The sequence below is a fragment of the Rhipicephalus microplus genome, unplaced genomic scaffold, assembly GCF_043290135.1.
Source record: "Rhipicephalus microplus isolate Deutch F79 unplaced genomic scaffold, USDA_Rmic scaffold_145, whole genome shotgun sequence".
Taxonomy (NCBI): Eukaryota; Metazoa; Arthropoda; class Arachnida; order Ixodida; family Ixodidae; genus Rhipicephalus; species Rhipicephalus microplus.
The window spans coordinates 359,353-420,300 of NW_027464716.1; the positions used below are offsets into that span (position 1 = coordinate 359,353).

A 60,948-nucleotide genomic window follows, 5' to 3' on the forward strand; every position below is an offset into this window, starting at 1 on the left:
CTGTCGTCCCCCCCCCTAACCCGCTTGCCTAACCTGCTAGTCCGATGTCAGTGCACGTTAAAGAACACCAGATGTACAAAATTTCCGTAGTCCTCCACCACGCCATGCCCCATAACCGTATACTGAGGTATCATTGCGCAGAACCGAAGATGTTATTATAACTGTGCATCCAGCTCCAAGGATTCCCGGGGAGCTTCTCATCCGACGTTGCGGATGCGGCAAACGAAATGACGGCCGACACGCAGTTCATCACTCTACCGTACTTCACGAACGCGCGGTCTCGGGCCGGGAAGGGCCAAAATGGCGCGCACGACATCCACTTCTGCAGTTGATGGGCTTACGCCTACACAGAGACAAGTACAGCACACACACGCCAAATCTTCCCTCGCATGCCCTCGTTCCTTTTTTTCTTCATCGTTCTCACCCTTCCTTCGACGCCATAACTTGATGTGTACGCCGTCGAGCAAGGGTGGTGCCTGGTGTTATTCCTTTGTTTGGTTTCCCCGTGTTTGCATGAGTTAATGTACACCGAGGACGACACACCACCGCCGCGGCAAATTGTTTGTGTTCGCCGAAGCAACGATGAGATCTCCTCGAAAAAAAAAAAAGAACTGATCGCGTGTTTGGTTTTCATGCGACGAATCGGAAAATTGCCTCCTAGAAGCAGATCAGGAAGGAATGCGGGAGAGGGGATTGCAGCTGAAGCGTGGAGGTGCTGTACATGGAATGAGATAAAAATCGTACGCTGTGTTTTATTTTTTTTTTCCTACGGTGCCGTAACTTGTTCCCAGCCCCGCCTCGATCATGGTACGTGACATCTACGACAGAATGGTTGATTAGACTGAAGCAATTATTATTATTATTATTATTATTATTATTATTATTATTATTATTATTATTATTATTATTATTATTATTATTATTATTATTATCCTTCTACAGAGTAGTGTATAGTTCCCTTTATTTTTCACTGCCATTCCATGATTCCCATCTTGTCTTTTATTCTTTCTCTTTTGCACTGATTTGTTTTTGTCAGTGCCTTTTTGCTCTTTTTATTTTATTTTTTCTGTAGACTTTATGGTATTGTTTATCTTTATCACATTATTTTTGTGTGCGCCTGCACAAAAACCTTGTGGTTTCCTGGGCACCCCATTGATTGATTGATTGATTGATTGATTGATTGATTGATTGATTGATTGATTGATTGATTGATTGATTGATTGATTGATTGATTGATTGATTGATTTGAGCGAGCGAGCACTTAGCTCAACCAGGAGTCAGTGCACGACCCTTGATGATGGCGATCCCGCTGGAGGATGTGTTACTCGGTGTCACCAGGCACAGCGAGTGCCGCTAAGTTCAACAAAGAGCCGGCATGGCCTCACGCTTATAGACATTTTTCCTCGAGACTATTCATTTGTGTTTACGTCTACGTTATTTGTTTTGTTTTCTTTCCTCTTCTCTTTCCTCCTATTTTCCTTTCATTTACGTTTTGTTCGTCTGTTCCCAGCAATACCCGCATGCGAAGATATGCGCCGGCAAATGCGGGACACTCACGAGGAATAAATTTTGGGGGAATATTTTGCGATAATACATGTAATAGAGTCATCTAAATCGTTTCTCAACAGTCTGCAAAGAACAGCAAGGGAGTCTGCAAGTATGACAACCTTCGATGCTCCTAATTCCTCGTGAACATATTTTAGGGCAACATCAATCACTTATAGTTTTAGAATTGATGAACATGAGTGCGCTATTTGAAACACCCGCCTGGCGTTAGTCGAAGGGCAAAAGAAAGCTGCACAGGCACCTTGGCCGTCACTGAGTACGCGTGCATCCGCATATACTTGAAAATAACCGTCAAAGTTTTCAAATAAGGGTTTCTGTGCAACTGATAATGTGTCAAAACAGGTTAGTCAAAGTTCTTGCGTATTCTTGGCAATGTAAACATACATGTGTCAGATGCATTTGTTTTTATTTTTCGGAGTTTTTAACGAAGTGTAATATCCTTAACTATACCAGCTATTGTAATAAACAACGCAACCATTTCGGTCACTGAGTTAGTCGACTTATATGTGATTTACCATTTAGTGCTCTGTGCATGCTCTCGATATGGCGCACCGATATCTGGTCCACCTGCAGCATCAGGTGTGACTCATGCGCTTCGTTGAGTGTAGGAACGAATCTCGCATCTCAAGGTGAACCAAGTATGATTCGGTGGGATAATCCGGTGGTGCCGTTCCAATGGAGACGTCAGACTAAAGGCGAGACTGGCAAAGCGCACATCGATCTGGAGAGTGTATCCATAGTATACAGCTGGCTGATAAACCTGTAGTGTTCTCTTCCGGCCGCAGCCAGTGCCCCTAGCAGTCAAGGCAGGCAACCAGATACTCGAGGAACTGATACTTGAGGGTCACATACTTACAAGACCACATATTTTTGACGACACACGCCTGAGGACTGTGGTTTCCACCTCCCGAGCGTAACGGCAGGATGCCAAGACAGGCGATCACCAATAGTAATGCCCAGGAAATAATCTTGTTGCACCCACTATACTCGTGTATTTCCGATGTACAGTGGTCAACTCCCACGTCTATGACGATGGAGCGTCGCGCGTGGAACAGCACGAGCGACATCTGCAGCCGCAAACATGCATCTGAGCATGCGCGGTGCCAGTGATGTGCCTTCCTTGCAGTTCCCACCGTTCTTTATCTCCGCGGCCGTAATGCCCGCTTTGGCCGTCGAAAGTGCTCTGAACGACTTAGCAAAAAACATAAGGGAAGAAAAAAAAACAAATGCGAACCGTTCTCACTGTGACATGATATCACAAAGCGAAAATAAGTTTAGCCTATAAAAGGCACCTATCCGGGCAATTGCTGGTTTCTTTTTGAGTGTGTGTGCTATAATGTTGGCAGCGCTTCGACGGCCAAAGCAGTCATTGCGGCCGCGGAGATAAAGAAGGGTGGAAACCGCAAGACAGACACATCACAGGCGCCGTGCATGCTCAGATGTGGCGTATTTGCGACTGCAGATGTCGCTCGTGTCGACCACTGTACAGCCAGTTCACGCTTCGTCGAGCACATTGCCTGGTGTGGTAAGCAAAGGAGAGTGGCTTATCTGGTGAAATCTGTAGACCAACTTCCTCTAAGAAACCGTATGAAGAACTATCTGCCAAATTCCGGGAAGACGAGGACCCTGCTGTGAAAGACCACACCACTGATCCACAGTGCGATGTCCTCAGCATGGACTGTCATGACTATTAAGGAGCTCATACTCGTGACGCAATCGACTTGAGAGTCTACTATCCGGCGCAACAAAAAGCTTAAAGAGCTCCGCTCTCAATAGCGAGGGAGGCAAAGGAAAGCAAAAAGGTATACGCCATGCGGAAGCGAAGCGGAAGTTGAAGGGGACGAAGTAAGTAAGTGCTCTTTTATTATGCTGATTGTTGTTATTTTGCCATGTGCAGAGGAAAACAACAACAACAACAACCACAACAATTCATGTTCGCACAACCTGGTGCTTCAAAAGGCTTTAAGAGCTACTGAGAACAGGTCACAGCAGAATCGCCAGCGACTCTAAACCGGCAATTGAAAAATACGCAAGAGTGTGGATATCTATAGTGAAGCCGCCGGGATCCTAAACAGCAAGGCAGAGGAGTTCGAGAATGGAGCCTTTACAACCTAGATAATTGAAATGGATCCCGGTGCACATGGGTCAAGATGAAGAGGACCCGGAAGCCCCTTGAACCTGAATCAGAAGATTCGCCTTGCCGCGCGCGAACTCGTGAGCACCATACGCGGCTGGAAACACCCATCTGATTATGAAAGCGGTAAGCACACGAAGACGGGAACAAAAAGACAATATACTGAGCGCTCTTTGTGTCGTCTTCTTGTTCCCGTCCTCGAGTGCTAGTCGCTTTCATAATGTCATTGTACCAACTAGCTCTGACCTAGCCTCTGACCCATCACATGACCCCGGGGGGACGAATAAAACTCAGTATCATAAGGATCGACTTCTCAGCTTCCACGCCGTATTAACTCACTACAGGAAACAAAGAAAAATACATTCATAATCACACAGTATACTACAGATATGTAACAAGAAGGAGATTGCAGACGTTTGCAAACGAGAACTTTTCAAAACGCAGTGTACCTCAACCGCATCTTCCACAGGCAACCCCGCAACCCCGACGCTGGCTGTGACCTAGGGGAACACGAATACGCAGACATAACGTCTTATGGAAATACCCACGCACTACACGGCTTTTCGATGACAACCAACCTGACGTCCTTGAGACGCTTTGACGCCATCGCTAGCTCAGAACTCGAAGACCACGTTTAGGCCATCCATCAGGCCCGGAAAGCAGCGGAAAGGCTAAACCTTACCGCGACCCTCTGGGTAACTTAGGCCAGGCCACTTATCTGCAGGTTTTGAATAAATTTTTGTTCCCTACAATGCGCTCTTTAAAATACACTAGCCATATTTCGGTTTGCAAACAATGGTATTCTCATTTTCAAGGTCCGAGTTTGGACTGGCCATATGATACGTATCGGACAGATAAGGTTGATAGAGCAACGAATTAGACATCAAAAGATCGATACGCAGCTGATGGCGGCAAAGAGTTGGGTGGATCGATTGACGACAATAAGTGTGCAGGCGTAAAATGGATTGGTCTCGTACAAGAGAGGGCAAATTTGAGATCGTTGTGAGACGCGTCCGTCCGGCAGTACGTGTGCGCTATGTGTTGGTGAACCTGATGATCATAATTATAGATGATGATGATGATGACGTCTTGAGATCCATTGCTGACAGCCGTATAGCGATCGTTAGTAAATGGCGTCGCTTACGTGCTTTCGAAAGCATGCTTGCGTGGTGGACGACTCTCTGCGTAAATGTCGGTGTAAATATTTATTGCTCCATTTTGTAAACTTGGCAGCGCAAAGCAACGTGACACAGAAAGAGCGGGACGCAAACAAGCGCAGATTTAAAGTCAGATTTATCTATTTATTCACATAAAACAATATGTAGCAGAAAAAAACTTGAGGGGAGATGGAAATACAAGAGGGGAGGACATAATTATGCACCGGGATGGGAGAGGGGGCACTGCCCAGTCATCTAGAAGCGGGGTGAAAAGTTCACCCCATGCATTTGCTCAGTTAAGGCGCCGCAAGTTTTTGACGCTACTGGCTTCCCGAAACCCCTCATGCGGCATTGCAAGGGTAGTTTACTTCTCATCGTCACTACAAGAAAGCCAGGGACGACAAGCAAACCATAATTGTGAGTTGTACGTCATTGCTTCATTTTTGTATTCTTCTATTGTGAAGCATGTTGTCTTTTGCACTCGACCAACCTGACAGTAATTTAAAGGTATGGGGCTGCAATGAGACTCTGCCACCTCTGGTGCGGTGGGGGCCAACAAAATCAAGTGCTGCCGATTTTTTCCAAATGAATCTAACCAACCAGTTCAGCTATATCAATTTATTCGTTTCTCCTCACTCTGCGCTCCACGTGTGCTCCTATGCGTTAACAGCGTTATAAACAGCATACCTGAAGAAGCTGTATCGATATGTACAATTCGAGCAAAAAAGCACATTTAACATGTCACGGTCTAAGCACGGAAAGCGTTGCCGAAGCTTTTTCAATCCGCTTATTTGGCATATTTTTAACGTTTCTTATTACCATGCACACCGTGAAGTTCGCCGCTCCTCTGTAGAAACAATCTCATACACCAAAAAAGGCCTTGCAACGTTACCTATGTACCTCTTCATCAAGTTGTGCCTTACACCGTGAAATGGTCGTACTAACTTGTAAGAAGAGAGAACACAGCTTGCCCTGAACAGTCCGCATAAAGATTATAGATGGGATTCACACGCTGGAAAAAAAGGATGGAAGAAGAATTGGAATGGCGCAGGACAGCTTAACTTATACGCACATTTATATGCGTTTGAATCTTTTACGAGAGCGGTTGTCTGGAGCTGGCTAAGCTGATGACATGCGTACTGGTATCAAGATATTCGTGGGCTGATATGCATAATCTGATCAATGGAATTATAAGCTCCCGACAGAGGTTGGCATCACCGAGCTCAGAACACCGTTAGCTGCGCTTGCCTGCGCTCGAATGGATACGGTTCGACATTCCACATTATACAAGAGGGGGGGGGGGGTGAAGCCCAATAAAACGTGAAACAAAATTGGCCAAGTCTACACCCTAATCCGAGCAAAACAAATGGCGATATCCCCTTACGTGACTGCGAGACCAGAAGGGTCGATTTGCGTATTTACTCGAGGTATTACAGGAAAAACTTCCTCCTCATCTTTCTCAGACTTGCCAGTATACGAAAAGTATACAAGCTTACCATACGTCGAGTGGTATCTTGTTTCGGATTACTTCTCGCAAGAACAAGTCGTCTTTCCTCGTCAAGCTTCCAGCTGGTTTTAAGGAGCACCTTTGGCCACCTTCATGAATTCCGGGTCCCGACTTCTGGGGCGGACGATAGTTGTAGCGCGAGAACAAAACGACGACACAGAGACAAAAAAGGACACGAATCTCTGTGTCGTCGTTTTGTTTTTGCGCTGTAACTATCGTCATGCCATACCAACTAGCCCAAGCTGCCACACTTCTGGGGCGGGTATGTATGTATGTATGTATGTATGTATGTATGTATGTATGTATGTATGTATGTATGTATGTATGTATGTATGTATGTATGTATGTATGTACGTATATATATATATATATATATATATATATATGTGTGTGTGTGTGTGTGTGTGTGTGTGTGTGTGTGTGTGTGTGTGTGTGTGTGTGTGTGTGTGTGTGTGTGTGTGTGTGTGTGTGTGTGTGTGTGTGTGTGTGTGTGTGTGTGTGTGTGTGTGTGTGTGTGTGTTTAAAATGCGTTGTTCAATGCAGCAAAGTACAAACATGACGGCGAAGTGGGATGCGAGCCGGTGGCCTGGAAAATGAGGTAAGCGTTAACAAAGATGGTAACAGAAGTCTATCAGAAATTCAAGTCCATCTCCTTATCAGGAGTAGGGTAGCAGGGCACGTCAGGCTTTCGTTCCAACCGGTGAAGTAACAGGAAATCTTGAGTTGACTCTTTTTCACTGCGAACTGAGACACCGCACTGGTTGAAAAAACGGCATGCTTTTCAAATGAAAATTAGCATGTGAGAGAGTGACTGCACACGCACGATAATACACGCGTGTATTGCCGCTTAGGTGGCTTCGCTTATACCGTGTTGGGCTGCGAAGCATGAGGGTTGGATTTCAATTTCTTATACTCCTTTGAGCATTCCTCCTCGAAGTCTGAAGAACATCTCAAGCTTATCAACAGTGCCCGCAAGATGGCAAAGCCCACAGAGTCCCTGAACTGAGGGCTCCACCTTCACCGCGAGAACTACATTTATGACACCATGCATTGAACAAAGATACAGTGAACGTTACAGAGCCGAGTCAAAGTCAAAAGCCCCCTGGTCGAACATTTCGGCAATAACTCCGCACAATATCGCCACCATACATTGTGACTGCTGCAATGTCAGAGCTAAGGTGAGCGCACGGATAGTGGCAGATTGAAGAACAGATAAACAATTCGTGTTTTATTGAACGCTGTACGTCTGCCACTGCATGTGCGGCGCAGACAGTGGTAGGATAACTGCAAACAAGCTTATCTGTACGCGCTATCAGGTGCGGCGCTGAATTAGGCCGTGAATCTCGGGAGGTTGTAGCCCCGTCCCCCAAGTCCTTAGAAAAAAGTAAGAACGCCACTTTATCTCAGGTGTGCTTCGGCCGACTGGTTGCGAAAACGTACGTAGTGAACTCAGCCGCAGATGGTTGCAACCGAAAGCCTGAAGGTTAACCAGAATGAAATACAACCACCAAAAACACTCGAGATGTGAAGACCTTGACTTACTGTTTTTTAACATTTTTTCCCTGCGTAGTATCTTGCAGTATGTCACATCAACTCTCTGTAACATAAGTACAGGTCCACAGAAAACGCTTACGCCCGTCTGAAGAGCTTAGCTTAGAAGTGATCTGGCTGGCTACTTCGTGGTTGTGATGGAGCAAACGGTTAATACAAAATGTAATTTGAACAAAAAGAGAAAAAATCAATAAGGCATCGCAATATTTCAATTAATCATGCACTCTTTCTCAATGTGCGCGTATATGTAGGTACTTCCCCTTCTTAATCTTCTGCCGCTAGAGTTATATTGTTCCCTGTGTAATGTTCCCTCTGCGGGGAGATGGGGCAGTGCGTCATAATATATACAAAAAAAGAGGGGGGGTGTACGCTTATGTCGAGCCTGTATCTAAAATCTGTGAACATTCTGACCATCGCACATACGCTGAATGGAAATAACGAGTACCGACGAGGCACAAGTGAATTCGCTCTGCTTACGGCACGTAGTGAAGTGTATACGCTTCAGTACGTGCTGAATCATAAATGAATCTTAACTTTAGAGATTTGCACAATAAGTGGCTGGAGAGTTTTTTGCTCATAATAATTGACTACTTGTAAAACGATGCGTAGAACTGTGGCTGACTATCATGATAAAGAAATGGCATTTCTATGTGCCACATAGTTGAAAGTTACCAAATGTAAGAACAGGCAAGTTCATTGCCCACTGTAATTTTGCTGTGACCCAGTCCATTTGTGCGAAAAATTCTTGTTAAGTTGGTTGCTTCAGTGAAATGATTCGGGCTAGAAGTTTCACGAGAAATCTAAATATGAACTTTATGAAAATTGTCACGGTGGGTGCTTACAGTGAACTAGCTCAAATTCGAATTTATACCATGGAATAACGCCACTAGTAAGGAGCATTACTTTTTTTCCGCAACGGTAACAATCAAGCAATAACTTTTTTAGAAGAAACGTGGGATGATAACGCATTCGTTTTTTGTTGGTATAACGAGTAACCTATTTAGCAACATTTTTTTAGATAACGCCTGCAGCACTGTCTAATAATGACGTCATCTTTTTTCCAATCCCAATCGAACCCAACACGAGACTACTTTATCGGTATCGCTTTCTTCCCTATCATAAGTGAGCCGCATAGAGTTATTCGGTGCTATGATCGGTCTCGAACGCAAACGATAGTTCACCATGTGACAGCAGTGTGGGAGTTGAAGGACCAATTCGTTTGTATCACACAGACGCACACATGTGGGTTTAACTGCGAGATAAACGCGGGCAACATATGTGGAGAAGACAGCACAAAGTCCGGCTGGGTACTCAACTATAACTACCATTTTGTATGAACTGAATGTAAACACTAGTTTTCCCTTTCGTATTCTCTCGAGATAAAAAAAAAACTAATGTTTACATTCGTTCGGTTTATGCGAATAGGCATTGTGTGCGTCAAAAAGCAGAGAAATGTATGAACAGTGGCTCTTCAGAAACGAAGAAAAAATATATTAACACACACACACACACACGCACACATGTGCGCGGGGGTGTGTGATACACACACTGTGCTAGAAGCCAGCCGTACTTCATATGAAAAATTATTTCGAATGTTTACTTGTTAAGCTCATTTCCAGGTCAGGTTAATTTTTTTATTCATATTGTTCTAGCTTACAATGCCTATAAGGGGGGGGGGGGGTACCAAGAAAGGTTTTGAACTGCTTTCAGAAAAAGAGTGCGCGATTACCGAATCAAATATGCAATATTTTCCCATATCTGCAGCGACATCAAACGCAAAGTTCGGAGACAAAAGAAATCTGTCTTGTTTGCATTGACAGATGCTTGTAATATCGTGCAGAAGACCGGATAACTGAGAACCCTGGCTATAAATAAGAAAATGCTTTGAATTATCTTGGGCATTCTAACCACGTGAATACCATAACACGAACACAATAACGTGTCTTGCAGGTTTGCTTAAGGGCTGCGGCACTCCCCGCGGTCAGTGCCTGATGGCCCGGGAACCTTCCTGAAGTGTTCTAGCCTCTCCACTTCGTGTTTTTGTAATATCTCTTAAAATTTCGCGCTCCGTTTTGTCATTGTGGCCAGATGAAACCTTGATGAACACAAATCGTAAAGCACCGTAATGCCAAATACTTTTCAAAAAATCGCTTCGCTGACAACTTTTGTATGCCAAAATATAAGTTTCAAGTTGTGTTTTTGTCTGTATAATTTTTTTTTATTCTTTTTGGTCAAAAAGTGAAACTAGTTACTTGCTCTTATCAGCTGCTAAAAGCGAGGAGGGTCACGTGACTAGCGAGCGTCTTCTCTTCTCAGCGTGTTAGGTGTTTTGATTGTTTTGATCAGCTGCTCAGATACATCGTTTGTTTTTTCTTGCGTTTAGAATGCGACGAAAGTTTGTACTTCACCTGTCACTTGCTTCAGCGTGCCCTTCGTAGCTCCGCACCCTTCCACGGTATTCCAAGAGGTATATTTTCTCAAGTTGCAGTTATTCGCACTTTTCCCCTTTTTATCACATTGTCTCCGGCAGACGACAGTCACTGCCGGCATTCCTACCACACATTGTTTTGCTTTGTCAGTATGTGACCGCCCTACCATCTAATCACGGTTCGCTAATGACTGTAGGTTTCGTTTACTTCGGCAGGCACCACCCAAGGAAGCAAATTTCTTCCAAGTTGCTTCTGTCCTTGGCTGAAGGCCGCGGGCACTACGGCAAACACGCCTAGGCTATTAGCCTACACAGATTTCCTCGAAATTGTTGGCGAACTACGTCTCTGCGGAACGAAATGACTTTAATCTGAAAGCCTGCGTTACTGATTAACCAGGAACACCGTAACCGACAGGTAACGTCATCCATGATCAGTGTCCGTCTCCAGCGCTCGATATTTTTATCACGTGTGATCTGTGTTATATCTTAACGTAAATTTGAAAAGTTTTTCTAGTTATTGGTTGAAACCGAAAGCGAGGCTACGGCCATGTTCAGACGATCAGATCTCGTTGTTGTCAGAATGTAGTGTAAAACAGACACCGGCGCACAGAAAGCTCCTCCAGTCAAATTAATTTCGTCTATTTCATTCGTTGACCTTAAACGATGTCCTCATGAAATATAAACATCCGGCATAGCACGTGTTTTGTATTCTATCTAATGGTTTGTTGTTATTCTTAATGGCAGATGTGTAACTATTCTCTTCGACTGTTAATTGCAGAAAGATGCCTTGTACTTCGTCACACGTGCAGTTTGCATGTACATTCGGTGCCATCATTGCTCGCCCATGTATCGAGTTATATTGTAACTCTCGGTCGAACAATCTCTCGCCTTTCTGCGAACTGTAAACAGTTGAAGAAAACTTATTTGCTTGGTGCTTCTAGTGTCAGAAGTTGACGAATACAATCCCCATTGTTAAAGCTCCAGGCTGTGCTTGTTCTTGTCAATCTCTTCTGTCAACCGTCTGTCAAGTACTCAGCCACCGTGTTGCTCCACATCTTTTATATATGTCTCCCCTATCCCCTACTTCTTTTTTTTTTTTTTGAACTAACTCCTTCACTATGCTTTCAACCAGCTACCACAAGCCCTGCTTGTCCCTTTTTGGTTCACTTTGATTTATGTACTTCTTGCACAGCACTCTAGCACTGTGGTAACATAATATTGATCACCAAATGCCACTCACGTTAAGGCCACAGAGCCAGCGATGCATAATAAAAATGTTGAGAAAGAGCTCATTTTCACAACCCACATAGTGGTCAAAATACATCACTGATAAAGTATACAAAGTAGTGCACAAATAAAACAACTTGCAGCTTTGTCACTGAGCATAAAAACTTCATAAGAAGCTCTGTAAAGCAATATTATGCCAACATGTTTTTTTATTGTTTTCACATCACTGAATCTCAGCCCCTGTATATGGATAGAAACATGTCAAGCATGTATGTGCAATAGCCTTTTCTTGTTACCTCAGGAACTCATTATAATGTACAACAGGTTCTAGTGTACCTTATATACATATCCAAAATGGGTGCCTAAAGAAAATAAAGATCTGGTTAGATCAGAGAAGACCTTAGATGACATTGCTTCATAAGAGGATAACTTCAAAAGTACCATCACAATAGCAGCCTGCTGCATCTATAAGCTGCTGTTACCTTAGAAAAACAATCTACTTGTTTTAAAGTGTTTAATAAATCATTGGTTACAAGAGAAATGGTGGTGGAAATGTCCATATTACCTTTGACCCCCTCTCCTACTTTTTTAGCACGCACCTAAATCCGAGTACAGGCCCTACCGACTTCTCTTTAGATGTGATCAACTTGCAAACTTTATCAGCATTTCATGCACTGTTCATAATGTGGTTAATAATTCACAGTTACTTCAATATAGTCGCTACCTTGGGTACCAGCATTGTCAAAAAGCTGCCGAAACAAAAACTCAGACAATACAGCAGGCACTTTTTGTCTGAGTGATAAAATGATAGCAGTGATAATTCATAACGAAATAGTCACTGTGTAAAAACAGAACAATGTACACGTTATGTTACACTGCAATGACATCATAGTGACCATCATATTTTGGTATGTTACGATTAGAAGGAAAGTTTCTAACATTGCATCAACCCTACCTGAATGTGCGCTGAGTCGTTTCTTGCCTTCAAGCAATCATAATATGCCTTATATGGGTTAAAATGACTTGGGCCAGTACTCTTAGATAAAGAATGATAGGAAAGGAGGTTGGTATGTTTTACCAGTTAACAGGTTTTTATAACATGCCCATAACCATAAGCACAAGTGTTTGCATGTAATGATTATGGTCCACTTCTTTTTGCACTTGGTGATCGTCCGTGTCGTTGAGTGCAGGCAGTTAATGCATTGGAATAGAAATGGATAACCACGAGAATCAATGACGAAAAAGCAATGCTGCACACATGCTGCTCTTTCTTTTCATGATAAAGCATATCGACCATCAACATACCTAATATGGCCATTTCAGAGAATGAAAGAAAGTGGCATCAACCTTAGGTTTACACAGCATGCTTACATCCATAGAACATATTATAAATGTGTTTGGAAATGTGATCATTCTACAACTGTTGGATATTGTCCTAAACATATGTTTGTGCCCCGCCGCGGTGGTCTAGTGGCTATGGTACTCGGCTGCTGACCCGCAGGGCGCGGGTTCGAATCCCGGCTGCGGCGGCTGCATTTCCGATGGAGGCGGAAATGTTGTAGGCCCGTGTGCTCAGATTTGGGTGCACGTTAAAGAACCCCAGGTGGTCTAAATTTCCGGAGCCCTCCACTACGGCGTCTCTCATAATCATATAGTGGTTTTGGGACGTTAAACCCCACATATCAATCAAATCAAACATATGTTTGTCTTCTTATGCACTTGACTAAAAATGCTTTTAGCTGAACAACTTGGAGCAGAATCTTTGTCACTCTTTTGTTTTTTATAGTATTTCTTATCATTAGCGAAAATATGTACTGTTTTAATTCTTTATATTTCTCTCCCACATTAGTTGCAGAAAAAATGCATAACCACTGCAACAAAGGATCTGATTTATCGCAGTGTTAGATATTCATATGCAACCAACCAAAACCTCAGTTCTTAAGTTAATCTTGTCTATCTCTGATTCCAGTCTTATGCCTTACTGAAGAAATGCGAGCTGCCTGCAGTATAGCTCGTGTAGTTGGACTGCACATATCCACATGCAGGCAAGTGCTCAGGTTCCTTATCCTGCTCTTGTGTGCTTTATATATATATTGTCGCCAGTGAAACAATAATTAAAGAATTTTTCATCATGCGGTTATCATCTCTTTTAAGCTTAAATGTAAAAATATTCTACTACCTGTATATTGTAGCGATGCTGAGGCAGACAGGCTAAAAAACAAGCAACTTTATTAGGGCGAACTTGTGCCCACAAGTCTAATGACTATGGTCGTCGAGTCCGAGTAGACGAGAGGCACAGATTCAACTAACTTCCTCTTCCTCGTTGTTTGAGCGCCCGAACGCGTGACGCATGCCAGCCGGGTCTTGCTGGTGCTCTTGCCATGATGATTGCGGCGGCTACTTGGACCTGGCTAACCTGTCGCGGCATTATCCCCCTCTTCAGACGCATCGTCCTGATGCTTGTGAGAGTAAAATGATACATGCGCCCTCTCACTCGTTTTCCGACGATCTGTCATGATAGGGCTTCATGCGGACTACGTGTACCACTTCCGTGGTGTTGCGGCGTCTTGAGCTCACGTGTCCCGCGGATATGACTTCGTAAGTGACGTCGCTGATACGGTTGAGTACTTCATAAGGGCCGAAGTATCGACAAAGAAGCTTTTCAGAGAGTCCGCGGCGGCGCACTGGGATCCATATCCACACTTTGTCACCGGGATGATAAAGTGTGTCACTGCGTCGCTTGTTGTACCGGCTAGAGTCGACGCGCTGTTGACGGCGTATTCGGTATCTTGCCATTTGTCGTGCTTCTTCGGCTCGTTGCAAGAAGTCATCTAAGTCAGGTGGATAGCTGTTTTCGTCCTGTAGTGGTAACATGGCATCCAGTGGGGTGGTCAATCTTCGGCCGAATACTAGTTCGAAAGGGGCAACGTGGGTTGTTTCTTGAACGGCGTTATTGTATGCGAATGTTACGTAGGGTAATATTTCATCCCACTGTTTATGTTCAACATCGACATACATTGATAGCATGTCGGTCAGAGTTCTGTTGAGGCGTTCGGTTAAGCCATTCGACTGAGGGTGATACGCCGTTGTTCTTCTGTGATCGGTATTTGTCATGCGCATCAGACATTGCATAAGGTCTGCAGTAAATGCTGTGCCCCGATCCGTAATAACGACGATGGGCGCACCATGTCTGAGCACTATGTTGTTCACAAAGAACTTGGCGACTTCGGCAGCTGTCGCACTGTACAGAGAGTCAGTCTCAGCATAACGGGTCAGATAGTCCGTAGCTACCACAATTCATTTCTTGCCTGCACATGATGTCGGGAAAGGTCCTAGGAAGTCCATGCCGACTTGTTGGAATGGGGCATCCGGAGGGTCTATTGTATGGAGAAGGCCGGCTGGTTTTACGGCTGGAGTTTTGCGCCGTTGACATTGACGACAAGTTTTCACGTAGCGCTGCACTGATGCGAGCAACTTAGGCCAATAGTACTTCAGGCGAATCCTGGCGAATGTTCGGCTCACACCCATGTGGCCGGATGTTGGCTCGTCGTGGCATGCATGCCGAATTTCCTGTCGCATGGCTGTGGGCACGACTAGTAAAAACGTTTCGCCATTAGGTTCAAAGTTCCTCCTGTAAAGGACACTTCCTCGAAGGCAGAATGTGGAGAGCCCTCTGGAGAATATGCGAGGTACTTGAACGTCGCGACCCTGCATGTGTTGAATAAGCGCCAGCAAATCCGGGTCATCTCGTTGTTGTTGAGCGATTTCGGATGCGTCGACAACGCCTAGAAACGGGAAGTCTTCCTCTTCAGGTACACTTGGATCGACGGGAGAGCGTGACAGGCAGTCGGCATCACTGTGTTTCCTTCCAGATTTGTATACGACCGTAATGTCATACTCCTGCAGCCTAAGGCTCCATCTGGCTAGTCGACCTGACGGATCCTTGAGATTTGCTAGCCAGCATCGAGCATGGTGGTCACTGACAGCTCTGAACGGTCTACCTTAAAGGTAGGGTCGAAACTTATTTATTGCCCAGATGACTGCGAGGCACTCTTTTTCAGTAGCAGAGTAGTTTTCCTCAGCGTTTGAGAGTTTGCGGCTGGCATAGGCTAACACTTTCTCTTGACCATTTTGCCACTGGACCAAGATGGCGCCGAGGCCGACATTGCTGGCATCGATATGGACTTCAGTGTCGGCTGTCTCATCAAAATGGGCAAGTATTGGTGAACCCTGTAGCCGTTTTCTTAATTCATCAAAAGCTTTCTGTTGTTCGCTTTCCCATGTGAAGGGAACGTCGTTTTTCGTTAGTTTTGTAAGAGGTTCCGCAATCTTTGAGAAGTTTTCCACAAATCGCCTATAGTAGGCACATAAACCCAAAAATCGACGCACTGACTTTTTGTCTTTGGGTGTAGGGAACCTCTGAACAGCGGCTGTCTTTTCTGGATCAGGACGAACACCGTCAGAACTAATGACATGTCCAAGGAATCTCAGCTCTTCGAAGCAGAAGTGGCATTTTTCGGGTTTGATTGTCAAGTTTGCTGACCGGATGGCTTGTAATACAGTGCGCAGTCGCTCTAGATGTTTGTCGAACGTTGCAGAGAATACCACCACGTCATCCAAATACACTAGGCATGACTGCCATTTCAATCCCGCGAGGACAGTGTCCATCATTCGCTGGAACGTCGCTGGCGCGGAACAGAGGCCGAATGGGAGCGCTTTGAATTCGTAGAGGCCATCTGGTGTTACGAATGCCGTTTTTTCACGGTCCCGCTCGTCTACCTCTATTTGCCAATATCCGCTTTTCAGATCCAAGGAGGAGAAAAACTTTGCGGATCGCAGCCGGTCTAGTGTATCGTCAATACGTGGCAAGGGGTAGACATCTCGTTTAGTTACACTGTTGAGTTTTCGGTAGTCGACACAGAATCTAAGCGTGTTGTCTTTCTTCTTAACGAGCACTACGGGGGACGCCCATGGACTATTCGAAGGCTGGATGACATCATCCGAAAGCATTTCCTCCACTTGCTTCTTAATGATTTCCCGTTCTTTCTGTGACACTCGATATGGATGCTGGCATATAGGCCTCGTGTCGTCTTGCGTTATAATTCTGTGTTTCGTAATTGACGTGCGCTGGACCTTCGATGCAATTGAAAAGCAATCAGAGAATTTTTTTACTAAGGCGTAAATCTGTTTCTTTTGACTGTCCGGAAGGCTCTGGTTGACGGTCACGGATGTGTCGATGTTGCAGGCCACTGGTCGAGTGGTTGACGTGGTTAAGCTGCATAGTTCTGTCGCCATACAGAAGTCGTGTAAATAGGCAATAGCCGTGCCTTGAGCGATGTGTTGAAGTTCATTGGAGAATTTCGTTAGTAGGACATCTGCACGGTCATTCGTCAAGTGAACAAGACCCCGAGCTACGGAGACACCTTTTTTCAAAAACAGCCCTACATTTGTATCCGCTATGCCTTCGCGGTTGTAAGATGCGTCATTCTCTACGAGCACCATTATGCTGCAGCATGGTGGCACAGTGACGTCATCATGAACAACGCGTAGAGCAGTTAGGCGTCCCTCAGATTCGTCTACAGGTATAGCTCGTTCAGTCGAAAACGACACGCTGGACCTACGCAGGTTAATTACGGCGCCATTAGCTCGCAAAAAATCCATTCCTATAATGAGGTCTCTTGAACATTCTGGTAGCACAATGAAATCGGCAACGTAAATAAAGCCCCATATTTCAAGTCTTGCGGTGCATCTGCCAAGGGGCGTAATAATGTGACCACCTGCCGTGCGTATCTGCGATCCATTCCACTGTGTCACAACTTTGTTTAGCTTCTTCACCATCTTGTGACTTATCACTGAATAATCAGCACCGGTGTCGACTAACGCATTCAGCTCCCATCCTTCTATTCTCAACCGCAAATCTGAAGTAACGCTTTTGTGGTTGCACCCATTTACCGGAAATACACCGTCGTCGCCCTCAAGCCATATTGGAGGATCTTCGTAATTGATGTTATCAGCGGCCTCACCTCCACAGGTTGCTTGCTTCAGTTTTCCGGGAGTGGACTTGGAGAGCGATGACCAGGCTGCCTTGAAGGTGCACGTGGGCTGGATGACCGGTAGCGCATAGGCGATGGTGACCGTGACCGACGTTGGCGTAGAGGTGGCGAGTTCTGGCGCGTGGACAAGTACTCCTCAATCTCTGCTGGTCGTTCGCCGTTTCGGGGGCACGGTGCATACGACGGCAAGCCTCTTAATCCAGCCTGTCGGTAAGGGCAGAATCTGTACAAATGACCCGCTTCGCCACAATGGAAACAAAGAGGCCTGCGCTCGTGATCACGCCAGACGTCACTTTTCCTGGGCCTAGGCTCCGCATAGCGATGCGTGCTACGTGCTCCTGGGGGCAGATAGGTAGCCGTTGTTTCCCGTTGACGAGGTGCGCAGCGTGCTGTAGATGGGGGAGGGGTCGCCGCCATCGCAACTGCTGCATTGTTGTGTACTGTGGGTTGTCGGAGAACTTCAGAGTACGTTCGGATAGGTCGAACTGGCTGCAGCTCACGCTCTGGTTCTCGTATGACCTGCCTCAGTTCGTCACGAACAACGTCTGTAACAGATAGTGCAGTTGAATTCTGGGGCATTTGCAGTCTGCTCAGTTCTTCCCGAATAAGTGATCTAATGAGCTCTCGCAGGGCTTCAACGTCGTTTCGCACGCCTCCAGAGAATAGCTGTGCAGATGGGCAGTTAACATTCCGGTTGTACTGCTGAGCGCGCTGTTCTAGTGTTCTTTCGATGGCCGTCGCTTCCGAATAAAACTCAGCAACAGTGCTTGGAGGGTTGCGGACGAGAACGGCGAACAGCTCTTGCTTCACTCCGCGCATTAGATAGCGCACCTTCTTATCTTCAGCCATCTTGTAATCCGCACGCTTGAACAGGCGGACCATGTCCTCAATGTACATAGCAGCACTCTCGTTCGTGAGCTGGTTCCTCGATTGAAGAGCAGCCTCTGCCTTTTCTTTCCCGTCTATGTTTGCGAACGTAGCCACCGCTTGTCGTCGAAATACCTCCCAGGTAGACAACGAGGTTTCATGGTTCTCAAACCATGTCTTTGTGAAGTCTTCCAGGGCGAAGTATACGCGACGGAGCTTCTCTCTTTCGTCCCATCCATTGAAGCGCGCCACTCTCTCGAACAGGTCCAGCCAATCTTCAACATCCTCGTGCGAGTCGCCGTGGAATACTGGCGGCTGGTGCGGTTGGCTAATGAACACTTGTGCCGGTGTTACCTGGGTAGTCATAGTGGTGGCATCCATAGTTTGAATTCCCCTTGGTGTGAAGTGAAGAGGACCGAACTCAGGTGAGTCACCTCGAAGACGGCGACTTGCCCTCTGGTGTACAGGAGTCACTTCCACGGGGTTGATACGGTGGTCGTCGGGGCTACGCTGTCTTGAGCTCGCGGAGCCTCGATTCATAACCCAGCACCTCCACCAGAAATGTAGCGATGCTGAGGCAGACAGGCTAAAAAACAAGCAACTTTATTGTGCCCGCAAGTCTTGTGCCCACACTTCCCTTGTGCCCACACTATTGTGCCCACAAATCTTGTGCCGAACTTGTGCCCACAAGTCTAATGACTATGGTCGTCGAGTCCGAGTAGACGAGAGGCACAGATTCAACTAACTTCCTCTTCCTCGTTGTTTGAGCGCCTGAACGCGTGACGCATGCCAGCCGGGTCTTGCTGGTGCTCTTGCCATGATGATTGCGGCGGCTACTTGGACGTGGCTAACCTGTCGCGGCATTATAGCTTAAAAATTGAATACTTATCCTTCTGTATTGATTGATGGGGCTCAGCTAAAACATAAACTGATGAAAATGTTTTCCTTTCCCAGGTACCTCTGCCATGTACACCTTAAAAGTGGTGTGGGTGCGTCTGGAGTGCAACACCTGCGTAAACTTTCAACAGCTCGTTTCCTCGCTAACCGGCCGACAGAGGAAATAGCCATCCCAGTGCCGTATGGACAACTGGCTGCGAAAGTTTGGCCCGCCCAAAGAACAGTCAAGCCCAAGAAGCACCTTCTCTGCCTGCACGGGATTCAAGACAATGCGGGTACCTTCGACCCGTTGCTTGAAAAGCTGGATGGTGAGTGGCAGGCTGTGGCGTTAGATTTCACCGGCCACGGTCTGTCATCGCACCTGCCGAGGGGATGCGTCTACACCATGACGCACTTGATATTGGATGTCGCTCGTGCTGTTCACTTTCTTGGCTGGAAACAGTTCAACTTGCTGGGCCACAGTATAGGAGGCCTTGTCGGACACAGATATGCCAGCATATTTCCTGAAAAGGTTAGTGTTGTAAAAGCACAATATCTTTTTGCTATCCTTTATATAACAACTTAATTTTAGTGTAATAGAGGGCAGCACATTATCCCTAATGAACAGTGCATTTTCATAATACTTTTCACTGGCTTTTGCAATGAAAACTTACCTGACAAGCATGTATGCACTCTTCTTATTGCCTTTGACCTGATGCCAAAAGTGCCTCATCATAAAAATCAGCTCGAGAATGGCCAGCTATGTAATGCAAGTTGGTAACATCATCACTCAATGACCCTGTAAATTTATAGAGTTTTGCTGTAGCTTCTCTTTAAGGAATATTTAGCAATTTGTGTAATACTGACTACAGAGCCCCTGAATGGGAACGGTGCTCGCACGTGTCTTAACGTCATGCTTTTTTAGTTGGTGTGGAGGCGTTCGAGCACTTACAACAATGAAAACAATATGTATGCAAAGATTTTTTTAGTTTCTTTGCCGAGTTGCAATATTCTGCTTCCATGTGTTGCATTAATCAGTGACCCATATTAATATGTAAGATATGGCTTGAATTTCTTCATCTTGAGAAAGTGAGGAACATGTGTTTTTACAGATTAAAACATGCACACACTTTACACAATAACCAGGGGGAGAGAAGGGCACCACCTCTCATAGTGTGTGCATTAAAAAAATGGTAGGATAATTCCTTAAAGCTGGCTTATGTACCCAACAGTTTTATGAAATTTAATCAAGTCAAATACATAAAAGCATCACCATTAAATCTGGTCACCTACTAACTGACAAGAGCAAACTGAAGTTTAGGTGCACAGTACGAGTACAAGTTAATTTATAGTAATATTTACTATAAATTATAGTAAAATTTATATTACTATAATTGTTAATATAGTGATATATTTGTTTTTGAGTAATCAATCATCTGTTATGTTTCTATTGAAGACCTCTGTTTTCTTAGATTCATTTCTTGTTTGGATATTCCTAAGCATGCAACTCCAACTTTGGTATTTGCTACTTCTACAATGATTTTTCAATTCTTTCAGGTGTCAAAATTAATTCTTGTGGATGGTTTTGGAGAAATCTATGAAGCTAGAAGCCAACTCCTCAGCACGATGAGGACTGCACTGCTGTCTTTCCTGCGTCTCGAACAGAAGGACTTTAGCGAGCAACCAACTTATACTGAAGAGGAGGTCATGACTCTCTATGCAAAGATGCCTTGGGGATGCATTCGTGCTGAGGACGTGAAGATACTGATGAAACGGGGTTGTAAGCTCCAGGATGACGGCCGTTACGTGTTTACCAGGGATTTTCGTTTAAAGTCATTTTACTGGGACAAGGTTGACAGAGCTGCCCTCGAACCATGGTGGAAGTCCTATAAAAATGACATTCTAGTTCTGGATGCTGTACCTGGTTTTGGCAGCTGTTCGGTCCACAATGGCAGAATGATACACTTGTTGAAGGAACATTGCCGCACTTTTCAGATGGCAATCCTGGATGGTGATCATCACATTCACATGAATCAGCCAGATTTGATAGCCAGCTACATAAAACCCTTTTTACAAGATTTGCAAGGCAGCAGAAATCAGATGTGGTTTGTTTGATGAGCTCTGTCGTGGTTTACGGCTGCTTTATTGAAATGTGTCGTGAGATGTCGTAGGTTCCGTGGGAAAGGTAAAGGAAAATGATTGGATTCAGGGTGGTATTACAAACACAAAAAAAAAGAAAAGGAAAGAATCAGGTGTGACACTTTTTCAGTTGAGCAGGTGGCTCAGAATGTGCATCTTGCATGAATCATAGATGATGAATAATAGCTCAATAATTAAGTGCCTGGGCTTTGTTTATGCACAGTATATTCTATATGCCGGTGCAGCCAGCAAGGAAATATGAGCGTAGCAGAGAGGACTTAGTGGCTTGTTGTCATCAAACACTTCATGCTTATTTATTAGATTGTAGCAGTGCATACCGCGTACATGTTTTGTTAAGTATTCTTTGTAGCGGTCCTAGGTTAAATAAACAGCACCATCGAATACCTTAAGACAGATGGGTGTCGTCCGCCATTTATTACTGTGCTCTCTAACTTCTTCCTCCTCTGCATTCCATTTCTCTTCTTCTTCAGTTTCCCTTTTCAGGCTGCTTCAACATCCCCGGCTTCTTTTGCTTACACCTCCGGGTGTAGTAATTAAACACATTACCAATGGAAGCGCACTCAGTTTATCCTGATGATCCTAGGTATCAAACTGTCTTGAGAACACCGTTCTGAGATGCCGTTGTAACTACGGAAAATGGTCTATAAAACTGATCATTGGCCATGCGAATTCCTTTGCAGATTAGAACAAAGTCTTCAACTTGTATATCCGGAATGTCACTGTTGCGTCTCTTGTCAAACTTCTTCTTCATGCGCTGTCTATAGGAGTCACCTTGGCTCTTGCCTTGCTTGGCTTCTTTGAGAACGAGCTTTTCAAGGAGTCCAAGTTCGCTGTCAGCAAGGAAGGTAGGGACCACTCCAGAGGAAGCAAACAGAGGACTACATCCTAGGCCACTGCTGTACGAGCAGTTGTGATGTCTGGTGGCAGCCTCAAGGCAGCACTTCCAGCCACCTCGAAATCTGGCGTACATCTTTAGGTATTGCTTGATATCTCTAATGGCACATTCAGCCAAGCCATTTGCCGCAAGATGGTATGGCAAACAAAATTTCAAAGTCATGCCACGGTCTTTTGTCCACCTAGCCAGCTTTGAACTACGAAAGGCAGGGCAGTTGTCACAAACTATGGCCCTGGTGCACCTGAAACATTCTGATTGAAGGAAAGCAATAATGCTGTTGGCATCTTCCCTTCCTGCTTTAGTCACTACAATTTGGGTGCATTTGTCTATGCCAAGCAGAAATGCTCGTGTTTTCTCGGTACCCTCGTTCTCCTTTTTCAATTCAGCGAAATCTAAGTGAATCACTTCAAAAGGGATGCTGGAATACTTTGGTGTTATCATCACATCTGTTGCCTGCTTAAACTTCACTTTGTTCACTTGTCATAGATGGCATGTCCAAATGCATTCTTTCGCGTCCTCCTTCATACTTGGCTAAGTAAATCTTTTCAGGGGCTTGTTGTAGGTGCGACCAAAGCTGTCATGTCTCCCCGAAGCTGGACTATCATGATAAAGACAAAGTATTTTTGAAACCATTGTCGATGGTACGTGATATCTCCCGTCAACAAACTTCATTTCGTCGGTTCCCTCCCATAATTTGGTGCAATTTATTTCTTCAGGTTTCTCGCTCGCCTTGTGAACAAGTAGTCTGGTCAATGCATCTGCATCTGTTAGCAGCGGACCAAGGGGATGCAATATCTCGAAGTCAAATTGTTGTAGATAGTTTACCTATCGAGCGATTTGTCCCTTTGGTTGTGGCATGTTTAGAAGATGTGTAAAAGCTTGCTGATCAGTAAACAAGGTGAACTTCACACCCTCCAGGTAGATATGAAAATACTAAAACATCCAACGCTTCTTTCTCAGTGGTGGTATAATTAACTTTAGCGGGCTTCAAAGTATAGCTGTATAAATTGACTAAGTGGTGCTTTCGATGACCAGGTAGTAGTGACGGCTTCTGATAAAAAACTGCACCTGTTGCATAATGTGACGCAACAGTATTGAGCACAAAAGGCATGGAGAAGTTCGGTATGCGAAGAATCAGATCTGATGATATCAGTTTCACTAGTTCATTGTAAGCTTTTTCACACTCCGGGCTTCATTAAAAAGGGACGTCTTTTTGCATGAAACTTGTGAGGCCCCTAGTCTTCACAGCATAATCTTTTATGAAAGACCTGAAATGCCCAGCTAGGCCAAGAAATATTCACAGGGAGTATATATCGTATGGCTTCTCCAACTTCGAAATTCTTTCAACTGAATCCTGCTTTGCGCTTTTTCTAGTCCCGTCAAAGATTCTGCCGAGGAACACAACTTTGTCTTGGAAAAAAAAAAAAAAAAACCTTTCTTGAAATTCACTTTGAGCTCAGCTAGGCTAAGAGCATTCAGGACTTGTGAAAGATGACTTTTTCTGTCTTCAAAAAAATCACTACATTATCTATGTATACATCGCAAAAGATTCCAAAATAGGGCTTCAGTATATCATTCATTATCTTTTGGAGCCAGGCCGGAGGATTCTTCAATCCAAATGGCAGGCAGTTATATTCATACAAGTCAAATGGTGTGACAAAGGAGGTGTATTTCTTTGTGTACTCAGTCAAAGGAATTTGCCAGAAACCCTTGCATAAGTCAGTGCGAGAAAACCAGCGACATCTACCCGTTTCATCAATAATTGTATCTATCTTGGGCATGGGAAATGGTATAAGCTCCATTTGTTGGTTGAGTGCCCTATAATCTGTACAAAGACGGAATGTTTCATCCTCCTTTGGAGCAGTAGTGATAGGCGAGGCAAAGAGGGAGACAGAGGGTCGAATGATATTTGCATCCAACATTGCCTGCAACTCTACCGTCAGCCATGTCTTCTTTTTTCTTGACATGTTATACAGAGCTCTTCTCACCACGGTCTTATCAGCGATTTCAAATGGCACTTGATGGGACTTCATTTCCAGGGGGTAGCTTCCAACGCAGACGAGCTCAGGGTACGTGGATTTGATGTCTTCTTCGCAATGAACAACTCTTAATGGACGAGGTGTTGGATCCTTCGTCGTCCTGGGGGACTCATCTTCAACAAGCACTTTGTCATCCCAGTAAAGGTTAATCTTGAGCTTCTTCATGTCAGGGTGAGACAGCAGAAGGTCATATGCTACATTTGGCATTGCTAACACAGTGCTGCTGACAGAATGACCTTGAAATTCAGTGACTACAGGCGCCCACTTTTTATGTGAGATCACCAAGCCATCATATCCTTGTACTCGAATGACTTTACCAGCATGCAAATGATTGATGTCGAGTCGCTCCCTGTTAATGATGCACACAGAAGCTCCACTATTCACCAATACATTCATTTCGACACCGTCAATTTTCACCGGTATATGGAGCAGGCTGAACGATATTAAATACACCGTCTCCTGGCTGCTATTTATTGATTGAGATCTCTCAGTTCAGGCAGCAAGGGGTGGAGAGCTAGATTATGCGCAGAGCTGTAGGAAGTTTCAACACTGTCCTCGTCGGTACGCATATTGTCATGGAATGTCTATGCAGCTACATGCATACTGACTCGTAGGTAAGTGGGGTTAATGTTGCATCCGTCATGTCTGTTCAAGAGAGATTTTCTTCCCATGAAGGCCTTCCACATTCCTTTTCTACCCTCGGCAACAAATTCTTGAGGCATTGTAGAAGCTTGTCTAGAGACCTTGGAGCTATCAACGCAACTTCTCCTCGAATCTCTCTAGATAACCCCTGCATCACTAGGTCTAAACAGTCTTCGAGGAAAGGTTAGGCTCCGGTACATGTAGCAGACGGCGTTTCTCTAGGTAATATTCTAGGGCAGATCCAGATTTGTACTGGTAAGTTAGCACAGCATCCCATCTTCGCGTAGCGCTAACTTCAGATGCAGCAAAAAAACTTGCTTTCCATTGCTCCCAACAAAATATCAAAAAGCTTGTCAAAAAGCTCCAAATCGTACCACTTTTTAGCAGTGATGTCAAGATATCGACGCAAGTTTTGAATTTCATCGTCATCTGATAGTTACATATTCTTTCGCGATGCATATTCATAAAGAAAAATCCATTGTTGAGGACTCTGGGCGCTTTCTTCAAAAATATCTGGCTCCACCAGTCTTTGCATTGTTGGAGCTCTGTTCAGTGCATCAACCAGAGTTTTCATTAGCTCACTAGTCTGTGTCATTTGTCGTTTCTGCTCTTCAATAATGTTTATTAACAAGCTCACCGTCTCTTTAGCAGTCTTTTGCGAGAGTCGTGGACATCGCATAGGTTGAAGGACAAGCTCTTCTAGTGCCTGTAGACTCAGATCCACCTTCACGGATTCTATCTGAAGAAGCTCCTTGTAGCCAATGGCAGCGTCCATCATTTTCTCAGTCAATACTGCAGAACTCACATGACGAGAAAGGTCGGTTCTTGGCTCGCCCTGAACTTAGAAACCCGTGAAGACCACATGCTGCGATGAGGTCTGGTCAACGAAGAACATAATCCATATGTCCGCCTTCAGCTACGCCAGAACTGTGTAGTGGTGCTAGGTTAAATAAACAGCACCATCGAATAACTTAAGACAGACGGGTATCGTCTGCCATTTATTACTGTTCCCTCTAACTTCTTCCTCCTCTGCATACAATTTCTCTTCTTCTTCAGTTTCCCTTTTCGGACTGCTTCATTCTTTTATGCCCAATTCCTGATGCTGCCATCTTCTCAAGTGTTGCTTTGTGTTACTGTGCAATGTGCAAAATCTGGTCATTCCTACCTTGGCAGGAAGTGTTTACACTTCTTATGGCAAAATTAATGTCTTATGGCGGAAATAATCAGCCTTCATTCACTTTATCATTTCACATTGCCCTTTTATGCATCAAGATGTCGCTTTTACTAGCATGCAATAATGTACACCAGTGTTGCAGTTATGCTTTTCTTACATTTTGCAACAGCAGACACTTATGATTGCACATATGCTATTGAAGTACACTAAAAAGTGTTGGAAAATTTTTTAAAGCTTCTTAATATTCTTCGAACACCCCATTCACTCCATTTTCTAAAGGTGGGTTGGGGAAGCAATGCTGTCCTCTAGAATGGTGCACTGTAACTACTCCACTAAGAATAGTTATGCCAGTGTGTATATTATAACATACTTGTGCCGGAGAAGTCCTCCTAAGTTGCCATGTTGAGCCTCTGTGCACATTTTAATGCAATCATTGTGCATTTACACGCAGTTGTGTGGCTCCACATTAATTTTCTGCTAAAGTGCATGGCATCTCTGGAAGCTGGTGCAGGACCTCCAAGTTGCCTTTGCCACCTGTCTTTCATTTTTTTATAGTCTTGTGGCTCTCCCATGCCTCCAAGTGTTACTACTATTTCAAAACTGAAGCCTTGTAAACGAGCTTAGCCTTTCCTTTCTCTGAAACATAGTTGTATTAGTACAACATAATCATTTGAGGGCTCAACTTAAATTGAGGACGACACAGGGAGCAATGGCAAAGGAAATGAACAATGTAACCTTTTTGAGCATGGTCAGAAAACGCTGCCGATCGGTAGTACAGACTCTCAACAACACGTGAGCCAAGTATTATAGTGTAGCACGTGGCCTAGAATTCACAATAAATTATCAAAGTCAGCTGAAATCGGCTTTTTCTTCTCTCGAAAAATTGTATAAGAAGCTCAAAAATCACTCATAAAAGGCCTTCTATTAGCCATTGGCTGATTTGAACATGGCGTGCTCGGTCCTTACAGGGATCACCATGGGAGGCAACGACTTGTCCACGTGTGTGCGAACGATCACACTGAACAAGTTGCGAATTCGAAGAAGAAAAATGTACTCAAGGTCATGAGGCGTGCATGACGTATTTTCTTTGCCCATGCCTTCCCTCCCTGCTTAGCTTCCAGTGTGCGACAAATCTTTGTAACTCCACTCATACTGGACGGATTTTTCAAATTCCTGCAGCTTTTAATTGGTGAAGCAATGTGTTCTTTTAGTGAATTCATTCCATGGTTACTGGAAGAAGTGTCTCAGGGCCCCTTCAAGAGACAGGAAGAGAGTAAAGTAGGTCAGGGAACAAACAGGGTTATGGTTATCTCAGTTTAATTGAAGAAGAAAAAGAAATGCACATGGCCCGGGCACATAGCTCATAGACAGGATAATCGCTGATCATTAAGGGTAACTTACTGGAATCCAGAAAAAGGCAAATGCATGAGAGGGAGACAGAAAATTGGGTGGGCACATGACTCAAAAGTTTGCTGGTATAACGTGGCAGCTGAAAGCACTAGACGGGGTTGATTGGCGGAACATGGGAGAGGCCTGCACTGGGTGTAGTCGGGCTGATGACGAATTATTTGACATCATTTTAATGACAGTACCAGGCATATGCTATTGAACTGCTTTTTTGCATCGTAATTTAATTTATAAGTGCTATACAAGGTAGCTTTATTGTCCTCAATCCAGATTGGGCCCATAGAAATATGCAGCATGCAAAAGCTTCAAGCAGCACACACATACAAAGTCAATTTTATCTTCTAGAACCGGAATAGATGCTTTATACTTGGTGCTTGTGTAGCAGTGAAGGTGGCCCCAGTATTGTGCCCAGTCTTCTAGTCCTTCCACCTTATGTGAAAGCCAGTTGATGCATTTTTTAAAACAGTAAAGCTTCTTTACTGCACTGATGTATTGCAGAGTTATAGAAACAGGCAGTCTATTGTCTGAGACACTATGCGAGCTGGAATGAGGATGTGGTATTTCTAGAATAGAATGCTCTTGTAGTTGTGGGCATATTTGAGCCTTGTTTGTACAAGTGCTACAATCACAGCAAAATTTCTTAAAAATTAAAAATAATATTCGCTAAGTTATGTGCTTTTATACACTTCATCATAAATGTATGTGTGTGTGACGACATAATAAAGTAAAAAGGGAAGCTGATTTGCAACTTTTACTGAGTGTGAAATTGTTTATTTCTGCTCTGTCAGCATTGGTGAAACCTTGCTGATTTGAGCCTCCGAGCTTAGATCTCGTAAACAAATATAATGTGTTGTTCAGTCCTGTTTATTTTCATAAGGTGAGGAAAGCGGTAGCCTACATGACTATTCTTTTAAATTCTTCCAAGTTTCAAGGACAACCACTTGTATTTTGGCATACGTCAGCATCCATCACTTCACTGTGTCCTGCTAAGTTTTCCAACGTAAAGCAAATTGAACGAAGTATTTTTTTAGTAATGCACTCAACAGTAACTCTGAATGCCACTTGCACTTCATGTGTATGCATTAAAGTGACATTGCACCAAGTGTTGCATGAATAACTTTGCAAGGTGACAATCAACATTTTTACGAAGCTAATGTTTACTTACTGAAACTTCGTCTAGGAGTACTGTTTTGCATTAAGGTTAGTTCAATACTGCATTCAAGAGGAATTAGCTACCACCTTCATTCATGAAAAATGCACTGATAGCATCATCTGCAACAATGCCAGAGCTGATTATGCTGCAAAAAAAATGATGCCTCAATGTTTCATTGTATGGGAAAATACAGCATACATAAAATGTGCCACAGAGAAGAGGCAAGCAAGTTGTCTTCCTCAGATGTTGTTTAAAAGATTTTTAAGGGGCCTCTTTACAGGTTTCAATTTATTTCTTTACACCTCCCAAGCAAGCTTGCTAATTTGTGCAGAATATCATGACAATTAGAGCTTGTGGATATCAAAGTGCTATGCACCTTACAGAAAAATGATTCTTGCACCCCTCTCCTGCGCCTGACCAGTCTTCTTTGCCCACACTGTAACGTAATCTTGCCCTTAGCAACATTGCGTAGCACCGACTTCATCGATTGGTCCTTTTCACTACGCAACGGTGCCTTGGCCCTGCAGTAATGAAGTTTTCGTCGCAAAGACAGCATTTTCATTTGCTATTCTCTGCTGTTTTGGAAGAACTGAGACAAACAAGACAAGCGATATCTACAGAAGGAAAACCTTCAAGGTAGATACGCATTTCGTAACTTTATTGTTAGAGAAAGGGCTTGTGGGCCGTTGCATACTTGCTTACCATACTAGTGCTTAATACGCTTTGCACCTAGCTTTTTCGATGCACCGCTCTGACACGAGCAACACATAGAGGATGCCTTTCTCATTCCTTGGCTGCCCACCAATCACATACTCTATGACATTGTGTGATTACCAAAGTGTGCATAGTCATGACAAAGGGCTGTCTGCCCCTCTCCACTGCCAGAGAAGTGTGAGAAAGCTCAAACAAGAAATTTTTAAAGCAACTAAAGCAGGTTGTTCTATATTCTGTAATTTCATTATTGCAGCACCTATTTGCAAAATTTTTGCGGCAGTAGGTTCACATTATAAAATTGCGCAGTTATCTCTGGCACAAATATTGAACTGCAAGGTTTTTAACTGGCCCTCTAAATACACAGGTGTATAGACTTCTGTCTACTATGTTGCAATGCTGCAGGCTAATACATGATCAGGACCGCACATAATCTACAAAAAAGAATAAAGACAATTTATCGAAAAAGAAAGGTTTGCATGCCAAAGGAAAAGTTGTTTAAGTTATCACAAAAAAGTTTTTGTTAAAAAAATTAGACCACAGTCTTCTCTGGACCGAAATACGGTAAAGTATTAATCATCATCATCAAACGAAAAGAAAAACGTAGAAAAAAACTACTGGGCGACGTACTCCACTCCCCACCGCCCCGCCACAGTGGTCTAGTGGCTAAGGTACGTTGGCTGCTGACCTGCAGGTCGCGGGATGAAATCCCGGCTGTGGCGGCTGCATTTCCGATGGAGGCGGAAATGTTCTAGGCCTGTGTACTCAGATTTGGGTGCACGTTAAATAACCCCAGGTGGTCCAAATTTCTGGAGCCCTCCACTAGGGCATTTCTCATAATCATATGGTGGTTTTGGAATGTTAAACCCCACAAATCAATCAATCCACTTCTCACTATTCCCCACAGCCAATGCCTCTATAGAAGCATATACTGTTAAATGAAAGCAGCTGCAGTTGGGGCCATAGCTTTAATGTGGTAGAATTGATAACTTTTAAGTATCATCATTCGAGACAGTGCACGAATCATTTTTACAATGCTGGTGATTCACACAAACGTGGTAATAAAGTAAAGTTTATGTAAATTTGTACACCTGCACGATGTTTTGGTTGAAATCATTCAGCAGACTGAAAGGAAGTCGTGTATACCTGGTGCTGTCACTGATGCGATGCTTAATATTTTTCGTGGTGGCTGTCATTATAAATCTTGGCATTATTGAAGCTATTCAGGCTAGACAAACCTACTCCTCATCCAAGGAAAGCTATTTCAAAGATTGCTTTTGTACCTCTGATGAAATTGAAAACTTTGATCAGAGAAGTCAGCAGAGTTACCTTTGGGCAAGTTTTCATAATGACATGTTGCTAGTATGTTTGTTAGAACACTCAAGTGCAATAGTATGGTTATAGTTCAGTGCTTTCAGGCTAAGCTCTCTGTAGTCATGCAATGTCTCTCTGAAAGTAGAGAACATTTCTATTTCCTTGGTATTCATGAGTCTTGGCTGAAACACCACCAATCATTTCGGTGACCTATCTTTTTCAAATTTTTTCACACAATGCTGTGCTGGGATTTTCTCTTAGGGAAGTAAGGGTTGGGGTGGAAGTTTTTTTTTCGACAAATATATACCTCTGAACATATGCTTCTTTTTATGAGTGACCTCGGTGATATATTTTTCCTAGTGTGGCATTCTTGCCCTTGGCTATTGATTGGTGTAATGTTGCAGTGTTTTGATAGGTTTGATGATCTGTTGTCATGAAACAACCATGTGAAGCCACCATGTGTGCGACCCTCAGAGCTTTGAAAATTTCGCATTAAAACAATGCACTAAGTGTTGCAAAGTTGTAATGTGGTAAAAGGGCATCCTTTTTTACCCGTCCATGACAGGACTTGCTAGAAACTGACTTGAATATTTGCATCCATGTTGATTATTTCACTCAAGTGTTAGGTCTCTTGTGTCTGTTTTGTGATCCATAGAAATGTATTGTTCACTTCATTTCACGACTAAAGATTACAAAAGTTCTAATCATACCTGCCCCGTCATTTTTTTTTGTGCCATTTTTTTTGTCAATAAAGCATTTACATGAATGAATTCCACATATTTCTTTAGCAGTTAGATTTCATGCAACATTAGAGCTTCTCTGTTATGATTATAAAGGTTCAATCCCAATTCCTGGAATTAGAGCATGTTTGACAAAACTGCCATGTTTTGTTTCTTGAATTTTTTACTGCATACTGTCGTGGAAATTGCGGGTATATCATCCACTATTTGTTGAATTCATTTAGGTTGTATGTAACAGTCATGATGTACAGGTTTAATGAGTAAACACCACATATTAACACTTGCCAATAAAAATTAAATGTAATCATGACAAGTGTATTACCTGCAAATAGCGGAGGACAAAACATGAGAAGATGCATGTAGTGATCTTTCGAGGCAACTGTGATTTACGCCAGTTGCAGTTTATTGTACAGTTTATGATATGTCAGCACTAAGTTATGTTATGGCGGCCAACGGCGGCGGTCAGCACATTTTGTTCTCTTTTTAGCCACACACGTTAGAGTTCTTTTATGTGGATTTCTTGCGACGCAAGTCGCATGTATCATGCAAATACTAAACTACGCAACACTTTTGTTCGGAAAAACGTCGGAATGAAGACCGCGAAGCCGAAAGCACTGCAAAATGTAAAAGTGCGCTTTTGCCTTCGTAGTGGCATGCGGTGGTCACAAGTTCTTCAAGAAACGAGACTGGAGAAAAAAAAAATTGTACTAGGCCAATCTTTCTATTAGTTCCCGAAAGCGTGATAAGAATAAAGAATATTAAGCATCATGAAGCTGGACAAGTTGTTTGCAAACGCTAAAACTGTTTTTCTTCCAGCAGACGACGCAATGCCAGAGCCGTCCGCTAGATATTTATAAATTTATATGATCACAAATAATATTAATAAATGAATAAAAACGTAAAGTGCCATTCAGAGAATGTCTCCAGAGTTCTAACTATTAAACGAATAATTATATAAAAAACTTGTTGCAACACAAAAAACATTTTTTTTTTTAATTCTACGTCGTATCTACCATTTTTTAAACATTCTTTAGTTGGTATCATCATCACGACAACGAAAAGTAGCCGGTTTTGTTTGTCCGATGCACGGAGGAAGGCGTGGCCCGATGCATGCACGAAAGGAGGTCGTAGCCCGATGTGCACGCGTTCTCATCGAAGATACAACAAATCTTGCTGCTTGTGCGTTAATCATGTCTACGTATGCATATGGAAATGCTTGCCTGCAGATCTAACGCCCCAATCTCGGCGCAGCGCACTCAGCTTTGCTTATCAGATATTCTTTCGAAAGGCGCGAGCCGGCGCGTTTTTTTTTTCTTGGCTGGCGATGCACTCTTCCGTCACAGTACATTTTTTTTCCCCTCTCAAGGCCGTTTCTTCATATGTAGTGTACTGCAACGTTCGCGCGAGTTTCCCAGCTCAGCGCAGCACGCCCAATTAATACGAGCAGTCGCTGACAGACCGACGCGCGTCACTTGCGGCAGCTGATACGTGGTAAGCACACGCCGTTCGAGCAAAATTTACTTAATTTAGTGGCAGAGATACCGCGCCCACTGCAAGCGACACCGTCCCTTCACCGTTCGGATTACCGCCGTCTCAACCATGACCTACTACACTCCTGACCTGTTCAGATAGCGGGGTTCCTATGGGAGCGCGTGTCCCCGCTCTCGTTCAACCGCTCACCATTGGTGGCGCTACCTATAACCTGTTCGTCTGTTTCTTTACGGTTGTTTTGTAGGCGCTGGTATAAGAATGCCTGCATTCTGTAGTGAACTGGCGGCATATATGTGACTATTTCTTCCCATACATTGCTGGTTAAGCAAGGTGTTCAGAGCGCTTGAGTATTTATAGCACACTGGTTGACAAACGTGGGAACCCGTAGATTTACACGATGTAGGGCAGCCTATGCGTGGTAGCGTGCATTTTATTGCAAAAAAATTCTGAATGTCTTTTAGTATTATTATTTCTGAATAATTCTAAATTTTGGATCATAAATACGCACTACGAGTGCTTTGTTGGTCAAAATTTGACCACAAAGAGTGAAGATGACGTCAGCGAGCAGGTGCTGACTAGCGCCACGCCGCTCGTAGGTGACGGCCCTAGCGGCAGAAGGTATGAACTAGAACGTGGGCGCTGGAAGAGGTGCTCTCTGGGCAGGTCAGGAGTGTAGTAGGTCATGGTCTCAACAATGGTAATCATTGAGCTCGGCCGCTTGCCTTGTTTTGCCAATTAGTGTAATCAATATTGTTATTATTACTGTGACTATGACATACTATGACAGTTGTTTCATTTAATAAAATAACCAAGCAAAAATGAATACACACAATGCTTGTGGCGTTAAGTCCCGCACGTATGGCATCGGGGCACGCACCCAGGAATTTTTTTTTTTTTTCGGTGGATGTGGTGTTCGTGTGTAGAACGGCGGATTTTGGCAACTGTGAAATCGACGTGGAGGCGTGTAAATGCCTTACTATCACACGATGAGAGTTAAATCATGAAAAAAGTTGAGGGTAGGCGGGCTCAAAACTCCTCCAACTTCCCCCTAGTTAGGGCCCTGTACGGCATTTACTTGACTACAACGACAGCGTTGCAATGGCTTTACGCTCTTAGAGCAGCGGCTGTGTCGAAGTTACTATGTTTGAAAACCACCAAACCATGTCAAGATTGTCAAGCTCAGTAATTCTCAAGATTACACAATAGGTGTTGTGCTGATTGTGAAATCTGCATGGAAAGTCACATGCTTTGGGGGGAACCATTCCTATTCCATTTCAGTTTTTCCCACCCTTGCTTCTACGAGAAGTATGTTTTCAAAAAATGTAAATCCTGTACAGGAATAAAGAGAATAAAATTTGTAATTCCACTAAAAACCTTCACTACGATAAATGCTTAACGGTGATTCTGCCTGCTCAATTCTTGTTTGCATGTCTATCTTGGATATAACTTTGTAAATATAGTATCCGGCACCGTTTTATAACGGATATTTGCTGTTGTGGACCATGATTGCTCTAGACAAGAGGAATCAAGCATGTGGTGAACAAAATCGGTCATGTTATGCCATGATTTCTCGCTTCCAAACATTGCATGAACATCTTCAATGCCCTATTCCTGCCAGATGCTCCAAAGCAATCACAAAATGTAATAGACTGCCAAATGTCATCGTATTTTATTTTGCCACTGAGTAAACTGACTGCTGAATGAGACTTATGTAAGGTAAGAGGAGGGATGTCTAAATACCGAATATTTTTTTATGATATTGAATATGAGTCTTTGAGAACACATAGTTTGCACATTGAATCAATTAAAAAATGTTTGCAATGTCTTACAGATTTAAATACAGGTTGCATAGAGCCAGGCCAGCATTTACGATTAAGGGGAGTGATAATATGCTACATAGTATACTGTCGTGTTTACTGAAGAATAAAGTACTATATGCCCACACAACATTTTAAACATCCCCGCCGGGGTCGTCTAGTAACTAAGGTACTCGGCTGCTGACCCGCAGGTGGCGGGATCGAATCTCGGCTGCGGCGGTTGCATTTCCGATGGAGGTGGAATTGTTGTAGGCCCGTGTGCTCAGATTTGGGTGCACGTTAAAGAACTCCTGGTGGTCAAAATTTCCGGAGGCCTCCACTGTGGCGTCTATCATATTCATATGGTGGTTTTGAGATGTTAAACCCCACATATCAATCAATCAATATTTTAAATAAATTCCGTTGCAATAAGATTGTCGAAGCAGTAAAATGCTTCGCCCAAATCCAGACAACATAATCAGAACAGATGAAGCAATCATGCATATTGGATAAAACAATCTCACAGTAATGGCCTTATTCACTCATTTGCTGAGAAGTTGGTGCCAGCATCTGTGCGAAAATTCTAGTTTTCTGCAGCAGAATGACTTTGAAGTCTGCATTTGCAACAATCTTTCTGTGCTGCAAGTCTTGCTATATTTGCACGTTACTTCAACAGAAAATTCTTGGCATAGACTAGTGAATTCACAAATTAAGTGTGGATGAAATTGCAAAAATTATTCAAAGTTTGAATATTCACACACATCTACCTGTAAATTAACTTATTCAGGCGTGCTGACTACGTGGACTTTCATATGTTGATTCCCTGCAATCTGGCTAACATGAAACCAGTAATGAAGCTATCCAATCTGGGGCTTTGATAACAAACAATTTTGGATCGGCAGATATTTTCACTTCCTCACTGTATCATTCCCATGTACTGCTAGCTGATGAAGCAATTTGCGAAATGTGGTAAGGAAATAAGCTTCTAATGTAGTGCCACATATTTTTTCTCTACTTTTAAGATTGAATTCACATTTTGTGCACTTCTGGTGTCATTGTGTTCATGATATGTATAGCTTTACACATTTGTAACCATTTCAGCTTTAATTGTGCATACTTTCAGATGTTGTTTTCAAATGCAAGCATGTAGATCTATCATAGGATTGATAATTGTTTATTTCCAGGTTTGTGAACAATGTTTCTTAGACATATTTTCAAGTGTCTTGCATTTGCTAACAAGTGCTCATTTGTTTCAATTTGGTCACTCCTTTCTTTTACAGTGCTTTGTTCGTGCTATGAAGGCCTCAATTTAAAAAAGTCACTCTATAGCAAGATCCTTGCTGCTTTTCAGCATGTTTCGAATAACGGCCGTTTCAAGGTGAGTGTATACTTTGCACCTTTCTTGTCCTGCAATTTTTCTGGGGTTGTGGGCAGTGTCAAGCATTTCTAAGTACATTTTTAAGCAGTGCAGAACATTACATAAAGGTTAGACCGCACAAGTATACTCTCCGCTGTGTCTCATGTTCTACACTGTTTAATTGAACATGAATCCTAACTAACTGGCCCTAGTCTCCCTTTTGCATTACTAATAGCAACAATAGGTAAACTGGGCTTCTATGTCAAACTGCTGATAAACATTCTCTAGCACCTATTTCTTGGCTTTTTCATGTATCATCCAGTGCTTTCTCTTGGGTAACGTGGAACTATATATTGCACCTACACAATCATAATTATGCCTGCCACGATGGCTCAGTGGCTAAGGTAATACACATACTGGTTTTAGGACGTTAAACCCAACAATTGTTTTGAAAAAAGTGATCATGAAAGCAACAAGAGCATTTGACCTCGCTAATCACACCACAGCTTGTTTTGTGTGGTGCTGTCCTTCAGATACTAATGAAACACCCATAATACTTGAGTTTTGTGCTGGTTCTAGTTGAAATGGCATACCTGTACATAGTTCAGTGCTTCAAAGCCCATACAGGAATGGGGAACAATTAAGCACAGATGATCAGGGCTGTATTATAAGTAAGCTAGTTGAAGCTTGATAGGCTTAGTTGTATTCATATTAGTCAGTTGTAACCTTAAATCTGCCAAAGAAAGTGGAACTCACTCAAGAAATAAATGTTGCACTTTGGACTCACTCGGACTCACACTAAAAAAATATTACTCACCCGGACTCGCTCAGACTTACGACTCGATCTGAGTCTGAGTTGACTTGTGTGAGTTTGCCTACCTATGGTTGTTAGTAGTATATAGCAATAACAGCATTCTATTTTTGCCAATGTACTTTTTACCTGTTTACATGAAGAATGGCATAAGTGTAGCGGCACAAACATGGGCACACATGCTTGTCTCGTTTCACTTTGGTCCTTCTTTCAAATAGTACGTTACAGGAAAGAAGTCAGTGTCACATCGACTAGCCCCTCTGATGTAATCTTTATTAACAACGATATGCCCGCACCTTTTGCAGTTCTGCAAGGCAACTGAGGTGGCTGGCCCTCAGGTCCCTGCTTAATGCTCAATGCCGCACGACCACCAGTGAGGCCTCAGTTGTGGAACGCGAGGTTCGAGAGTTGCAGATCCCCGTTCCGCATGGGCACCTGGCTGCCAAGCAGTGGCTGCCCACATCGGCCGAGGACCCTAGCCGACGTGTTCTCATGATCCATGGTTACTTGGACAACGCTGGAAGCTTTGACCCCCTTGTGCCATGGCTTGACCCTCGGTGGCACGTTGTGGCCCCAGATTTAACGGGCCATGGCCTGTCTTCACACTTGCCCAATGGAATACCATATACTTCATTGCAGTTTTGGTTCGACATCGCATACACAATAGACCATCTTGGCTGGAATCAATGCTCCATAATTGGGCACAGCATAGGCGGTCAAGCGGGCTTGCATTACAGTAACCTTTTTCCTGAGAGGGTGAGTATAATAAAGGTCCCATTTTATTAAGGGAAACTATAGTAATGCCATTTAATGGCGACTTAAGAAAAGATGTTGGTTCGTGTGCTTACGTTTCCTGTAGAAGTAAAAGGTTTTGTCAGTGCAAAGGTCGTATGATAGAAATGAACAAATGATAAAAAATAAATGATAAAGGTTTAGCATATATGCGCCAGTTTGAGCCTAAGTTAAGGTCTCACGTCAGCATTCTCATCTCAAGCTTGAAAATCTTTACTATTTTATGACGGCTACTTTGTTGAGGGGACTGACAACTGGCAAGAATGTGTATTTAGGTCCTGGGGAAAATTAAAAGATTGAATCGTAGTGACCTATTCAAGCATTGTCTTGAATAGAATATTTATAATGAGGTTGCACTTAAAAGTCACAGAAAGATACTACGTAGCTTAGCCAAGTGGAAAAGCTTCGAAGGGGTATTGTGAAGTTGTTCACTTTGTTATCGGTTATCGGGTGCTTTCATGTGCACCAGAATGAGGATTCAAGATTAATTCAAGATTAAAACTTACCCACTTTCGTTCTGTTCTATGCTGCTTATTAGATAAAAGGAGTTGACTCTTCCAAGCGATGCTGCATCCGTGGCAACGAGTGGAACATGTTGAGCCGAGGTGTATGTGCGCGAAATGCAAGCATGTGCATCAAACTGCAGCACGCAAACATGAACCACTGCCGTGCTGACTGCCCACCGTTTATAGCATGTGCTGTTTGTACCTCTTCACATTTGCCACAGATCTTAAAATTCTGACGATGACTCTTTTATGTAGGCTTGTGCTAATAGTAAATCTTAAGGTCAAAGTGAATTTGAATAGTACAATACCATATATTATAGAAAAAAGTTGAGCATATTTATGATGACCCTACTAATCTGCTTGATATACAGGGTGTCCCAGGTAACTATAGCCAGAGTTTAGAAATATGCCAACACACGCAATTACGATGCGACCAAGTGCATGTTGCTCACTGTTGCCTGAAGTTAGTCGGACAATTTTTTGTGTTCTCAAATATTGTTTAACTAGATCTGTTTAATTAACTAACTTTTCAAGAAACGAATATGGATGAAAATTTCAATGAGAAAGTTGCAGATCGGTTTGCAAAATGTCTGATTAAACAGTTTTGAACTTTATATCTATCAATATTAGTGTTTTTCTGCTAATCACAAATGCCCTCAAAATAGAAAAAATACCACGTGACAAACTCGCTCATGCACCAGTGCGCACAATGATTATAATGCTAACGTCCCATATACAAACAAGCATAGCATTTGCCCTATTGTGCTGTTTCGGCAGGGCCACAACGATGATGGTGGCTTTACGATGAACACGTTTTGCTATCGGCCTCAAAAACGATAACCACTGTGATTGCTTATCGCTGTCATGAACGAGTGCGAGGGAAGCGTGTCACTCGTACGCGGAACGTTAGGGAGCACTAGAATCATAGTGCGCCCTGAAGCGGGAGCTGGTCTGTCACGAGGTATTTTTTTTTTGTATTTTGTGGGCATTTGTAATTAGCAGAAAAACACTAATACCTAACAGATATAAAGTTCAAAACTGTCTAATCGGATGTTTTACAAACCGATTTGCAACTTTCTGATTAGAATTTTTATCCGTCTTCCTTCCTTCAAAAGTTAGTTAAATAAACAGGTCTAATTTAACAATATCTGAGAAGACAAAAAATAGTCTGACTAACTCCAGCCAATGGTCAGTGAGCAACATATGTTCAGTCCCATCATAATTACGTGTACCGGCATATTTTTAAGCTCCGGCTAAAGTTACGTTGGACAACCTGTATATTTCTTTGTAATTGAATTGCGGCATGTGCAAATGCCATTTCTTTCAGTTCACAGGAAGTGGAAGCATCGTTGACTAGTAACAGGATTTGACTTTCGATAAAATGCAAGCGATAACCTGTAAAGTACGCTACGTTATAAAATTTACTATGCTTAAAGCAAATAAGCCAACATAACAAGCTTCTAAACATTAAAAATGATGAATCGGTGTTATGGTAATCTGTTCATTTAACCTTGAAATGGGGCTTCACTGCAGTTTGGATTTTTTTTTATAGGTGTTTTTACGGCTTGTAACCCCTCTAATGCAGTGAAACCACATTTTAAAAGAGTTATATGTGGATTAATATACACCAATTAGTTCATTTCGGATACTGCAAATTTTCAACTATTTAAATTTGAATTGAAATGAATTCGAATACAGTAATATTTGTTCCAATTATCGAAGCGCTCGAATATCCACAGCACAAGCTGACTTTTGCAGCATTTTTCACATTACCAATCTGTGGTACGACACTTTTATCAGCAAGCTTTCCATTGCATTAAAAAAAAAACAACAAGCGGCATAAAAAATTGGTTGTTGGTCCCTTTAAAGGTTAATCAGTCAATGACTGTGAGTTACATGCTAAACATATAACCCAGCAGCATAAAATATATTTGTAGTAGATATGTGTACACAACAAAGTGGAAACTAATACACACAGCTATATCGGTGATCCACAATATACAGAGGTGGGGGAAAATGTAAGAAAGGGGAACGTGCCAATGAGCTTCTGCTGCTGCTGCTTGCAGAAGCACCCTTTTGTATGCGATCACTCATAGTTCAATTTGCGGCTCATTGCTCCACTCATGGCTCTTCCACCACATTTTACTGCGTTAAGCCAACAAGGTTTAAGTACCAGATGCTTTACATTTTGGCTAACAGCCCACAATTTTAGAGCATAGCTAAGTACACCAACATAGCAAACTGATTTAGATTTGAAGAAAAAGCTTGTTCAACATTGTGCAACTGGCATGATTATGCATGATATTGAAAAATTTTAAGACTGTGTGCTTTAGTCAGTCTCAGCCGCTGATCAGTGGTGCAACATTTACTTTTTGTATATGCCACTATCGAATAACGAAGATGTGCCCCGCCACGGTGGTCTAGTGGCTAAGGTACTCGGCTGCTGACCCGCAGGTCGCGGGATCAAATCCCGGCTGTGGTGGCTGCATTTCCGATGGTGGCGGAAATGTTGTAGGCCCGTATACTCAAATTTGGGTGCACGTTAAAGAACCCCAGGTGGTCAAAATTTCCGGAGCCCTCTACTACGGCGTCTCTCATAATCAAGTAGTGGTTTTGGGACGTTAAACCTCGCAAATCAATCAATCAATCAAAACAAAGATATTTTTTCAGATCAACACCTCAGTGAATGCCCTCAGCACAATGCCATTACAGCTTTTGTCACTCTCATCATCCTTTCTCTTCTTTCACTGAGCCTTTTTGGTGTTCTGAACACATCACATCCGTAGCCAGTCCATTTTTCATACCAAAACTTTTGTAGAAAGTGGGTTGTAGGCAGTCTCATATGGGAGCTATTTGCTTCCAATACCTTTTAGAATGGATTTCTACAACCGTCCCTCAATATTATATTTTGCAGGTGCAAAACTTGGTGATGATTGATGCCTTGGCGCCTATGTTCGACCAACCTAGCAAATTATCGCGCAGCGTAAGAGAAGTGGTTGAGGGCAACATACGGTTTGATCATAAGGATCTCCACAAGCCACCTTCTTACACGGAGGAAGAAGTAATAAAGCTTTACCGGCGTAGCTTAGTTCCGGGCTACCTTCCTGACAATATTAGAACATTGATGAAACGCGGTTGCAAGCTTGCTGAGGACGATCGTTACGTCATGACCAAGGACGCCCGCCTCAGGTACATCCAGTGGATTCGGATTGACAGTAGTGCTCTGAAGAAATACTACACTGGCTACACCAACAACCTGCTGGTACTGATGGCTGTTCCTGGCTTCGGATATGCATCTGCAAAGCACAAGATACTAGCTGATGCCTGTGCACAAAGCTGCCGTAAGTTTCAGGTTGTTCAGGTAGAGGGCAATCACCATGTGCACATGACTTATCCAGATGTGGTCGCTAGTCACATACGCCCCTTTTTAGATCCACACTGATGTGACAAGTAATACAATGACCTTGTTCTTTTGTGTTTTTTTGCCAGGCTGGGAAGGGGATGATTTTTTTCTCTGTGTTGAAGCATTTTTTTTTACGAATGCTACACATTGAGAGCAATGTCATTTATAGCTTCAAGGTGGCTGTGTTATGTTTTCTGCAGTTTTTTTGCTGACTGTGTAAGGGCATTTGATATTCATGGAATCTCAGAATTTCACTATCAGTTTGAAAGTTCCTTATATGAAACAAAAGCTAACAGGTGAGATGCACTTATCTAGCATGAGTGTGACTAACCTAACTTTTATTTGGTAGGAGATATTTATAATCACTCTTGCTTTAACTTTTGTATTATTACCTTTTTTGTGCATCTTTACTTCTTTGAGTGTTTTTCATACAGCATGGTTGTACAAAATAGTCATTTTTCTGCTTTACTAAACATGGGGTTTGTGTAACTTTACTACAGAAAGAACATGTCCTTTCATTTTTAGAGTATTGAGAAGTTTCATCTAACTAATCGTCAATGTGGACCTTCTGGGCATTTTCACAGAATGCGCATTGACTGGCTAAGAATGTTTCCGAAACTCAAGTGCTTTCTCATTTGTACGTGATAAACTGTATTAATCCCGTATTCACAAACGCTCCTCAACTCGAATTTCGTCCTTTACTTGACAGAGTTTAGCACTGCACCACTGCTCGAGTGCAAACGGTGCTCTGCTTCTTAATAAATGCTGCAGATTATCGCTGATATGCAGGGACTTGCTCTGCCCATAGGTGGTTCCCCCATCGACTTTCTCGAGTCAAGGTGAAGCATTGAGAGAAGGGGCGTTCTAGAATACGGGGGTTTAAGCTAGGCAAAGTGGGAAGCAAGGGAAGTCAAAGTTTCTCAAGCTCAAGATTCTTTCTTTGTATTCTTTGAAATATATACGAATGTGTGGGTGAACTAACAGAATGAATAAATTATTTATCTTGATATTGTTAATCCACTCATAGTGCCACCAGAAGTTGTCAGTGACTAGTGACTCTGTCAATGTCTCGATGGCACCTAACATCATTTACAATGGGAAACAAGTTTGATAAAATTTGTAATATTGAGTTACAAAGATTTTGCTTTATGTTGTTAATGCACTCATTATGTCACTATAAGTTGCCAGTGACACGGTCAGTGTCTCGATGGCACCTAACATCATTTACTATGGGAAATAAATTTGATAAGATTTGTAATATTGAGTTACAAAGATTTTGATAACATATTTCAGTCTATGATGTAATGTGTACATGTTGAGATTTCCTCATAAATTAATAAATGGAACTTTGAGAAAATACGAGCGATTTTTGTAACCTCTATCATTTCCGTGGGGCATGTCTTTTCGTGATTCTGTTGCTTTATTGCTCCATGTCTATAGTCTCTAGTGCAGTAGGTATCGGTTCGATCAATACTGCCACTGTGCACCCACCAGCTTCTTTATGGGGAGAGAGGTACCCCAACTTTGTACTAGGTGTTGCCCCACCGCGGTGTTCGAAGGTACTCGGCTGCTGACCCGCAGGTCGCGGGATTGAATCCCGGCTGCAGCGACTGCATTTTCGATGGAGGCGAAAATGCTGTAGGCCCGTGTGCTCAGATTGGGGTGCACGTTAAAGAGCCCCAGGTGGTCGAAATTTCCGGAGCCCTCTACTACAGCGTCTCTCATAATCATATGGTGGTTTTGGGATGTTAAGCACTACATATCAATCATTGTACTGGGTGTTGTGAGCATGCAATTCTTGGTGAGGTATCCTCTTCTTTTCACTATTGTCCTGTGCATGGACTCTTGTGCTCAAAGCACAATTTAGTCTATGCAGCATGGGAAGAGCACCAATCAAGAGACACATTTTCTCGCCGTTCCTGAAGCATGGGAGCCTCGAGTTTATTTGGTTGAAATAAGATTGACCATTTGCAGTTAAGTGAATTAAGAGAAAGGGTTGAAAATTATTTGCTGACCGAAAGTATCTTAGTATGTGCCATTGATAGACGCGGAACTTTCACAGAACAGTCTGGTGATTGCTAGAACAGAAGCAGTCTGAGAAAATTGGCAGACAACTCGCTCATCAGACTGAGAATGGATGAAAACGGTCTTTTTGTTACAGCTGATGGTTATGGTGCCAAACAGCGGGCATTGTGTGCAAAGAGAGTGCATGCAGTTTGGGTTACTAATTGGCATCGATGGTATATATATATATATATATATATATATTGGGGGAGTGGGCTTTAAACTAATCGTGCGTGTGCGTTTGTAGAGCTAGTGTGTATACGCCTATGCAAAACTATAGTTAAGCGGGATGAGGGGCTGGAGGGGGGGGGGGGCGGCACTCTGGTCCATGACCTACTACACTCCTGACCTGCCCAGAGAGCACCTCTTCCAGCGCCCACGTTCTAGTTCATACCTTCTGCCGCTAGGGCCGTCACCTACGAGCGGCGTGGCGCTAGGCAGCACCTGCTCGCTGACGTCATCTTCACTCTTTGTGGTCAAATTTTGACCAACAAAGCACTCGTAGTGCGTATTTATGATCCAAAATTTAGAATTATTCAGAAATAATAATACTAAAAGACATTCAGAATTTTTTTGCAATAAAATGCACGCGACCACGCATAGGCTGCCCTACATCGTGTAAATCTACGGGTTCCCACGTTTGTCAACCAGTGTGCTATAAATACTCAAGCGCTCTGAACACCTTGCTTAACCAGCAATGTATGGGAAGAAATAGTCACATATATGCCGCCAGTTCACTGCAGAATGCAGGCATTCTTATACCAGCGCCTACAAAACAACCGTAAAGAAACAGACGAACAGGTTATAGGTAGCGCCACCTACGGCGAGCGATTGAACGAGAGCGGGGACACGCGCTCCCATAGGAACCCCGCTATCTGAACAGGTCAGGAGTGTAGTAGGTCATGCTCTGGTCTATGCCACTGACCATGGAGGAAGGAAACAACAATGACTGACCTCGATGGACGGGCAACATTCATAAAAATTAAGGGATACTGAAATCTACTCAAAGCGCCAGACTTTACGTGAGAGTCCGCTCCCAAGGAGAAGATACGACTATTATTGCGCTACATCCCGGCTGCGGCGGCTGCATTTCCGATGGAGGCGGAAATGTTGTAGGCCCGTGTGCTCAGATTTGGGTGCACGTTAAAAGAACCCCAGGTGGTCGAAGTTTCCGGAGCCCACCTCTACGGCGTCTCTCATAATCATATGGTGGTTTTGGGACGTTAAACCCCACATATCAATCAATCAAGGTCAAGGCTATTATCTTGGTAATATCAGATTTCAATAGGACTTCATTGCTATCTAAAAGTGGGTTGATCACTAACGCTTTTTTTTTTATCTAGAGGAAATCAGTAACTTCAGCAGCACTGAGCATCGGTAGCACAATGGAAACTGTTTATTTCCTCCGGGATGGTAGCACTCGGTTTATCGTCATCATCATCATTGGAAGTTCGCTGGTCCTTCCTCCGTGTTCGCTGGTTAGTTTCGGTAGGTGTTCTGCGGTTTCGTATACCTTGCTGCCCGTGCCCTTTTCTGATAATTAGTGTTGATGTGTAAGTGCCTTCGTAGAGAACAAATGCAGCTGACGGCCGCACAGTTATTTGAGTGACATCACAGAACACCTCATCGTCTCGCCGGACGCCTGATGTAATCAAGCGCAACTCCGTCTGAACGACTTTGAATGGGCACCGCTGCCTTTGTACGCGAGTGTTTCTCCGCGTTTTGCAACGTTTTATGAGGAAGCGCTACGTCCCTCTGGTTGTGCAAGATATGCCACTCGGAGAAGAGCCCGTAGGTACATAGCTTTGACCGCTCTAACGAAATTGTAAGTATTCGTGATCTATGGGCCAGCCGAGCGCAGGAACGCGTTCAATGAGCTTTATTTAGAAGCTGGTTCTGTCCTCGTACTGCAAGCGCTTCTTGTGGCACAAACCAGTCTGTCGTGTGTCGCTTGATTCTTGTTTTTATGCATTACGAGATCTAGATGTGACTCTTATTTGTACTTATGTATCGTATTTGTATTTGTGTGACGAATCGTATTTGTGTGCAGCTCATATTTTTGGAGCGTTTTTGGAGGCTTTATTGTCACTGCGCTACCTCAGTGTGAAGACGAAATGCACATAGTGAGATTCGGATCCGGTTCTCAGGATATCAGTGCATCACAATCCATTCGTCCTAATTTCACTGATGTCACACGAGCACTTTCGATCGCGATCAGGGCCGATCTAGATCGGATTTCGTGATCGGGATCAAAGTACCCGTGCTACACCGGTACAATGTCGCAGTGGTAATTTTCCGTAGTATTTTTAGGTAAACATTCCTGGTTGGTTTCAGAACTGGGAATGCCAGCATTTTAAAGTACCGAGCTAGTTGAGATTAATTCCCGGTGAAACAAGTTGCTTGGTCGATAGTGTTGTGAATTGCACTACTGTAGAATCATTTGTTACTTAAGTGCAAGCCATTCATTTCTAGTCATGATAGGAATTTTTTATCTTCGAAATGTTTTTTTTTTTTTGTAACCACTTCTGCAAGGGCCGATTGAGCTTGCAGTATGTTCAAATAAAAAAGAGAAGGTAGCTGTAAGTTGTAAATCGGACAATAAATGATGAAGTGTGATCTTTGGCCCAGCTTTCTCTAAATGTTAATTGCTGTGGTTGAAAACAATTAAGGAGAAACAAAGACTGTAGAAGAGCCATAGGCATTCTTAGGCCATAGGTGGTGTACTTCACATGCTGACATTGGATCTAGAACTTGTTCTACCACACTGTGCGAGTGTGATACATTCGTCTTCATTGTCTATTTCGCTTTAGGCACTGCATGTAAAATTTGAAGTGAGTGACAGTGATTAAATATAAATACGAACAACTACACAAGCATTTGTGTTGCCATTCGTTCTTTCTTCGTCCTTGTTTTACGAGCTGTTCACCACTTTAAACTATGCAACACCAGCTAGCCTAACATTGTACCCTCTTGAGGTAAAATTTGTGGTAGTGGTACATTAAAGCTGTGGGTTTCGATTATGTGTTTCGAATTTTGGCATGTAGTTAAGAAACTTCAATAGTTCGGTCTTCGTGGATAAGATTCTTTAAAACACATAATTTCTTAAAATCTGCCTTTGGTCAACCCTATTTTCTTTTGCTGCAGGTATTATATTTTTCTACAGCCCTGGCCGGGCCAAGTTGGCTTCACTTTAAACAAAAATCACGGTCAGAATACCTACCCCCCTAGCACCTCGCAACATGTTACAAGTAATGGGCACTTTGAGGTGAGTGCATACTCTAGAGCTTCCTAGATGTCACATTAACTTTTGAGCTTTATATTTATATAATTCAGTACACATGTGTTGACGAAAAATGCCAGACCTATTGAAAGGAAATAAATCAACTACCCTTTTGGAACACGGAGCTTCAAGCAAATCAAGCGTCCCATTCGACAAAAAGTCTATTAGTAATTCACCCTCACACTGCCACTTGCTAGCACTCTGGCTAACTGAATTGGTTAGGTGACAGCCCCAAGAAGCCGTTGGATTTGTGTTCAATCCTGGAGCCGAAGCACAAGTTTTTTTATAATAAGCTTTCTTTCTGAGAAATTTATATGGATATTCTTGTAGCTTTATGCTTGCGTCTGTAAACTCGTGTCTGTAAAACACCTTAGTTATGGTCAGGGGATAATATATTCTCCAACAAGTGTGAGCCGATTTGTCTCTTAACTGTTTGAAAAGGTCAGACGTTCTTATACTCAATGCTTGGAAAGCTTGCATTGCAATTAACTTTGTGGTATTGCTGCGAAGGCAACTCAGTGATGTATTTGTAAAAAAAAAAAAACTTAAGCCCGAATGCCTGAGTATAATATTGTAACGATGTTGAAGGAGTCGGGGTGTAATAAAACGTATTTATTAAAGGGCGAACCTGTGCCCACAACTCAAAGGGACTATGGTCGTAGAATGTTACAGCAGAACACCAAAGATGTCTGCCTTCTTCTACTTCTTCAAGAGGAGTCCCAAGCACGTGGCGCACATCAGCCGGGGCCAGCTGGGTTCTCGTGCTATCATCATCGTCTCTGCGCAACACTAGACGGCGCGCATGTATGTCCCTGTGCGCGCGGTGATGGGCGCGTTGTTTGAATGCAGGCAATATGTCGCGGGATAATCCCCCTTCTCATACGCATCGTCTCGATGCATCAGGCAATGAATAGATTCATGGTAGGCGTCACTGGTTTTCCAATGATCTTTCATAGTAAGGCTTCATCCGGACTACATGTACAACCTCTGTAGGGTTGCGGCGTTTTTAGCTCCCGTGTATAGCAGATCTGACTTGGTAGGTTACATCGCTTACACGATGGAGTACTTCATAAGGCCCGAAGTAGCGGCTAAGAAGTTTTTCAGAAAGTCCACGGCGACGCACTGGGGTCCATATCCATACTTTGTCACCTGGTTGAAAATGCGCTTCGGTTAGGCGCTGATTGTACCGATAGGAGTCGATACGCTGTTGGCGGCGTATTCTGTATCTCGCCATCTGTCGTGCTTCCTCGGCTCTTTGCAGGAAGTCGTCTAGGCCAGGTGGATTGCTGCTTTCATCATTCAGTGGTAACATGGCATCCAGTGAAGTGGTGACTGTTTGGCCGAATACAAGTTCAAATGGTGTCACTCCCGTTGTTTCTTGAACGGCTGTATTATGTGCGAACGTGATGTAGGGCAAGATTTCATCCCACAGTTTATGATCGACGTCGACATACATTGAAAGCATATCAGTCAGAGTTCTGTTCAGGCGCTCCGTTAGGCCATTTGTTTGAGGATGGTATGCTGTAGTTCTTCGCTGGTCTGTATGGGTCATTCGCATCAGACATTTCATTTGGTCTGCAGTAAAAGCTGGGCCACGGTCTGTAATTACGACGCTGGGTGCACCATGTCTGAGGACTATGTTGTTGATAAAGAACTTGGTAACTTCAAAAGCTGGTGCACTGTACAGCAAGTCAGTCTCAGTGTAACGAGTCCGTGGCTATGACTATCTACTTCTTGCGTGCAGTCGATGTCGGAAACAGGCCTAAGAGATCCATACCGACTTGTTGGAATGGGGCATTCGGCGGTTCTATTGGCTGGAGGAGGCCTGCAGGTTTCACGGATGGAGTTTTGCGCCTTTGACACTCACGGCAAGTTTTCACATAGCGCTGAACTGATGATAACAGTTTTGGTCAGTAGTACTTTCGATGAATTCTGGCGAATGTTCGGCTGACACCCATGTGTCCAGATACTGGCTGATTATGACATGCGTGCAGAATCTCGTTTCATAAAGGTGCAGGTACAACGAGTAAAAACTTGTCACCATGAGGCTTGAAGTTCCTCTTGTAAAGGACCCCTTCTCGAAGACAGAATGAAGGGAGCCTCCTGGATAAAGTGCGCGGGACTTTAACGTTGAGTCCTTGGAGACGCTGTATAAGCGGCATCAAATCGGGGTCATTTTGTTGTTGTTGAGCGATTTCTGATGCCTGGACGACGCCTAGAAACGGGAAGTCTTCTTCCTCCGGCTCACTCGTCTCCACTGGTGGGCGTGACAGGCAGTCGGCATCGCTGTGCTTTTTCCCAGATTTGTATACCATGGTAACATCGTACTCTTGTAGCCTAAGGCTCCATCTTGCTAGTCGGCCAGAGGGATTCTTAAGATTCGCCAGCCAACACAGGCAATGGTGGTCACTGACTGCTCGGAATGGTCTACCGTAGAGGTACGGCCGAAATTTACTTATGGCCCAGATGACCGCAAGGCACTCTTTTTCGGTTGCGGAGTAATTTGTCTCAGCTTTCGAAAGCTTGCGGCTGGCATACGCTAGCACTTTTTCTTGGCCGTTTTGCCACTGGACTAGAATGGCTCCGAGGCCGACGTTACTCGCATCAGTGTGAACTTCAGTTTCGACAGTCTCATTGAAGTGGGCGAGGATTGGAGAGGCTTGCAGGCGTGTTCTTAACTCATCAAATGCTTCCTGTTGTTCACTTTCCCACATAAAGGGCACCTCGTCTTTTGTTAGATTAGTAAGTGGTTCAGCAATGTTCGAAAAATTTTCCACAAATCGCCGATAGTGCGGGCATAACGCCAGGATGCGACATACTGACTTGTCTTTGGGTGTCGGGAACTACGCGATGGCAGCTGTCTTTTCGGGATCTGGCCGAACGCCTTCGGTGCTGACGACGTGTCCGAGAAATGGAAGCTCTTCAAAACCAAAGTGGCATTTTTCTGGCTTGATGGTCAAGTCTGCTGAACAAATGGCTTCTAATACTGTGCCGAGGCGCTCTAGAAGTTGGTCGAATGTAGCAGAAAATACGACGTCATCCAAGTACACCAAGCATGACTGCCATTTCAGTCCCGCGAGGACAGCGTCCATCATTCTCTGAAACGTCGCTGGCGCTTTGCACAGGCCGAATGGAAGCGCTTTAAATTCATAGAGGCCGTCTGGGGTTATGAATGCCGTCTTTTCACGGTCGCGCTCATCCACCTCAATTTGCCAATATCCGCTCTTGAGATCAAGAGAGGAGAAGTATTTCGCACTCCGTAGTCGATCGAGTGTATCATCGATACGCGGCAGAGGGTATACATCCCATTTCGTTACGCTGTTCAGTTTCTGATAGTCGACGCAGAATCGAAGGCTGTTATCTTTCTTTTTAACAAGCACTACGGGAGACGCCCATGGACTGCTGGAAGGCTGGATCACGTCATCTGAAAGCATCTCCTCCACTTGTCTCTTGATAACGTCTCTTTCCTTTTGCGATACACGATATGTGTGTTGGTAAATCGGTCTCCTGGCTTCTTCTGTTATAATCCTGTGTTTTGCAATAGCCATGCGTCGCACCTTAGAGGACGTTGAAAAGCAGTCCGAAAATTATTTTACAAAGGCGAACAATCGTTTTTTTTTTATATTCTGGGAGCCTATGGTTGATGTAACTGATGCGTTGACGTTGAAGGTCTCTTGGGGAGTGGTTGGCGTTGTCGCTAAACTGCATAGTTCAGTCGCCATGCAGAACTCGTGGAAATAGGCGATAGCCATACTTTGCGCGATGTGCTGACATTCATTCCCAAAATTCGTAAGGAGGACAATTGAGCGGCCATTTCTTAAGTGAACAACACCCCTCGCCATGCAAATTCTTTTGTTTAAAAAGAGCCCTACGTTTCCATCCGCTATTTCTTTGTGGTCACAATATGCCTTATCTTCAACAAGCACCATTACACTACAGCGTGGTGGAACTGTGACGTCATCATCAACGCGCAGAGCAGCAAGACGTCGCTTTTCCGATTCCTCCACCGACATAGCTTGTTCGGTCGAAAACGTTACACTGGATCTGCGCAGATTAATTATGGCTCCATTGGCTTGCAGAAAATTCATTCCTAATATAAGCTTCCTTGAACAGTCCGGCAGTACGAAGAAGTCAGCAACGTAAGTAAAGCCTCTTATTTCAAGCCTTGAGGTGCATCTGCCAAGCGGCGTAATAGTGTGGCCACCTGCCGTGCATATCTGTGCACCACTCTATTTCGTCACAACCTATTTCAGTTTCTTTGCCAATTTGTGACTCATTACCTAATAATTAGTGCCTGTGTCAACTAAAGCATTTAGCTCGTATCCGTCTATATTCAACCGCAAATCTGAAGTAATCTTCGCACTGCTGCGGTTATCCTCTGTAAACTTAGCATCGTCACCTTGAAACCATGATGGAGGATCTTTGCAACTGTATTTATCAGCGGCCTCACCTCCACAGGTCGCTTGCTTCAGTTTTCCGGTTGTGGGCTTGTAGAACGGTGCCCAGACCGTGCGGAAGAAGCATGTGGGCTGGGTGATCGGTAACACCTGGGCGACGGCCATCTTGGCTGATGTTGGCGTGTAGTGAGTGGGCTCCGGATCATGGACAAGTACTCTTCGATCTCCGTTGGCCATTCACCGTTTCGAGGGCATGGTGCGTACAATGGAAAGCCCCTTAATCTTGCCTTTCGGTAAGGGCAAAACCTATACAGGTGACCTGCTTACCCGCAATGGAAACACAAAGGCCTGCGCTCATGGTCACGCCAGATGTCACTTTTCCGGGGCCTTTGATCCACGTAGCGAGCTACACCACGGGCTCGTGGCAGGTAGGTAGCCGTCGGTTCCCGTGGATGAGCTGCGCTGCGTACCGTCGGTGGGTAAAGAGAGGCCATCGCAACTGCTGCATTGGTGTGCGCCACGGGTTGTCTGAGTATTTCAGAGTACGTTGGGATGCGTTGGATCGGCTGTGGCGGACGCTCCAGCTCACATATTATCTGCCTCAGTTCATCTCGTACTACGTCGACGACAGACAGTTTTGCTGTAGTGTCAGGTGCTTGCAACTTGCTCAGCTCTTCCCTGATCACCGACCTGATGAGTTCTCGCAGGGCGTCCATGTCACTTTGCTGGCCTCCAGAAAAGACATTGGCAGGAGCGTAGTTTATGTCTCGATTGTATTGTTGAGCCCGCTGTTCTAGCATTTTCTCGATGGCTGTCGCTTCCGTATGAAACTCCGCAACTATATAAGAGCTGGCTTCTTTTAATTGACCTAGGCATACAGCGTACAATGCTGCTAAAATGAACATGAAAGAAATGTACTGCTGCTTGAGCCATTGTAAACCAAAGATATATACACATTGTTTAAAAAAAGTCTCTGAAAATTCTCAAAAATCATGAAAAAGCTTTGTTAGATTACTTTCATAATTGCTTTACTTTTTCGGTTGCAACACAAATCTCGAGATGGCTAAAAACATTATTAACCAACAAAGCTACATTAATTACGTTTCTAATTAGCAGTTAGACAATTATGTCTGATAAGACAATTGAAGTCCTGCATCCAGAAACCTGTAGCAATAATTGTGAAGCTATTAAATTCAACCAAATTCAATGGGAAAACCAACCAGATCGGAAAAAGTACAACTGCCATATTTGTTTGGGTCATCCAGAACGAGTGAGCATCGTTATCAACCATCAAATGAATTGTGTGTGTGTGTGGGCTGCTCAGCACTTGCAATTACAGCACACATGGTGCATATACTCCAACAAATGTGAAGATTATATATATATATATATATATATATATATATATATATATATATATATATATATATATGTATATATATATATATATATATATATATATATATATATATATATATATATATATATATATATATATATATATATACACACATATATATGTACACCTCTGTAACCGTTGTCTTCAACAATGATGTCATTCTGGTTTTCTGCTTGTTGGGCTCATCGGTTTCGGTTTTGGTTTTGCCATTAAAATTGGTTGAATTTCATTATGCCACAATGATTGCTATAGACTGCTTTTTGTGTATCTCAAAGCTGCAATGGGTTTTTAGCCTGAAGAATTTCGATTCTCCAATCAGACATAACTGCTTAAATCCACTAATTCAAACTTTACTCATTACTTTTCTAATGACATTAACCATCTTAAGTGCCCTGCTGCCACAGAAGAAGCAATTGTGAGGGCAGCGAGTAATACCGTCTTTTCAAATATCGCATTTTCTGGATTTCTCAGAATTTTAGGGTACAACTTTCGAAACATCCGGTATAACACATTTTTTCTTCCACACAAGCATTTTCTATGGCATAAGACGATCCTGTGCAATCCACTCAGCACAAATCTAGGATAAAATTAATAAGAGGAATATTTATTTTGTCTTGGTAGGCTAAAAGAAAGCTTAATTTTTTTCTGTACATATTCAAGGCCACAGCATTGTATGTGGATACTATGAGCTTAAGACTCATATTGTGAACATGGGCACATTTTGCATGAGTATTCTCAGAAGTACACTCTACCTGGCAAACAACTCAGCATTCGTGAAGTTCAGTGTGTATTGCTTTTCTGTCAGAAGCTGGAAAGGCTACAGGTTACAAGTGGCATCTGCTTCTGAGCTAAGTTTGGTGCCCCATTGATCAGAACTGAAGCCTACTTTAGATTGAGTAGTGCGGATAGCAATGCCTTACCATTCCTCTCACAGCTTACACCTGCTCCAATTGTGGCCTCATGCTATGGGCAGCCGACGCCAGCTAAAACTTGGTGTAATTCTTGGGGTTCGTGGTAGCTGTGCGTTCTGAATGTGCACTTGTGTTGGTGTTGTGTTGGCAGAAATAACTTGTTCTGGCTTAACGCAATTGTAATTTTGATGTAATAAAAAAAATCACAGCATATCCACGAGGTGAATGATGACGAGTGGGGCGGACGGACACACGCACGGACGGACTCTTCGCCCCACTTATCATCACTCACTCTGTGGATGTGCTATGACACCATTTTTATTGGCATGCAATGCAATGCAACTGGCTACTAAGATGACTACGAAGACACAGGACATACGACCCACGGTGTAAGGAGCTTCGCCTCTAAAAAATAAGCGCAATGTATTTGGAAAACATTAGCAGGATTGTAAGGGCGATGACACATTAAGACCGACGACAGCTTAGTTCTGAAATTTCTGAGGCGAGGTAGATGCAGAGGGAATATATTGCAGGACCTTCATATTTATTCAAGTTGCAAGCATATACCCCGCTTTCATTTTCTTATTGATCAGTACAAAAGTTGATTATTTTTGTGGTCTTTTTGATGCAACCATGCTGGTCTGAAGTATATCCTGTAACAGTAGAGACCTACGCTCGTGTATTCTATGCTTGAATATATTTTTCCTAAACAAAGAAGTTGTGCACAGAAAAGTTAATCACATACACTTCTCAATGGTCTCATTGATTACTACAAGAGCTGATAAATGGCAGAGAAACACTGCTAGTTTCCATTGCAGTTTGCTACACTAGCAAAGGACTGCAAGTAACAAATGAAGGAGTCCAAGGTACACCACACACAGTCAACCTTGGAGTGAAAGTTGGTGCACGAACATGCCCTAGAAGTGAAATGTCAGAGCTTTTCATGGGCCATGATGAGAATAAACTTAGAAGTGGCAAAGAAAAAAGCTGCCAAACTGGAAAAGTTTTTTTTTCTTTTTTTTCTTACTGAAATTGTTTCTTCTTTTTGTATGCACTGTATGTCTTCTAATGAGCAAGCCTCAAAAAAAATTAGGCAGATCTTACGTACCTGGGAATCGACGCTATGCGAAGCATGCGGAAGGAAGGGGACCATGTTGCAATATTTTTATTGAGCGACACGTCATGAATTGGCCCTCGATATATATACAAATGTTGCACGCAAAGACGCATGTTGAAGAGTTGCAGATATTTGTATATAAACAGTTGTTTGCACTTGCGCAATGATTCCAAGTGGCACATGCGTATTAGCAACACCAAAGCTGATATGAAGCGCTGATGCTGGCGAGGGTGCTGGCCCTGGACACTGCTACATAATGATACTGGCGAGGATGCTGGAAACTTCAGCGCATGGCAACTTACCACAACTTACGTAAACCCGATGTGACTGCTGTATCAAAAGAGTACTTATGTAGTTCTTATAAAATTGCGTAGGCAGCACTGCAACCACTATTGACGTATCACGAAGATTGGCGCCTAAAAATAGTTCCGAGACCTGGCGTGGCTCTGTGGTAAAATGCTTCATTGCCACGAAAAATGCTTGGGTTCGATGCCAGTAGGGACCCTGACATTTATTCTTTGCATTCGTCGGGCTGATGCTACCAATGTCAGGTATTAACACTAGCGCGTTAAAACTGCCATGTGTTTTTTTCGTCGTTCCTGGGTACACACTAAATGTCCATCACCTGTGGCACATACCCGCCCGAGGGTATGTGACACTGTCTGGCGGGAAGTGTTTGACGACATACGTGACAGGGTTGTGACATCATTCATGTCTTGACCAGTGCATCATATTCGTCAAACCATCTTACCCTCCCATGCTAATTTTGGTTCACGCCAGGTTAAGGGGGTGACCACGTGAGCACTGTAATGTAAGTGGCTAGATAGATAGATACGCTCAAAGTCACGGAAGTTCGCTAAGAAATGCTTCGCATTTAAAAACTGGGCCGAAAACTGCAAGAGCATGTTAACTCACAGTCCTCACCACAATATATATAGTGGGGTCTGAAGTATTAAAACCTACACAAAAGCATACTCTTAAGAGTGAACAGGGCTGATTGCATGCGACTAATTTCCAACTCGAGCATCAATGACATGCATGCACCTTTTGCAGGTGTACGAAGCAGCTGCAGCAGGTACTTTTCAAGTATCGAAGGATAAGTCAGTGCCGCGCCGCCACCAATGAGGTCCCAGTCGTGGAGCGCGACGTTCGAGAACTGAAGATTCCCACTTCGTACGGCCACCTCGCGGCTAAACAGTGGCTGCCGTCGTCAGCAGAGGACCCAAGTCGACGTGTTCTCCTTCTTCATGGTTTCCAGGACAATGCTGGGAGCTTTGACCTCCTTGTACCAAGGCTCGACCCTCGTTGGAACGCTGTGGCGCTTGACTTCACTGGCCATGGCCTGTCTTCACACCTGCCCAAAGGGGCGTCATATTTTTCGATGCGGTTTTTGCTCGACATATCACAGACAGCTGATTACCTTGGCTGGAGTCAATTCTCCGTGATTGGACACAGTATGGGAGGCCATGGAGGCTTCGCCTATTCTTGCCTTTTTCCTGAGAGGGTGCGTATTACTGTAATGCCTTCCTGTTATCTTTTGTCACTAGTGTAATTTAGTGGCAACATAAAGAAAAATCGATAGGCTCATGCATGTACGTGTCTTGTAGCCATGAAAGCCTTGTCAATGGAGCAATTTTTTTTACGTATGTTGTCACATTCTGTGTTAATGCGCAGATGAAGTAACGAAAGTAATTAAGATTTTAGCTTGCAATAGATGGATTCATGCACATTCATGTCTTGTAGCCATAAAAGTTGATGCTAAATCAACAGCTTTGTGTGTGAGCCCACACTCAACATTAAGATGCAAATGAAGTAAAAAGAGATTTAAGATTTGTCAGCGTGCCCATTCGCAGAATAGAAACATTGGTGCTTTATTCTATAAACAGATGCAAATCACATTTTTCGTATATAGCATTGATAAGGTAAAGTATGTGTGCCTTTTCGTTGCATTCCAGCACAACTTTGTATCATTGTTTATACTTTTTTTAAATGAAGTGTTGTATCTAAATGGTGCATCAATCAGGTGTAAGATGGTGGCTTGACAGTGACCAATATTAATTGAACTGTTGTTGATCGTGCCAATGGTTCCACTGAGGTAGTTTTTTCTGTGGGGTCAAAAACTGAAAAAAAAAAAAACACTCCCATTGAAATTCCGAATTGTTGGCTCCAGTGAAATTCTTTATTGGAGACCAAGATCTACATAAATGAATTCTCTTTGTCACTTGTTAACTAGTAATAAAGATAAATAAGTGTTGAGCCTGAGGAGCATAGAAAATATATTTACACGAGGTACCTAGATTATACTTTCTAAAGGCAGTCACATTACTTCAAAGGCTATTTTTGTAGATTTAATCGTGTGTTCATAACATTATCAGACGAGATATGTAGTAGAATATAATGTGTTTGTATGTTTGCAAAAACCTCCAAATAAGGAAGCAACGATGTTTAATCTTTGCTTTAATGCAGTGAACAATAACAAAAAGACCTTGTAAGGCTGCACTACTGCCCATCTTTTCGTGCTTTCAACAAATTCTTTGTGTATGAGCCTTCGACAACATTGTGCATTGTTTTCTTATGGTAATGTTAAAAAAAATTTTACCTTATCTTAAAGATCTAAGTAATGCTGCGTACTAGTAGTTGCTATGAGTAATCCCACAGGGTGTGCGTTAATTGTTAACTTCGTTGCTTGAGAATCGTGCACCTTTAATTTAGTAGGATAATCAAATAAGTTTAGAACTAAATATAGGAAACAAACACTTGCAATATTATTATACAGTATGGCTTAACCACTGTGTATGAGCTGTGTGGCAGGAATACATTGGCTCAATGCATAATCTGCAATAAGATAGTTAAGACATTCCATTTCATCACAATTCACTCATAAAAAGGACTCTTGTTTTGGCCCACTCTCAGGGCTCACCTTGCCTATCCGTTTGTCATTGTCACCATTGTTTTCTTTCCAAACTGCATTTTTTGGGGCGTGCTATTGAATCCATGGCTTGCTAGTGTTTTTACTATGTGTTTCTTCTGAACAAACTTTAAATAGCTCGTAATTGCATAGTTCTCAGCTCATCAAGCCACCCTCTTGACCTTCATAGTAGAACTGTTTGTTTACTCAAGCTTTGAAAGTTGGTATGTACAAGTGTTCTCCCCCCCCCCCTTTTTTTTTTCTCAGGTGCAGAATTTGGTGTTGATTGACGTTTTTGCGCCTTGGTATCGGAATCCCAATGAAGTTTCACGAGGCTTGCGGGAAGTGTTAGAGGGCAATGTGCGACTTGGTCACAAGGATCTCAGCAAGCCGCCTGTCTACACTGAAGAGGAAGTGATAAAGCTTTACAGGCATAGTATAGTTCCAGGCTACCTTCCTGACAACATACGAACGCTGATGAAACGTGGTAGCAAGCCTGTCGGGGACAACCGCTACATCCTGACCAAGGACGTCCGACTGAAGTACACCAGTTGGTTTCAGTGTGACAGTGCTGTCCTGAAACAGTTCTACGGTAGCTACACCAACAACCTCCTGGTCGTAATGGCTGTTCCTGGCCTTGGAGCCACATCTGCAAAGCACAAGTTACTGTCAGACGTCTGTGCACAAAACTGCCGCACGTTTAAAATTGCTGAAGTAGCAGGTAACCACCACGTGCACATGACTCGACCGGATGCAGTAGCTAATCACATACGTCCCTTCTTAGATCCACATTGATGTGATATAGCAACAATATTTTGAATGTAAATTTTATTTGCGCATTGTCCTTCCAAGCAGCCAAAGTGATAAGTATCACTTAACAATGTTTTATTTTAGTTTTTAACTTGTGCTGAACTAGATAATTTCATCTACTGCCTTAAGGTGCATATTGGCACAGCTGAGCTGAGCATCATTTCTATATTTTGCCGTATGTGTAATGGCATTTTAAATTTGTCTTCCGTGAACTTAACAAGTTCTAACTATATTGGTAAAAAGAAGAGACAAAACAAAACCTGAGGGGCAAAATACTGCTAGCTTGGACGAGCTGGCAGTGTTTTGCAGCTAGCACACTTTTACCTATGCATTTCTGTTGCCTTTATTTTTCTGTGCGTTTTACTTCCATTGGTTCCGTGCCAACAAAAGATATTCAGTGGCACTACACTCTACTAAGAAACAATTAAACATTTCTTCGCTTGTTTGAATGGTCATAAAAATGAATTGTGAACCCTGTGTAAAAATTTTTTTCTTTGTTCAGAAAAAACAAGTAGCCATGCTTGCTTGCCGAGCTGTTAGGCATTTTGACAATGTATCTTCAGGAATACTTAGTCCTTTATCATAAAAAGAAAATGCTATTGCATTTTAAAGAGGTGATGCCACCGAATTTGCGGTATGCTTGTTCTTTGCTGTAAGCGATTCCTTCAGCTCCAGGAAGCATAAGACACACACCAGGATTCGCGTATTTTTTGCTAAATAATTTATTATTGCTCTACTTATGAAAACCATTTTCGGTTTCGCGGTGCCGAATTGGGCAGTGGCTTCGATGCATAGGGGGCTTGGTCACCGTCAGCACACAAGGCTGTGAAGCACATAGTGTTGAGTTTTGCCTGCTCTCATACACGCGTGCCACACCAAGCGCCAGCAAAACAAACGCAACAGTCGCCATGGCCAGCTGCAGTAACATCGAGACAGTGGCAAGGCAAAAGGCAGCAAGGTGGAAACAACGTGTTTATATTTACACTGTATGTACAGAATGTGTATGAGGAAGCCGCGCATTGCTCGATGTGCCGGCCTTTTATAGGCACTGAGATGCTGATGGATGAGACAGCCCCGCTTTTGGACGCGCGCAGTGTCCTTGAACGACGCGTCGAGTGTCTTTTCGAAAGCACTCAGAGTCCTTGGCGGACGTACACAGTGTCTCTGCAAGGGATGCCAGCACACTTGTAACAGCAGGCATGCTAGTTCTCTCTTTGCTCACAAAATGCATTTCGGAGATGGTGGAGATCACTGACGTCACTACAAATCTGGTGTGACGTCACGACAACTGCCGTTGCTTCTCCTATTCTGAAACGTCAATGTTGCTGCGCAAGCGATTTGCCTAGATCGCGAGAGTGAGCATTCAGCTACACTTTCAGAAGTGAATTGAAATATATTCTACGCGTATGTTGTGTCCGACTCTTTGTGTGAAGAGTCCTTGCATACAAAGGAAACCCACAACAGGCTTGGGATAGCCTTGTAATTTGGTGTCACCACCCATTTAAGATAACCAGGCCTAAGTTGACAAGCACTAATAACCTTTGCAGCATTATTACAGTTTATACATGACAAAAGATTATAGAATCTATTATATCACAGCTCTTCTCATAATAGTTTAGCTGCGAATGGGTTGCGCTGCTAAGCGCAAAGCCGGGCGTTCAGTTCTTGGCCACGTAACTGCCATTGTAGTGGAAAAGAAATACACGAACATTCGTGTTCTTTGAATTCTTTCAGCTGAAAGTTACAATGATCTGTCTTTAAATACATCAAACTTGCACAATCTCATTTCTAGGCTGTGCATACTCTATTGTAATAAAGAGATGATGGTAATACGTATGTTGATTTATGATTTGTGCAAATCTTATGTGCAAATAAATGGTTAAATTATTATGGGTTTTATCCATTCTGAGTGAAAAGAAAAAATTGGAGCTTTAGCACACCTCCTGGAGTTTGGTTCATAGAAGGTCTTATCGAACATGGTAGTGTGCTTACTGAAAAAAAAAAAATTCTCTGAAGCAATAGGCTGCGCAGTGAAGTTGAGTGAGTGCTAGTTGTCAGATCGGGAAGCTTGTACGGGTGTGCACATCGCCTTTGAAGCCATTTCAAGAGAAACGCAGCGCATGACGCACCTCTATATTTGATGGCTACAATTGTATCCACCACTGCTCAAGAAAATAGTTAGGTGCACATTGAAGGATTTCAGGAGATCAAAATAAGGTCATAGTACCCCACTACTGTGTGGTACTGTGGATTTCAAAAGCAGACTCAAATTTTGCCTGAAACCTCATGTGATGATATCTGTGGT

The 60,948-nt window shown here is 43.2% G+C and overlaps 3 protein-coding genes across 7 annotated transcripts; all 3 read left to right on the forward strand.

Moving 5' to 3' along the window:
- The first annotated feature begins 10,195 nt into the window (after positions 1–10,195).
- On the forward strand, positions 10,196–28,437 carry LOC142791137 (serine hydrolase-like protein). Of its 2 annotated transcripts, XM_075885433.1 has the most exons (5): positions 10,196–10,382; positions 10,560–10,758; positions 13,540–13,615; positions 19,445–19,898; positions 20,924–28,437. In XM_075885433.1, exons 3-5 carry the CDS (start codon positions 13,560–13,562, stop codon positions 21,479–21,481), a joined length of 1,068 nt encoding a protein of 355 aa, XP_075741548.1. In that variant the 5' UTR covers positions 10,196–10,382; positions 10,560–10,758; positions 13,540–13,559; the 3' UTR covers positions 21,482–28,437. The 2 variants fall into 2 exon arrangements, with proteins under 2 accessions (XP_075741548.1, XP_075741547.1); XM_075885432.1 differs by lacking the exon at positions 10,560–10,758.
- A 7,803-nt stretch (positions 28,438–36,240) lies between these two features.
- Positions 36,241–42,764, forward strand: LOC142791136 (serine hydrolase-like protein). Its single transcript, XM_075885431.1, has 3 exons — positions 36,241–36,266; positions 37,362–37,812; positions 41,269–42,764. Exons 1-3 carry the CDS (start codon positions 36,241–36,243, stop codon positions 41,794–41,796), a joined length of 1,005 nt encoding a protein of 334 aa, XP_075741546.1. The 3' UTR covers positions 41,797–42,764.
- A 2,459-nt stretch (positions 42,765–45,223) lies between these two features.
- Positions 45,224–60,531, forward strand: LOC142761668 (serine hydrolase-like protein). 4 transcript variants are annotated; one of them, XM_075885429.1, is made up of 4 exons: positions 45,224–45,309; positions 46,966–47,086; positions 55,979–56,429; positions 58,101–60,531. In XM_075885429.1, the coding sequence occupies exons 2-4, from the start codon at positions 47,061–47,063 to the stop codon at positions 58,626–58,628; spliced, it is 1,005 nt and encodes a 334-aa protein (XP_075741544.1). In that variant the 5' UTR covers positions 45,224–45,309; positions 46,966–47,060; the 3' UTR covers positions 58,629–60,531. The 4 variants fall into 4 exon arrangements, with proteins under 4 accessions (XP_075741544.1, XP_075741543.1, XP_075741542.1 ...); XM_075885428.1 differs by lacking the exon at positions 45,224–45,309 and adding an exon at positions 45,333–45,646; XM_075885427.1 differs by lacking the exon at positions 45,224–45,309 and adding an exon at positions 45,333–45,616.
- The last annotated feature ends 417 nt before the right edge of the window (positions 60,532–60,948 follow it).

Excerpts from the sequence above, each read along its gene's own strand:
- LOC142791137 (XM_075885433.1), top strand. The coding sequence starts at position 13,560 with ATGCGAGCTGCCTGCAGTATAGCTCGTGTAGTTGGACTGCACATATCC. Across the intron at positions 13,616-19,444 it reads CTGCACATATCCACATGCAG|GTACCTCTGCCATGTACACC; the intron begins GCAAGTGCTCAG and ends TTCCTTTCCCAG. Across the intron at positions 19,899-20,923 it reads CCAGCATATTTCCTGAAAAG|GTGTCAAAATTAATTCTTGT; the intron begins GTTAGTGTTGTA and ends CAATTCTTTCAG.
- LOC142791136 (XM_075885431.1), top strand. The coding sequence starts at position 36,241 with ATGTTTCGAATAACGGCCGTTTCAAG. Across the intron at positions 36,267-37,361 it reads CGAATAACGGCCGTTTCAAG|TTCTGCAAGGCAACTGAGGT; the intron begins GTGAGTGTATAC and ends CACCTTTTGCAG. Across the intron at positions 37,813-41,268 it reads GTAACCTTTTTCCTGAGAGG|GTGCAAAACTTGGTGATGAT; the intron begins GTGAGTATAATA and ends TATATTTTGCAG.
- LOC142761668 (XM_075885429.1), top strand. The coding sequence starts at position 47,061 with ATGTTACAAGTAATGGGCACTTTGAG. Across the intron at positions 47,087-55,978 it reads CAAGTAATGGGCACTTTGAG|GTGTACGAAGCAGCTGCAGC; the intron begins GTGAGTGCATAC and ends CACCTTTTGCAG. Across the intron at positions 56,430-58,100 it reads CTTGCCTTTTTCCTGAGAGG|GTGCAGAATTTGGTGTTGAT; the intron begins GTGCGTATTACT and ends TTTTTTTCTCAG.